Source organism: Mesocricetus auratus, unplaced genomic scaffold (assembly GCF_017639785.1).
Source record: "Mesocricetus auratus isolate SY011 unplaced genomic scaffold, BCM_Maur_2.0 Super-Scaffold_100046, whole genome shotgun sequence".
Taxonomy (NCBI): domain Eukaryota; kingdom Metazoa; phylum Chordata; class Mammalia; order Rodentia; family Cricetidae; genus Mesocricetus; species Mesocricetus auratus.
In genome coordinates this window covers 918809-990897 of record NW_024429223.1, presented here as the reverse complement: position 1 = coordinate 990897, position 72089 = coordinate 918809, and the positions used below count along the sequence as shown (strand labels likewise).

The window sequence follows — 72089 nt, the reverse complement described above, 5'->3', positions numbered from 1 at the left end:
AAGGGGCTGGGTTTCTTAGCTTGGGGTCTCCCTCTAAGAAGCTGATCATCTATCTCTCAAGATGCATTAAAGCTTTACTGCAGAAGGATCCGAGTGTTCTGCGTCGTTCTTGCTGGCGAGACGGTAGCGCGGGACATCAGTTGTCTAAAGCTCAGGTCTAAATGTGTATCCATGCCATTGCCCTATCAAGTCTCAGGTATCTTTGTGGAAGAAGGGGTAGAAACATCATAAGAGCCAAAGGTGATGGATTACTATGCTGAGACAGTGTTTCCTGGAAACATCAGGGAAGTGTTCACAAGAGTGGTGATTGCTTCCAAAGGCTGATGAAAGAACAAGGCAAAAAAACTGACAAGAATAGAGGAGGTAGTCACAAAGTTCACCCCTATCTGAGGGGCTATTGTCAATCGAAGTCTGCTGGAAGAGAGGACAAAATCATTTTGTCTAAGGATGTAGCCCTTGAGAGGCTATCCACTCTCCAATAGGTCCTGTACTCCTACATGCACTAGTAACACTAAATGGCATCAAATTATTATTATTATTTATTTTATTATTCTTTTTTATTTTTAAGTCTAAATTTAGATTAGAAACAAGGTTGCTTCACAAGTAAGTTCCAGGTCCCTCTCCCTTTCCTTCCCCTCCTCCTGTGCCCTCCTCTTGAGAGGAGCCAGGGAGACCAGGGGAGTAGCTGTTCCGGCGGGATCAGGTACAACAGGCCCTGCTTTTGGGCCTGTGTTCCAGTGTCTGGGGATCGCCTGGGAACTACACAGAGCTTCCAGTCCCAGTGGGAGCCAAACACCCCAGACTCCAGGACTTCTCTCCCACCAACGAGACCAGGAAACCAGAGGAGCCAGGGAGACCAGGGGAGCAGCTGTTCCAGCGGGATCAGGTACAACAGGCCCTGCTTCTGGGCCTGTGTTCCAGTGCCTGGTGATCACCTGGGAACTACACAGAGCTTCCAATCCTGGTGGGAGCCAAACACCCCAGATTCCAGGTCTTCTTTCCCATCAACAAGACCAGGAAACCAGTGGGTCCAACAAAGGGTCCAGGGGACCAGGAGGGAGGCTAAGCGCCCCAGATTCCTGGTCTTCTTCTTCACCCACGGGACCAGAACAAGAACAAGGAATAGAAGGCATCAAATGATTTTTAAAGGACATAAAATGGTGAAGGAGCAGAAGTGGGGAAGGAAATAAATTGGAGGGGAAACAATGGGGATTGGCTGAACAAAAAACTGTATAAGTAATTCTCAAATAATAAAAATATACTGCTTCATAATTCTCATTCAAAGTCACAGAAGATACATTGAAGAAGAAGGGCCACAACCATCCAAACCTTTTGTATAGTATCTGAAATTATTTGTGAATAATTTATGCAAATATTGCCTGATATTAAGCACAACACTAACGGTTTTTGATGAATCTAGGAAAATTGAACAGAGGTGTTGTATAATAACATGTTCATCTAGATGATATCTTAATTTGGACAGACCATTGATAAAAACATCCAAAAACACACAGTTTAACCTGCTTTTACCCACAGAATACTTTTATTTACATGAATTAAAAGTAGGGACGATCTTACTTAAATACTATCTTGAACCATATGCAGCTTTTCATATTTGTGTAATTATTTTAGTATAATATTATTTGTTAAAAAAGGCAATCTGTGATTCCCGACACTGCAGGTCCCTCCCCCTCAAAAACTGCAAAAGTTATTTTAAGTGAAAAAGATAGCACAAAACTTTTATTTTGGTTTCATTTTGGTGAGGTAAAAAATCAGAAATATATGCTAAGCAGAATTAATCATGTCAGAGAAACAATACCAGTGAACACTGTGAATAAAATTGACATAAATCATGGAAAGTTTCTCTAGAGAGAAACACAAATCTTCATGTATGGATATGTTAAATCAGAAGTAAAGAATAATCTTTCTACCATGGACAGGTCATTAATGATTAATAAGATCAAAGGTGAATGGACTCTGTCAATGTTTCTCAACATCTACCCAAATGTAGAAATTGTGACAAAGCATGCCAAAGCTCACTCTCCAAGTTATATATATTCATTTATCCCTTCATATACTCAAAAAGGTTGGAAGTATATGTAAGAATGGTCACCATTCTCCTTTCACCTATATCCCTGCCCCTTGTCTGCTGTCCCTCCTCCTCTCTTTGTTGTTGCTGAGATTTTCTGTATGTAACTATGAATATCTTTATCACTGCTGTTTTCAAATGAACCAGCAACTATTTTAGACTTTCTCAATTCTAACATCCAACATTGTAAATATAAACAGGCATCACTTACCTAAACCAGCTATTTTCAGAGAGAATTGACAAAGTAAAAAGTTGATCTTGCTTGTATGAAGCTCAGCAATAGAACACCTGTCATGAGTGTACAAATCCATTGGGTTCCATTACCAGAACAAGAAATAGAAAGTTCAGAATGTCTAAAAAGAAAGGCCCTGGCTGTGGGAAGACACCTTCAATTTCAGCACTATTTAGACAGAGGCAAGGAAGAGCAATTCTTCAAGCCATCTGGGCTACATAGAAAGTTGTAGCTGTGTGAGAACCTGGGGTGAGATGGTAAGAGTGGAGAGAAAAGGGGCCAAGAACGCATGGGGAGCTGAAGGTGGCTACAGGAAAAATAAAACAATAAACAACACAAAACACAAAAACAAGCAGAGCTAGGGAATTTGTTAAGCAAACAATAACCAAGAAAGCACCACATAATATGAAAATAACAATATGTCATGAGTCAACACATGCCTTTCAATAGTAACTGAATATTAGTGCTCTTAATTTCCAAACAAAACACATAAGCTAGTAGGTTGTATTTCAAACAGGATCATATATACATATTTTCATACCTACAAGAAACACATACTATAATCTATGTTAGGTTGAAAAGATGGAATGAAGCATTCCAAGAAAATGGAACCAGGAATCAAGCAGACATAACTCTCTAATAACTGACAAAATCGACTTTCAAACACCAACAGTAAGAACAGATAATAAGGTGGTTATTTACTAAACAGGGAAATAATCCTTCAAGAAGAAACTGTGATTCTTAACATATACACAGCAAATCTGGGTACACACAATCCCATGAAAATCATTATTGGGTGAAACTGAAGATTAATCCCAAAATAGTAGTAGAATATGATTTTAATGTCACACTCTTGATAAAGGATATATCATTTGAGAAGCACTGGAGTTAACCTCATAGATCAAAGACAACTAATTAACCTCTATTGAATATTTCACCAACATGCTTAAAAAGGAGCATTCTTCTCAGCAATAAATAGAACTTCATGTAAAATAGAACCCATGTTGAGGCAAAATATAGGGAAATTGAAATAACTTCTTGTATTCTATCTGACCATAACTGATTAAAGCAAGAAATCAATAGTAAAAGAAACTAAAGAAGTCACAACTTACCAAAATCTCTAGATGCATGGACCATAGCCCTAACATAAAAGTTTACAAATCTAAGTGACTATGTTTAAATTTTTAAAGAGAACTCAAAATAATAAAGTGAAAGAAAACTCAATAAATAAATTAGTGAGGCACTATAAAGTTTTGTTAAATAGACCAATCCTGAAAGCAGTAGATGAGGAGAAATTATTAAGGTCATGACATAAATTGATGAACTGCAAAATCAAAATAGCAGAAATAGCCACTGAATGACCAGTTCAAAGCAGAACTCTATAGTACAACATCCACTAATGCTCTAAAGTCATTTCCCATGAATTAAAGCATCCTCTCCTGAAAATGAGCTCCCTCTCCCTAAGACTTAGATCATTCTAAAAGGAATCTCACTAAGACTCAGAATCTAATTTTCTCAAAATTCTCAAGAAGTTCCTGAAATTGAACTTTTGCACATGGCTCTTCTTTCTCTAAGTTTATAGAAAGCAGTGGAGACTGTGGAGGAGACAGGCCAAAGAGGTGCCTAGAAAGATTCTTTAATATGTGATAATTCCTGAAGGTCATACAGAGGCCTCCAGGGTTCCAGTTTATATGAATCATTACCCATGCAACATAGGACTTTCAATGATGTACCTCCCTTTGAGTCATCCCCACTTCTGTAAGTAAGCAAACCTATACTCTGGTATGTGACTCTAATGAGCTCATCGGTTCACCAAGGTGCACTTTGATGGTGACATGAGTTTGGTTTTATACCTTTATCCATCTAAAAATGAAGGCAGTTCTTAACATTTTCCTGGGAAAAGTGACGGAAAATAATGGGAATGTTTGTGAGGGTTGCGGCTTTACAATGATGCCACTGTTTGAGTGTCTCCCATCCTCCTGGAGTTACAGACACATTCTTCCCAGTGCTTTTTTGTAAGTTTTATTCATTTATTTTGTATGCAATGTTATGCCTGCAAGCCAAAGGAGAGGACCAGATCTCCTTATAGATTGTTGAGTGCCACCATGTGGTTGCTGGGAATTAAACTGAGGACATCTGGAAGATCAGACAGTGAATGTTCTTAACCTCTAATCAATCCCACACAGTTGTCAACAAATGTCTTTTGGTTACTGCTTCCCTCACCAGTTTGATGTTCTCTCAGCAAGTCTATCCATGAGAATGCAAAAAGAAAAAAGGCTTCTGAAACTTTTAGTCTTCTTGGTACAACAGAGTGTATGTTGGTAATCCATATATAGATTCTCTCATGAGCTCTCCCATGATGCTGTATCAGAAGTGAAGGAGGAAAGAAATTATGCAAACTATTTCCCAGAGCTTCCTGTTTGACATGGGCCAGGGAGGCATATACAAATTTGAAAAACAAGATTTTGACCTGAAAATGGGATCTCATATAATTTGTTTACTTCTGGAATCACTTTGATGAGAAGGTGGAAATATTTCTCTGTGTTTTTTTTCTGGTCCTAGATGTAGAATTTTATCAAGTACTCAAGTCCCAAACATGCCAGATATCTCAGAGGTGATGTTCCTAGCATCCATGATAAAACATTTTTCTTGCTATGTATCTGTATTTGGGCTACAGGCTTGAAGAGGTGTCAAGGCATGTTATTAGGTTTTCTATGGGACTCTGGAGTACACGGGGGGGGGATAAAGGAAGTAGAGTGTGAACCTTATTTGTGCATAGTATGAGAGATGTATGTCTGTCTTCAAATACAAGTTATAGCAAGAGGCCAAAGGCATTGAACTAGAATCCAATGTCAGAAAGACAGAACTGATGGGCAAAAGAGTTAAGACTGGGCTGGTTTAACCCACGGAAACAGTTGACCTGAACAAGGGAGAGCTCTTGGACTCCAGATTGATGGCTGTGTGGAAAGCATGGGACTGACCCAGATCCCTGAGTGGGTGTCAGTGAGAAGGACTAGGTAATCTATGGGGCCTAGGGTAGTATTTACCCGTGGCGTACAAATAGTCTTTGTGTGCCCATGCCACAATATGGAGGGCTCTTTAAGCTGGGACTCTTGGGGGAGAGTCTACACCCTGCCCTGGATGAAATGACAGTTACTGGAGATCCACCATGGAGGGAATCAACCTCCTTGGTGATCAGAGTGGAGATTGGGTGGGGACTGGGGGACCTGGTGGGGAGGGTGGAGGAGGAAGGGAGGGAGAGGGAGATAGGATTGACATGTGAAACAAGATTGTTTCTAACCTAAATAAAAAACAAAGGCATTGAAAAGCTCAGTTTTCTAGGAACAGATATTAAAGGGCAAATAGGCAGAGAAAAGTGTAGAGGATGCAGCTGAATGCATGGACCAAATCTCCACACATTAACTAACACACACACACACACACACACACACACACACACACACACACACAATACTCATCTCCAAAGTGATGCAACTAGAGTCGAGATAACTTTCCTATGACTGAACAAGAAATCTCTATGGTAGAATTGATCATCAGTAAGATATTTTCTACTGCGCCTGACAACCCAAGTTAGTTTCCAGGACCAATTCCTCAGAATTGAAATCTCACCCCTATATATGTACTTTTACTCAAATGTACCAATTTATATACAAACCCATAGAATAAACAAACTGGTAAACTATTTTAAAGGAACAATAAACCAAGTAAAGAGCATAGCAGGTTGGCTATTTGTTCACATAACCTGGACTCCACCACAAGGACATGCAAAAGGTGATAGAGAAATGACCACAAACCTGGAGATTGTGAGGATTCACAACATCACATCTATCTTGTCTCTGTACACTTTTTCTCCTTAGTTATGGAATTTTCCATTTGTTTGTGACTTTCTATTATTGAAGTTTTAGCAATAACTTTTCCATACAACATATTCATAAAAATTGTTTAATTTTCACTTCATGTGGGTTGTTGTTTTACCTCCATGAATGCATGTTTGAAGGTATTGAATCCTTTGGAACTGGAGTCACAGGCAACTCTGAGCTGCCATGTGATTCTGGGAATGAACACAGGAACTCCGGAATAGCATTCAGTGTTCTTAACCCCTGAACCATCTTGCCAACACCCTACAATATATTTTAATCATATTCCCTCTCCTCTCCAAATCATTCCAGATCCTTCTCACTTCCATTGCCATCCAACTTCTTTCATCTTCTCAAAAGAAGTGAGAATCAAAACAATCCTACACACAAAGAAATCAATAGGAATGAACCCACAATTTTGTTTGTATGTGAACATTTTGTTTTGCCTTGTTTTGTTTTAGTAGCATAACTTGTGCGTTCCACCCACAGCAAATTTGTGAGCAGGGCCATAGAGGCATATTTCCGGATATACAATCACGAGTCCACCATATACAAAGGATGCCACCTTAGGTCATTCCATTTTACATACCTAGGACTTGGTTTCTTCAATAAATGAATCATTTATGAAGTTATAAATTAAAGAATCATTTCAGCAGATGCCCAAAGTAGGTCTGACAAAATCCAACCTATTTTTATGATAAAAGTACTAGAGACAGTAGGCAAGGATTGAATATACCTGAATATAATTAAAGCTCTGTATAAACAAGTCACAACCTGAATTGTTCCATGAGGAGAAAAACTTGAAAGAATGGTGTTGCAATAAACAATGAGATATAGCTTTCCATTATCCCCACTCCTTGCAATACAGTAATAGAAGCACTATCTGGAGCCAGAAGAGAAGACAATTAATGTATAAAAATAGAAAAAAGTCTAATTATTCCTGTCTGCACATGATATGATATAATACGCAAGAAGTTCCCCATAAACCTGTCAGAAAACTTTGAGAAGCATTCAGCAAGTTCAGCAGAGTGACAGCATACAAACTCCCCTCATTAAAAGTCAGCAGCCAACAGAAAACTGAGAAAGAACACATTCCCATGCATAAAAGAACAACAAAATAGAGCAGAATAGACCAATTAGCAGAGGAAAAACACTCTATAAGGAAAACTTCAAATCTTTACTGGAAGAAAACAAAAAGAACAAAAAGTAAACATATCCCATGTTCATGTGATGGTAGAATTAATGCCATGAAAATGAAGATCCTAACAAAAGCAATTTTCATATCTCTTGTAATACCAGTCAAAATGACAACAGGATTTCAGAAACAGAAAAAAATCTAAAATTCTCAAGGAACCAGAAAAGACCCCAGGAAGCCAAAGCAATCCTGAATAGAAAGATAACTGGAAAGATTGCCATTCCAGAATTCTAGATATATTGTGGACCTGCTGTGATAAAAACAATATCTTACAGGCCCAAAGTTTGCTAATTTTAATGAGGGGAGGGGATGATAAAATACATTGTAATGTGTTGTATAAATGAATTCATTGTTATGTTTCTGCATTTCAGTGTTTCCCACAGGAATTTGAAGACCTCATTATGTTGTCCATGGTATGAATGGAACTATTCCTTTCAGATTCTGTGTAGACTTTAAAAAATGCTAAATATCAGGAAATAATAATTTGTCAGAAATATGTTCACAAGTCACTTAATACACTGCCCACGGTTTTTGAAATAGAACTAAACAAAAAGAAAACTGCAGGTGTAATGTCACATTATACTACAGATGCATAGTAATAAATACATCATGGTACTGGCCCAAAGCAGACATATAGAGCAATGCAATAAAATAACAGGGCAGACAGAAGTCCACACAGCTACATCCCCATGATTTTAGAGGACCAGGACAAAGGCACATACTAGAGCAAGACAGCCTTTACAGTGAATGGCCCCAGGCAAACTCAATAGCTGTATGTTAATTTGAATATTCTTTCACTCTGCCTTTGCTAAGTTTGCATAAGGTTTGTCTATCTTGTTGAATTCCCCAAATAATCAAATCTTTGTTGCATTGATTCTTTGTATTGTGTGTTTCTATTTTATTTACTTCATCCCTCAATTTGAGGTGAGTTTTCTCCTTTTTGCCGTACAGCTCTTAAGTCACTAGTGTGGTAGTTCTTGAGTTTCTTTCTGTAGGCACCTAGTGCTATGAACTTTCCTCTTAGCATTTTTTTCAAAGTGTGCGATAAGTTTGGGTATTTTATGCATTCATTTTCTTTGAATTCTAGGAATTCTCTACTTTCTATATTTCTTTGTTGACCCAGGGGTAATGATGCAATAGAACATTGTTCCATTTCCAAGCGTTTGTAGGATTTCCTCCATTTGCGCTGTTGAAATCTAACTGTACACAATGGTAATCCAACAAAATACAAATGACTATTCCAATTTTTAGTATCTGTTAAAGTTTGCTTTGTTCTTGAGTATGTCATCAATTTTAGAAAAGATTCCACAGGTTCTGTGTTTGATGGAATGTTCTATCAATGCCTATTAAGTCCAATTGAATATATATACCTACTGTTAGTTCCTTTATTTCACTGTCTGTTATACCTTTCCAGTGACGAGAGAGTAGTGTTGAAATCTCCCATTACTAGTGTGTGGGATTATGTTGTGTGACTTAAGTTTTATTAATGTTTCTTTTACAAATGCTGTGCCTTTGTATTTGGGGCATAGATATTTACAACTTAGACTTCATCTTGAGGAATTTTTCCAGTACCAATATAAAGGGTTCTTCTTTATCTCTTTTGATTGATTTTACATTGATGCCTATTTTGGTAGATACTAGAGTATCTACAACAACTACTTTTTAGGTCCATTGATTGGAAAATCTTTTCATAACCCTTTATTATGAGGTACTCTCAGTCTTTAAAGTTGAGGTATTTTTCTTGAATGTACCAGAAGGATAGATTCTGTCTTTGTATTCCTTCTGTTAGCCTGTTTCTTTGTATAGCAAATTAGTATAACATATTAATGATCAGTGACTATTAATTCCTATTATTTTTGGATGGTTGGTGGATATAGAATTGTTTTCTGTGTGTTTCCTCTTTTATCTCTTTCCTATGTTTGTGTGGATACAGCTAACTTTCTTGGGTTGAAGCTTTCCTTTCAGTACTTTCTATAGGGCTGTATTTGTGGATATGTATGCTTTAAATCTGGTTTTGTAATGGAATATCTTGTTTTGATTGAGAGATTTTCTGAGCATAGTAGTGTAGGCAGTTATGCATACTCTCTTTCTATTTGTACAAAATCTACCAAGACATTCTGGCTTTCAGAGTTTCTATTCAGAAGTCAGGTGTAATTCTGACAGATCTGCCTTTGTGTGTTACTTAGCCTCTTTTTCCTTTGTAGCTCGTAGTATTCTTTCTTTACTCTGTATATTCATAGTTCTGATTATTACATAGTGATGCGACTACTTTTTGATTCAGTCTATTTGGTCTTCTGTAAGTTTTTTTGTACTTTCATAGGTATGCCCTTCTTTAGGTTGGGAAAATATTCTTCTATGAATTTCTTGAATGTGTTTTCTGTGCCTTTGAGGTGGACCTTTTCAACTTCAATATTTTTTAGATTTGGTCTTTTTATGGCCTCCAAGAATCCTGGATATTTTGTGTTAAGGATTTTTTTGGATTTAACAATTTCTTTGTTCAGTGAATCTATATCCCCTAACATATCTTTAGCAGTTGAGATTCTCTCTGCCATCTCTAGTATTCTGTTGGTTATGCTTGTGTCTATAGTTCCTGATTGTTTGCCAATATTTTCCATTTCCAGCATTCCCTCGGTTTCCTTCATCTCCTGTATTTCAGTTTTCAAACTCTGAACAGTTTTAACTGTTTCCTTTAGACATTTGATTTTTTTCTTAGTTTTCAATGTTTTTCTTTAAGGAATTTGTTGATTCCTTCCATTTTTGTCTTTCCTCCATTTCTTTAAAGGAGTTTGTCATTTCTTTTTTAGGGCCTCTATTAATTTCATGAAATTATTTTAAGGTCATCTGCTTATCTATGTGGGGATGTTCAGGTCCTTCTAGTGCAGAACCTTAGTTTCTGGTGGTGTCATATTGTTCTTTATGTTGCTGAAAGTATTCTTATACTGTTTTCTACCCATGTCTACCTCCATTGATGCCTGTGTTTCAGGGGATCCCTCCTTCTCCAGTTGTTGTTGGTGGGGTCTGTGGATTAGACGGTCTCTCTTCTTTCAGGTGGAGGCAGGTCCCTGCTTCTGCTGAATATGATGCATCTCTAGGGCTCTTCCAAGAGTATATGGGGCCAAGACTCAGATGTTGCAGATGCCTTGTTGGATGGGTTTGTGTGTGGGGAGGCTACCCTCAGGTCTCTGGAACTTTGGTGGGAGTGGGTGGGGTGGGGGACATGCTTCAGGTGATTAGGGCATAGAGGGTAGTGTCCTTCAGCTGGGGGACCAGGCACTCTCCTCTCCAGGTGGGGGCAGGGTCAAAGATCAAATGGCAGCAGATGTGGTGCCAGATGGTTTGGGGTATGAGGTGGCTGTCCCCAGGTCTCTGAGGCTTCAGTAAGTAGGGGTGGGACATGCAACTTGACCCAGGGGATTAGGGTTTAGAGGGTAGGGAACTCTAGCTGGGGACCTAGGCACTCACCTCTCCCAGAGGATGCAGGGCCAACCCTGAAATTTTTATTATTTCTTTTTTGAGACAAACTTTCTCTATGCATCCCTGGCAGTCCTGAAATTTTCTATGTAGAACAGAATGGTCTTGTACTTGGAGATCTCTCTGCCTTTGCCTCCCAAGTGCCTGGATTAAAGGCATATATCATCACTAACCAGTTAGTGTAACTATCTTTAAATGAATTAATTGTTTCCTCAGTCTCAATATCAATATATTCACCTACATGGACAAAGATTCTTTTAGAGATGATTAAGATAATATAATAGTGCATGGGTGTAGACCAGTTTCAGAGCATTTGCCTGGAGTGTTCAAGGTATTGGAGTCTATCTCCAGAACAAAAATATAAGAAAATAGGCAGAGGGGATAAAAGAAAAATGTTTTGGCTGTGAAAAGAAGAACAGAGGGATAAGTCAGGGAAAGAATGGAGAAAAAGAAGGGAAAAGTGAAGGATAGACTCTGGTAGATCCTTTGCCTAGAATCAACAGTGAGGGTCTGGAGCAAGGCTCAGTGCTGGATCCCCTGCCTAGAATCACCTTGTGATGGCCTGTGGGCATGGCTCAACTATAGATCACCTGCTTGGACTCCCACAATGAGGGGCTCTGAGTCTGGCTCAGTATTAGAGTCCTGCCTAGAGTCTCACAGAGAGGGGCTAGGATTGTAGCTTTGTGATAAAGCATCTGCCAATAATCTACCAATGATCTCCTTTGGTTATGATTCATTGGCATAGAACCTGCTAGAATTCTCCCAGTGATGGTCTTAGGCACGTCTCAGTGGTTAAGACCCTGTCTAGAATCCCAAAGTGAGGATTGTGGGTGTGGCTCATTGGTAGACCATCTGCCCTGTGTCTATCCCCCCCGTGAGGGGCTCTTACTGTGCCTCAAAGGCAGAGTGCTTGTCTTGCATGTCCAAAATACCTAACTTCCATCTTCAGTTTGAAATGAATAAACCATATCAGCTTCCATAATAATAACACAAAGCAAAATAATTTACAGTATTAGAAGCTCTCTACTTTTCCACAATAGATTGTTTTCACCTTTCCTACATCGAAATACTACTAACACTGAATTGTACAGTTCAGTGATAATAAGTGCATTCATAATGATTCATAATGTCGTATCTATCCATCTCTATCCTCCAGATTCTGGAAGACAACAGTGCTCTTTTTGTTTCTGTGGTTGTCATTACTCTACAGCCATACATTTCTTTTTCAGGACAGAGTGTTCATGCTGCTTTCAGCCTTTGTCAGAGAGACACCATTTTCCATGCTGGTGTTTAGCACAGGGACTCATAAGTGGTCAGAGTTGAGAATAAGAGACTATTGCATGCTGAGCCCAGCGGATGTTTGAATCACTTCCCAAAATGCCAAGGAAATGCTACAGAAGAGGGGAAAGAGGAGTGTAATAGCCAGATGGGAATGGGTACTGTGTGATGCTGACCTCTGGATAGGTAGAAGGGGGCCTAATTGGAAAGAAGGAGCATCTGGATGGGCTATGTGTGGGGGAGATGGATGTTTTCAAAACACATTTCATACACTATAACATTGTCAAATATTGAATAAAAATAAGATAATTCCATTGTAAAAAGTAGTGTAGAGTCTAACTATGGTGATGTGGTCAACCTCATACTCAAAATATAACTCAGGCAGATGGTATGCTTATACTCTGCCTACAACACTTGTTGGTATTTCTGCTTCTGTGAGTGGTTTAATCTCTCTTAGGAGACTACTTTCTAGGTTCATTGAGTTATGTAGAAGCCTCCTACTTCTCAAGGCTGAATTATGCATGATGGGTAATGTAATTCTGTATATATGTTTCTCTTATTGGTTAGTGAATGAAACACTGATTGATTAGGCAGAAAGATAGATGTGGCTAGGAGATGAGGAGAATTCTGGGAAAGGTAAGTAGAGGTAACAAGGGAATAGATGCTATGGAGGTACCAGGAGGATAGGACACACAAAGAATTCTCTGATAAGATAAGGCCATGTAGAATTGCATAAATTAGTAGTTATGGGCTAGTAATTAAGACAGAGGTAGCCAATAAGAAGCCCTAGACATCAGTCAACAGATAAATAATAAATATAGAGCCTTGTGTTTATTTGGGGCAGAAGCAAGGTGGCAGCCCGAACAGGCAGGACAGAAACCTATAGCAACAAATCCAGATTTTTCTGCTCACCCATCAATGGACCCTTGGTTTGTTTCTTATTATAGCCATTATGAAAACGCTGTTATTTATTTTGATGATCCTGAGATTGAACCCAGTGCCTTGCACAGTCTCTGCAAGTGCTCCACAAATGAACTTCACACCACAGCCCTTGCATGCTCCATTGTCCATCTGCCTCTGGCCCCCACCAAGTACTGGGATAGCATATGCCCACCAGCATGCTTGGCTTTTTACATGAGTTCTGGAGATCAGAACTCAGCTATTTGTATTCATACAACAAGAACTTCCACAGTAAGCTATCTCCTGTAATCTGGTCATAACTTTAAAGGGCAGATAGGGGGTCAGCTTATCAGTCTTTTCCTCCAGGAAATATGCCAAATACCACACACACACACACACACACATACACACACACACACACACACACACACACACACACACACCACACGAGGGGGTAATGAGAGAGAGAGAGAGAATGAGCTTTTTCCTCTTGTTGAAACACAGTAGCAGTGTACTAGGAAGACTCCACACAAGCCATCTACCTTCAGAGATCTTGGTTTTGAGGCTTAGAATATGGAGCAGCAGTTGACCTTGACCATGCAGAGAGTTCCCTTCAATTACTAATGATGTCTTAATTGTATTGCTCTGTGTTTTTGTTGGAGTTAGGAGATATGTCCTGCCTTTCTCCTATGGGAAATTCTACCTGGCTGTAGGTTTGATCCCTCAGAATATTTGACTTTGTGACATTAATTTTTGGAATATCTCAGTTGAAAGGGATAATCATCCATTGTATCTGCCCAATATAATAATAACATAATGGATTTGGACAATCCCATTTAAGGTTGTTTTGTGGTGCTGGTGATTGAACCCATGACTTAACACATGCTAGGCAAGTCCTCTGTCTCAGTGACCTTTATCTCTCTTTCCCTCCCTCATGCTTTCTATCTCTCTAAGTAAGAAAATATCTCTCATTGTTGCTCATGCTGGCTATGAACACTCTCTGAGGCTCATGTAGGTTTTGGCTATTGAAACCCCTCATTCTTCCAGTGCCAGATCTCTCCTCAAACCAATAATGGCTCCCTCTATTATTGTATGTCTCATCCTGCTCTCTTCTATTTTTCCACACACACACCCTCCATAATCAAACTTCCTGCTCCCCCATGTCCTCCTCTTCCTGCCTCTTCTCTCCCTCTCCCCTTTGCTCACGCTCCCAATCTGCTGAGGAGATCCTGTCCCATTCCCCTTCTCTGGGGTACCATGCATATCTTTTAGAGTCCTTCTTGTTTACCAGATTGTCTGTTGGCTGGATTGTAGGCATGTAGGCTCCATTTCTAAAATCTATATATGAGTGAGTACATACCATGTTTGTCTTTTTTGTGACTGGGTTACCTCACTCAGGATGGTTTCATCTAATGCCATCTATTTGCTGGCAAAATACAAGATTCCTTTGTTTTTTCTGCTGAGTAGTACTCCATTGTGTAAATGTTCCACATTTTCTTTATCCACTCTTCATTTGAGAGGCATCTAGGTTGCTTCCAGGCTCTGGTTATTACAAATAATGCTGCTTTGATCATAGTTGAACAGATTTCCTTATTCATACATCTTTTTAAAGGTGTAGAAAACATATTCAACAAAATCATATTAGGATACTTTCCCAACCTGAAGCAGGACATGCCAATGAACGTACAAGAAGTTTACCAAACACCAAATAACTGAACCATAGATCCCAGCCTAGACTACTATATCTGCAAAGCTCTTAATCACTATAGGTGAAGAACACACGATATTCCATGACAAAGCCAGATTTATACAATAGATATCCACTAATCCAGTCCTACATAAAGTTCTGTAAAGAAAACTAAAACCCAAGGAAATTAACTACTCTCACAAAAACACAGGCAATAGATAAGCTCACTTTACTAAAAAGCCAGAAATAGGGAAAAACTCACACACTACCAACCACCAAAAAGCGAATCCAAAACAAACAAGAATGAACAATCAATGATCATTAATATGCCTCAATGTCAATGGCATTAATTCTCCTGTAAAAATACATAGGCTAACAGAATGGATACAAAGACATAATCCATCCTTCTTCTGCAAACAAAAACACACCTCACCTTCAAAGACAGATATTGCCTCAGAGTAAAAGGTTGGGAAAAGATTTTCCAATCAAATGGACCTATGAAGCAAGTCTAACAAATTTGACCTTCAACTAAAATTAACCAAAAGATATGAAGAAAGTCATTTCATATTCACCACTGGAATACTCCATTAGGATGAAGTCTCAATTCTGAACATCTATGCCCCAATACAAAGGCAACCACATTCATAAAAGAAACATTACTAAAACACAAATCACACATTAAACCCCACATATTTATAGTGGGAAACTTCAACACCCCACTCTCACCACTGGACAGGACTACCAGACAAAAACTTAATAAAGAAACAAAGGAACTATCAGAAATTATGACGCAATTGTGTTTAACAGACATCTATAGAACATTCCATCCAAACACAAAAGAATATAGCTTCTTCTCAGCACCACATGGAACCTTCTCTAAAATCGACTACATACTTGGCAATAAAGCAAACCCCAAGAGATACAAAATAATTCAAATAACACTCTGTATCTTATCAGAGTACCATGGCTTAAAATTAGAATTCAACAATAACACAAATTGCAGGAACAACACAAATGTGTGGAAATTGATCAATGCTCAGTTGCATCACTCCTGGGTAAAGGAAGAAATGAAGGAAATCAAAGACTTCCTAGAGTTCAATGAAAATGAAAGCAAAACATACCCAAACCTATGGGGCACTCTGAAAGGAGATCTAAGAGGAAAGTTCAAAGCACTAAGTGCCCACATGAAGAAACAGGAGGATATGAGACTCTTAATGATATTCAAAATTTACTAGGAGAGATTTCCCAACTACAGACTTTTATTGGAGTAGAAGGAAATAACCTAAATATTTGAAAAAGACCCTAAAAGGAGACAAGCACTTAAATAGTCCAAGAATATTATCAGCTGAAGCTGAAAAAGAATTAGAGTGGGTAGAAAAAAGAATACTGGAGATAGCTGTGGACCGTGTGAATCCAAAGCTCAACTGCATTCTGGTTATATTACCATCTATGGAATACCCTTGAGGGATTTTGATGCAGAGGGAAGATGCCATATTAGAATGGATGCTTCTGCAACATTAACAGAATAAAAATTTAAAATATATATAGAAATATGTCTTATTTATTTGAAAAGGAAAATGAGGACTTTGTCAATGGAAAAGAATGAACCCAACAGAAATTATAGTACCTTTAGATAATGATGAAATTTTCTCCTTATAGAATAATAATGAATATTGGCAAAGATATTGCAGTAACCTTTTGGGAAAGATTAGCTTCAATTATCCCAAATGTGAGAGAATAAAATTCATCAAGAAAACCATTTAGATCCTTCCATGAACTGTAAGGAAAACACCAATCTCTGGAGCCCCTACATTCTACACTAATGCAAACAAAGCAGTTAGCCAGGATAATCGGGAAATATAAGTAAAGTCATTCAAAGCCCTTATAACTCTGTACAAAAGCCAGAGTTTTATGCCATTCTTATGATGCTTACAGATTTTACAGAACCTCTCAATAGAGTTACTGACTCTCAATATACACAATAAACTGCTGAATTTATTCCTAATGATGTAGTATTAACTTCATTACTTATACAATTACAAGAAATTCAGGAATAGGAACATATATGTATACATACATATATATGTGTGTGTATGTATGTATGTATGTATATAGTTAAATTTTTGAAGTCATTGTCCCTGCTAAATTATTTTGAAAAGATTTAGCCATTGAGAAATTATGTTTCTGAAAATTTTAGATTATAGTTACCCATGCTTCTTATACCTATGAGGTTAGTCAGACATAGATATTTGATCTTCAAACATTTCAAAGATCTGCAGAAAATGGCATTTAAATGTTTCAAAATTAGTACTCCATTGACATGAGACAAAATTGCTTCTGACAGCACTCACCTATTCCATGTGGAGTCCATTCTCTCCTCAGCTACGGGGCTCTTGGTCAAAGAACTGTCCTCATCTCAACCTCTACCTTGGATTGTTCTAACTGGACTTGCAGGAGATAAAGAATACTGCTGAACCTTGTCAAGTGAGGGTATGACAGTGTTTCAATTTCCCTACTTCGGAGATGGTCCATCTGATAGATTACACCTTACCCAAAGTTGGTCACTCTGACGTTGCTGTGAGACCTTGGGTGACTGTTTAGGTAGCCTACTGTTCGTGTCTTCACTTGCACCTTTGGAAATTCACATGCTTTAACTTCCTGTCTACCTTAGTATTGTTAACTGCCTTTATCTATATCTCCATACCAAATTTTCCAAGAACCCTGGAATGTGGTAGGGTTTTTGTTTGTTTGTTTTGTTTAGAGAAAGGGTCTCATTGGTAGAATCACTTGGCAAGAGTCCCAGTGAGGGAGAGTCTACACTGGGTGGTGCTTTGGGGTGGGGGTATGTAGATTGTTAATTGATGTAGTAGCAATCAGCCCACCATGTGAAGTATCACCCCCTGGTTAGGGTACCTAGACTATGTAAGACTAGAGAAAGTCAGGCAAGCACAAGCAAGCAAGGAAGGGCGCATGAGTTTATTCCTTCCTGCTATTCACTGTGGATGTGATGTGAACCTGTTTGAAATTCCTGCCTTGATTTCCCCTCTACTAAGTGCTGAAACCTGTAATTGTGTGCAGAATCAAACCTTCCTCCACCGTGCTGCTGTTTGTCAGGGCATTGTATCATGGCAACAAATGTGGAACTTGGTTTAACTGCCAAATCCCACACCTAAATATCTTCCCTGTCTCCTACTGGACATTCAGGAAATATGTCAAGTCAACGTTGGAAGTCTGAAAAAAAACTTCCCTCCCTTCAAGGATATTGAAAAATTCAAGTTATAAAGTGGTTTTCCATTTAATGTACTTTGTAGGTACAATAAAGGCCTTTATTCATTTCAGTTTCATCATGAACACTGCAAAAATTAGCAAAATATTTACTTTGTGAAATGGAAAATCACTTAGAATGAATGCTGTCAAAGAAATTTTGCAAACAAACTTTCTTTGTCAATTTTAAGACACATTATAAGTCACACTGTATCTATATATGTGGAGTGTGTGTGTATGTGTGTGTGCTGTATGTGTGGTATGTCTGTGTGTGGTATGTGTAGTGTGTGTGGTGTTCATGGTTAGTGTGTGTGTGGTATGTGTATATGTCTGTGTGTACAGTATATGTTTGGGTGATATAGGCGGTCTGTGCTGTGTGTGGGTGTGTGTGGTGTTCATGGTTAGTATCTGTTTGGTGTATGTATTTCATGTGTGTATATATATGCTGTTAAGTAGAGTTTGGTATGTATAGGGTGTGATGTGTGTATGTGTGGTGTGTATGTGTGTGTGTGTGTTTGCATGCACACATTCTATGGGGTTACTGGAAATCCTCATGTTTGCACTGCAGATAATTTTATCGCCAGCACCATCAACCTGACCTCCTCAACTTGCTTTATTCCTCTCAATTTTTCATTCTTCACTATCTTCCATGCTCTCTTGAGGGCCCCAGGTCCCCACAGCTGCAGTTATTGGCAGTTATCAGTTGTCCAGCATGGATACAGGGACCTATATCTCAGTCCCCTATAGGAGCAAGCACTCTTCTCTTCTGAGCTGCCTTTCCAGCACTGAATTGCTAATGGCCATGCTGACATTAAGTCCAAGGAAGGGTTTCTTAACCATGAAGCTCTAAAGATCCTCCTAGGTCAATCACAACATCTGTTCTAAAATTTCTGGGAGCAATGGATGTAGAATCTATAGCAGATCTCTAAACCTCCCACTGTTTCTCTTCACCGCTACCTCCCAGGCAACCATACTTTCCCACAAAATCTTATGCCTGCCACCAGATCATCAGCCCTGGGGGTGAACCTACCATAGTTCTGCTAATGGCTGTAGTATTAAACCCCTCCTAAATACCTATTTGTGTAGTCACATATTAGAGTGTCTCCCCTCTGCCATGAGAGAAGTTTATTATCCAGTAGTGGTGGCCCACTGCTTCAATCCCAGTAATTGAGGCAGAGGCAGGTGGATCTTTGTGAGTTAAATGCTATTCTAGACTACACAGTCAAGGCTACATAGTAAGACCCTGCCTCACCAGACAACAACCACAACAACAACATGTAAAAATATTATAAGAAATGCTTATTTTTGTAGTAGGTGGTAATTGACTCTCAGACTCTCATCTGGTGAAGGTTCAGAAAATAAGAGACTGTACAGTGATCAGGCCTATAAAGAAGGATAGGAACAATAGGAAAGGCCAGAGGCTGTGGATCACAACAAGTCTCTGTATTTCACAGTTTGGAATTTACAAGCCCTGTTCTCTATCTCTATGTCCTCTCATTGTGGAATTATTGCCCAGAATCTGAAACTTCACCACACATTGATCTTCCTCCTGTTTCACTGCTCCACCCTCCATTTCTCCATCCCAAAATCCTTCATTTTCCTCACACAGAAATGCTCAAGAATTTCCCAAGGCTATCCACTGTTGAAGAGAAAAGTTGACTCATGTGGTATAGCAGGAAGTTCACAAGGAATGACCTTAATTTGATTTCTGCAGCTACACGTCCCGTGCCCAAACTCACTGCTTTTCTAGAAGATGGGAAAATGATAATGATAAACTCTATCCAGACAAAGCCTCTGCACGATCCACTAGGCCTTCCCATATTGCCTCTCGTACACTCAGGAATAGATTGTGCTGGGTTCACACGTATATTGTGACAATATCTTCATATTCCCCCCTCGGCTGCAGAGTCAAGGGCTAGACCTCAAAAGCTATCCATAGTGATGGGTCCTTCCTCTCACTGAATCATTTTCCCTGGCAATGCCTGGGCCACATTAGGAAAATAGTTAAACTTGAATTCTGTGGTTTCAGGTGACCATCTCTCAAATACCGTTCCCTGAGGGCCCTGCTCCCAGCTATTCTGAGAATTTCAGTTTTAGACTTGGAGTTTCACAAACTCTATCCATACAAATGTTCCCCTCTATGATGCACAACACAATACATATACCAGAACCTATCTTCCTACCTACCTTCCCACTGTTCTTACTAACAAGAATCCTAGAAGAATCTTTTCTAGTGCTGAAAGAGCAGAGTTTCCAATCAGTTTAATCATGGATTTGCAACTCCTTGGTACCTGTAAACATTATTTTCTACCTCCTAACTCCTGCTTCCTCGTCCTGACTTCTTCCACATCTTACCCATTGGAAGGATTTGAGGAAGCTTATGGTTCTGTTTGAAAAATGTTCTCCAGGAAAGGCAGAAGTCATTGCCCATGAGAGAGACAGTCCTTGAGCTTGAGCAACTCCAGATTCAGACTAGAAAGATTCAGGAGAAGGAAGATTGCCATGGCATTCCTTGTCACGCTGCATAGTCCCCTTTTTCTTGAAATGCAGACAGCTTTGTCTGTTCTCTTATTTCTGTAGTTGGTGGAAGGCGATGTGCCAGAAATCTCTCTTGGTAAAGCTCCTGGTAACTCTGCCTATGCTACAAGGAGCTTTGTGAATCGAATGGAAATGTAGTATCTCAGAGTTGAATTGAGAGCTGCCTGCTGACTGGCCAATGCTTCCCAGAGACATCTTCCTAGGTGATGGTGTTAAATAAATGACACTTCCCATAAGTGCCTGCTTGTGCCAGCACCATGATGTTTAGAAGCTTAGTTTCAGGACACAATGCTCAAAGGGTGACTTCCAGACACCTGTCAGAAGGTAGTAAGGAAGTAAAAGCACATGACTCACAGAACTGGCATCACCCTGGACACTTTGAGAATGAGGATTTACTTTGGTTATCAGAAAAATGTGAAAACGTTTAGAGACAGAGAAGGTCCACTTAGACATTGGGCAAGTTTAAGGAGCAACTGGATTTGTCACTATATTGAATTGATTATTTATTGGTTACACTCCCATTATATTAAACATCTGGCATCATCCACCAGCAATTCCAGATTCTTACAGCGGAGCTGTGAAGAAAGTATTAGGCTGACATGGATAGGATGGAATTTGCAGAAAGAAGCTCTTCTGGAAGGGATGTAAGGTGCCTGGAAATTGAGAAATCACAGGTAACAATAGCTGGGAGTACAAGAGACTGGGCTGTGTGATAGATGCTCTTGAGGGTTAACTTGACTCTGTCTTGCATCAACTACAACCAATGCTGCTGTGAAGAATGCATTGACCACACTTTCTGCTGCCAGCACACACTAAAGCAAGTAGCTGTGCATTTTGCTGAGAAAGATCATTATAAAAGCATTTGAATGTGTGCAACTGTGGACTGCAAAGCAAGGAACGTAGATAATATTGTTTGAAATAAAAGACACACAAATACCAAAGATCACATGTTTTATCATTTGACTTTGTGAACCATACATTGTAGGAAAATCTATAGAGGCAGGGTTCAGATCACATACAGAGTCGATTTGATTGTAATACAGAACACTGGGAACTGATACATTGGGAGTATTGGTTTCTGAGGAAGAGGGAAATGATTCAGCATGAGATGTAACCTCCACAAATCTCGGTGTTCACACACCAAGAAAGGCACTTGATTGATATCTCCAATGGCACTCACAGGATAAAACCACCTCATTTATTTGGAGAAGCTGCAAGTAACCTGGAAGGGTGTTAGCACTGATCTAGGGCCTGGTTTCAAACAGGATTCTCAGGAGCAAAAAGAAGGGTCCATTCTCAACAGAACTGGGGACAGCACCTCAGTCAAGTTATCGAGCCAAGAAGCAGATCTGGTATTCTGGGGGCAGTCTTCCAAAGCCATTCTCCTTGGGATTGAGGTCAATATCTTTAGGAGCCATGGGACTGGACACAGAGAAGTTCTGTAGGATGGTGGTGAAGAAAAGGAACAATTCGTTGCGGGCAATACCTTCACCAAGACAAATGCGCTTTCCTGTAGGCACAGAGAACGAGGCATGTGAGACCCAGAGCATGTACAACCATTGGACTGTACCATTGCTAAAGCAAGAGAGCTCTTTCCATTGCAATGAAAAGGGATGTGTTTGACCATCACCTACAATTCAAAGGAGAGTAGTAAGAAACTCTCAAAACTTTATAGAATTGGGGCAAGGGACAGTGACACATCTCAGCCTGGAAAGGCACCTGCCATTTATCCTGATGAAATGAGTTCAATACCCTGGATCCGCATGTTACAGGAGAGAAGCAACTCCCACAAGCTGTCCTCTGATATAAACACACACACACACATACACATACACACGCACACACAGCACCACCACTATCACCACCGCCACCACTGGCACCACCACAGCACACATGTCTATTAATATATCCATAAACACAATAAATAAATAATTCATAACATGTGTGCCAGCGTGCTGATGGATGCCTCAAGGTCACTAATGACATATTTGTACATTTTGTTAGATTACCAGAGGCCTTTCATTCATGTCTCTAAGAACCCACTTACAGTAGGAAGCAAATGTATATGTGTACACCAGTATAATGTAACATTTTTAGTGTTCCTCCTTTTTCATGTGATGGGATTGGTACCTAACAATGGCTACCAAGAAGGTGAAAGTACTGCTTATTAAAAATTTCTAGATTACCAACTATATAGTGCTATGAGTCCTAAATAAACTCAACATGGATGTACATGACAGCGAATGCAATCACTGGGAGACTGACAGGAAAATGATGAATTCAGAACAGTCTAGACTACATAGCAAGACCTTTGTGTGGGAGTCTCTTCTGTCTCTCCCCTCCTTCCCTCTGTTCTTCACCTCTACTGTCTACAACCACAGTTGTATATACAGTTGACAATAAGCAAGGGGCACATGCATGGTAAGACATCTGTGGCACTCACTGGATTCTTAAGGGGAATAAGAACCCCTTATTGGATTGTCACCTTGAACATCAAGCACCATAGAGCATGGGCAGCCTAAGCCCAGGCAAAGTCTCAATCCACCACCTGCACTGCACCTCAGGGATTCTCAATCTGCAACATCCAACAAGTGGATGAGGGATTTCCCACCAACCCCAGTGCCCTAAAATTACTCAGAAACTGCCTGTGTATGGGTGTATAGGGAAATCACACTATCCCCTTGGGCATAAATTTCCAGAATTTAGGTGTTATGAGCTTAGAAATTCATGGAGTATCTCTCTGGGATGGTTACCCTAAAACTGGTTTTCTGACCTGTTTTTTTTCTGAGAAGCTTTTAATGGCTTATCTCTCTCTCAACATAATATGCCCATGCCTGGAGCTGTAGACTTAGAAACTATGAAGCTCATTGGCTCTATTATCCTTTTGTATTGCTGTTTGCTCACTATCCTTGCTTGCTTTCAGTCTACCTGAACCTGTGTCTGTACCTATCATCACTGTATGTCTTTTTATAAATTCTTTTTTGCTTGCTTTTTCTAAACTTACTAGCTAACATCCTAATCCCACATCCTTTTCTGTCTAGCCATATCTAGTCATGCATTGCTTCATGTCTTCCTTTATCCAATTTCTCTGCATTCAGTCCTTTTTAAACTTGGGTCTGTTATGCTCACAATTCACTTTTACACCATGCCCTGCATGTCTATATCTCTGAAGATGAAATATGAAAGGAGGCCATTATATGGGACAGAGGCAGGGGTCAATGAAATGACATGGAAACTCAAGACTAGACTATTCTTAGCTGAGATCTTTCTCTGCAGGAGAACACTTTGTGAATGATCCTCAGTTTGGGGATGATAGAGAGCAGAGAGGCTCAGCAGGAATATGTCTTCTAGAATACAGCAAGGAGAGGCTGGATTGGGGGCTCTTTCAAAGATAATTGTTTAACACACACTCAGCCCAGGATTCCACCGCTAATATAAGGACATTCATGCAGGGGGACAAGAAAAGGTTAAGTATTTGTTTCTAGAACACCCATTTCTCCAAAAAGATAAGGATTCTGAATAGGAAGTTTCCATCTTTACATTCCATAGAGTTCATTAAAGTTCATTGGAGGCAGCTTTATTATGTAACATGCTACCCAAATGAAACAGGTAAATGAATTACTCACTAACTAGAGATTAAATTCTCCCAGTGAAGAACTACTCTCAGTCACTAATAGCAGTTGACTTATCCCAGGCTGCAAACTACTCCAGCATGAACAAGTCATGCAAAATCAGAGCTGGCACCAATCATGCTGTGTGTCCGTGCCCATGCCCATATCCCTCTTGTATGAAAAGAATACACGCTCATACTGATAGATGCTATAATTAGGATCTTTCTCTGGTTCAGGATATTATCCACCATGAATGCACTCTTGGCTCACATAAATGCTAGTAATTTTGATGTATCATAGAATTTAACAAGAGTGTGAAACAGGGGCAAGTTTGTCAAGACATGCCACATCTCTCTAATGCTCACAGCTCTAGGGTCAATGACTCCCCTGCCATAAAGATCTTGCCCTGTTGAAGTTGATGTCAGTTGATCTTGCTGTGGTTTACTAAGAAAATGAATGTGCTTAGGTTTAGAGGCTTTTGAATACTTCCCAAAAGTCTTCACAACCAGGACACACCTTTAGTTCAAAAGTCGTTTATGGGAATTTAGGCTAATTGAATACAATTGTTCAGACAAAGCAACTGGAATAGACTCAGTAAACATGGACCTAACCCTGTCTGTGTCCTGCAGTATTTTCCTGCCCTCTAGTGTCTAAGAGAGGAAGCACAGGACCATCTCACCTATAGAGAAGGGCATAAAAGCTTCATTTTTCTTCAGGGCCCCACTGGCATCCAGGAAGTGGTCAGGATTGAAAGTATATGGTTGTTCAAAGTACTTTGGGTCATGCAGAGCTGAACTCAAGATGGGGTACACTTCAGTGTCCTATGAGACATTATGGGATACAAAGATGTTAATACTCCCTAAATCACAGATGTAGACATACAATCAATCAACAAAACACCTGAAATTCTGGGGAATTGACAACAGACTGGTAATAGTAATGAGGAGAATGCAGAAGGCTCATAATATAAGAATGTGGAATGGCAGCTGGCCTCACCTTGGGCAGCAGGTAACCTCGGAAGTAAGTGTCTTTGTTGACTTTGTGTGGCACACCAGTTGGGACAAGGTCTGAAAATCTCTGAATCTCATAGATGACAGCCTCAGTGTATGGCATTTTGGGGCGGTCGTCAAGGCTTGGTGGGCGGTCGGAGCCAATCACATGATCAATCTCCCTTTGAACTTTCTCTGCAAATAAAAGGGGAAGAGTGGATCTACTTCATCAGATTTGTAGCAAAGGTGTTATTCTATGAGCAACAACCTAGAAAGGAGGGCAGCAATGAGATTATCCTGAAAAAATTTGTACTTGAAGGTACTAAACTGTCCTGCACTTAAGCTACTGTCCCTCTGTGCTCATGTTTAAAAGTATATGAAGTCTGTCCTCAGCGAGTTCCAACCATATTTCTTCAGGGTTATTTTAAAAAGAGAAAAGACATACAGCAAAGTACTACTGCATTTGAAAAATTTGAAGCAATCATATTGGTGTGAGAATGAGCAGAGGAAAAGCAATAAAAATTCTCACATTTGCAAGGGAATGAATTGTTTGTTTACACACACACACATATTCGTAAGCACGTACACTCAAGCACACATAAAATACACATACACACGTATACAAATGCACATACAAGAGCAAACACACACAGGAACACTACCACTCATTCATGTCCCACAACATTACATGGAAATTTAGGTTAATAACTCGAGGCTCTATGCTTGGAAATATAACTAAGTAAGTAGATTAGCCAATGACAGTATCAACAGATGAGTGTAAAAGGAATACATAAGGAAATCAGTGAATAAATCAACTGATAAGTAGACAGTTTCATGAGTTAATGAAATGAATAGATATTGAACACATTTAAGTAAACAGATGATCCAACATGTAGGAATAGATGACAAAGGAAAGATGAATTCAAAAGTGAGTTAGTGAAGTGTGTAAGGAATCAAACAGGTTAATAGAAGTACAGATGAGTATATGAATGAATCAATGACAAATAATTTATGTAATTCTACTGATCAAAGGAAAGACTAAGTTGATTAACTGAAACAAATTAATGAAGTGACTTGTAGGGTGATTAAAGAATCAACTGGTCAGTGGATTGAAATAGTATTTAATGGGGGCATATTGTGAATGTGTATGGGGGATGTGTGTGTATGAATAAGTATTATAGTTGTGTGGATGGAAGGATGGTTGAGTAACTAGATATTTGGAAAGATAAATGGCTTAGGCAGATGGGAAAATGAATGAAGGTATAGGTGGATGCCAAATGGGTGGACATACATGTGGGTGAACAAATAGAATAAGCCCATGAATGAAGGGGTGCATGGATAGAAAGGTGAATGAATAGAAAAATGTAAAGATGGAAGGAACAAAGGAAGGAAGGAAATAAAGTGGAAATGAAATTTGGATTGATTGATGTATCACCCGTTAAGCAATAGTAAACTGAGTGTTCATTCACACATGACCCACAACACTGTCTTAGTTTACAAGTAGACCAAACCCTTCAGAGTCCCAGATGTAAGAGGCACATGTCTCTCTCATCTACACAAAACTCCAAAGCCAAAAGGGAGCTAGAAGCTCCCTCACTTGTTGTCTGTGACACACCTGCAACATGGGGGTATTTGAGCATGAGCAGGAAGCCATAGCGGAGCGTGGTGCTGCTGGTCTCGGTGCCAGCAAAGAAGAGAGACAGCACAGTAGTCACAAGGTTCCGGTGATGGAACTCCGTGTGTGGGTTGGACTTCTCCTGGTTCCAGATAGGAGAGAGAAGGGAGGGTCAGTGGTGACTGGAGCCTCACAAAGAGATAAACACATGCTGGGATCTCTCCTTCTGTCTCACATTATGGGAACCACATGGAATTTTTCAAACCTTGAATGTGTCTCTTGTTATCAGTGTGTTATGTCGTCTCTCTATACTTTGCTCTTTGGTAGTTTATCATGTTTTGTCTACCAAACTCTCTCTTCTTCTGAGACCTTTGCTGTTTTATTGTCCCTTGCACTGTTTCTTCTACAACCTTCTTTCTCCCTATTTCATTTCCTTATCCCTTTCTCTATTCTTCATTTCCTAGATTCTAGTGCATCTCTTTCACTCAATTTCTTGTCCATCCTTCCCATTCTCTGTCTCCCTGAACTCGCTTCCTCTGCTCACACCCTCAGCCTTTACTTTTACCTATCTGCTCTGTCATTCATGCAGGATTTACCTTCTCCATACGTAGAAGATACGTATCTATGAAGTCTCTTGGATTACTGGCGTCCATGTTTACCCTGTGCTTCTCCACACTATGTTCAATGTAGTCAAGGAGTTCCTGCAGGTTTTTGGAAACTTGTACGTGGGTCCCAGGAAAGTACTTCAGAAAACCGGGAAAGCATTCAAACATCTGCATGAAAGAAAGGACCAGGAGGTCACCTGGAGCTATCAGTTCTCAAGAAGCAGAATGTGTTCCTAGGTTCTGATATGTCTTGAAGATAAACTTTTTCTCCTTTCATCCTATGCTCTGACCACTATTTGCTCAACTCTTGTTCCTTCGTTTTGCCTCTCATGAACACATACATATGGCATGCTATCATTTTGTGTCTCTGATTCTTTCTCCAACACTTGTCTTGTATTCTCTATCACTCTTTCCTAATCCATTATTTTGATTTTCATTTCTTTATCAATCAGGGTCTCTTGTCTTTCAGGCTGTACTCAACTGGATACTTATTCAAAGATGACCTTCATCACTGATCTTGGATGTGCTGGGTTTGCATATGTGTAACAAACATAATCTGGGTTATTTTGTCCTATAAATGGACCCATGTATTAAAACATGTGAGACATGTCTTCTACCCATTTAACAACAAAACAATTCCCATGTCATCACTTTTCCATGTCTAGATGACTCTGTATCTCTGTATTCAGCTGTCTCCATCTTGTTAACCACTTTCCTTTCTCCCTACTGCACTCAGGCTGCTTGCATCTCCATGTTGTCTCTGCCCTGAATCCCATACCTCTCTCTGTAAATGGAACTCATAGTTGCTCTAGAAAAGAAAAGGCTGGAGTCAGATATAGTGGATTTGTTCAAGAAAGATATCACCACACCACTCCCTCCTGTTCTCAATCTTCTTGTCTCTCCATGCAATCTGTGTCTTTCTTCCAGACCTTCTTCACCAACACAACAGAATCTTATTTCCTTTGCCTTGGATGCTTCTCTCTTCCCAACCACTAACCTGAGTGTATAGTGAGCTAATGATTGAGAAGGTCTGATAGAACAATCCCAGCAGGCGCAGAAACTGGCCATCTTTGTAGTCAAAGCGCTGTCCAAAGACAATGGAGCAAATGATATTGGCTGTGATGCACTGGAACAGGAAGGTGGGGTCCAGAGGTGCTCCTGGATGGTGAAAAGTCAAGACAGGAGACATGGCATCAAGAGGAGAATTTGGACTTGGTCCCATCTCCATAAATCTGTCTCCACCAATCACTACTCAAGGAATGGCATCACTTGCTACCCCATTTTCACATATGATGCACCAGGTCCTGCTCTCAGGATTGCATACACCCTTTTATTTAGTTTCCTCTCAGTATTATACACAACATGCAATGATATTAGTATACACATAGATAGTCACTAACTTTTCCAATTTAACACAGCTACTTATGACTGGGACCATGACAGAGACTCATGGATGTGAGGAGAGCATGTGTAAATTACTTCCCATCCTGCACTCCTTCCTACACCAACATTCTGACTCTGATCCAATCAGTAACTCCCACTTGCAGGAATGGTACACAGAATGGTTCAATGGTTTGTTTTATGGATTTTGTAGTCTCTCATCTGTGAGTCTTCCTCAATTTCTTCTCTGATTCTCGGCTCTGGGGTATTCCAAGAACCATCATCATCTTGCACCTGGCACCTTTACATTCTAGGTTTCTTCATTGGTCTCCATAGTGGGAGGGATGCTATCAGTCCAGCAGTATTGGGCCATTATTGCCACTCTCTCTGGGTCTCATCTGTTTATTATTCCTGATGGCTTTGAAGATCTTTCCCTGATGCATGTCAGTTTCTTTCTTGTTTCCATCACACTGTCTACTCTCTTCCCCTCCCTGCTCTCCTTGTTCCTGCTCCACTGTATATTCTTTTCTGTTTGATCCAGTAAGTTCCATACCAGTATTTTGGTTTATGTCACCCTTATTTCTCCTGTCTTTTTAGTCTCTTGATATCCTTTACTATCTTCAGCATCTATGTCTCATGTCTCCTGAGAAACCTTTGAAGATGACAAGCAGCAGCCTGAAGAAAAGAGTTGTTAAATACAGACTCTGTCAACAGTGTGCCCTGATATGTAGTTTCTATAAGTACACAGAAATGTCTTTAATTCTCACAAAGTAAAACACATTACATGGACTCTTTGTTCATTGTCCCATTCAGAAGGAATCCACAAGGAAAAACACAGTTCCATACTTCCAACACGTGGCTTGGCCATAGACTGTGTTTTGAAACTGTTTAGTATAATCAAGATGGCCTTGAATACCATATGAAATCAAGGAAGACCGCTACCCTCTAATCTTCTGCCTAAAACTGAAATATACCAACACAAATAGCATGGGACAACATGCCAATGTTGTGGTATTAAGGATAACACAAGAAACTGCCGGTGAATGTATAACCCTCCTGTCTCAGTCCACTGAGTATTGGGAGGACAGATTTATGCCACCATGCCAGACTGGCACATAGTATTAACCCAGGCATCAATTTCCCTGAAGATAAGTAGCCTACATGCCAATGACTCAATATATGTCTCTGAGTTATTCTTAAATGCTCTGAGTATCACGAAACTTCCCCTATCTTTCTGTTATTCTCCCACTGTCTCCTTCTCTCCCCAGTGTCAGTGTGTGTGTGTGTGTGTGTGTGTGTGTGTGTGTGTGTGTGTGTGTGTGTGTGTGTGTGGTGTGTATGACTGTGCCTGTGCCTGTGTCTTTGTGTTTGTGTGGGCAGGTGTTTTCTTCTCTGCCCATGTATGTCCCATTTCTTTCTTTGGATATGCACTTATGTTCTTGCTTCACCATCTTTTTTTATGTACATCAATTGGGACTCACCCTGGGATTTCCTTAGCTCCTCTACCAAACATTGGGCTTCCTCCTGAATCCGCTCCTCTACACTCCGCTTTCCCATGCCAAAGTCTCTCATGGTAACTAGAGAGAATCTCCGAAGGGTCTTCCAGCGTTCCCCATTTGCAGCGATAACACCTAAGAATGTAAGGGAAATATGGTTGAGTTACAGAGGAAGTTCAAAGAAACCTGGATCCTTCTCTGCCCTTGCCCACCCTTCTATCTGATTCTCCTCTATCTGTGCCCATTCTCCATCACATTTCACTCCAAAATTTGAGACTCCTACCATAGTCCATGAAAGTAGGTTTAAGCACAGCAATTGTTGTCCTGCCAGAGAATGCCTCAGCTTGGTCCACCAGAGCCTCCCTTATGGCCTCTGTCCCATACAACATGACCACTGGCTTTGATCCCAGGTGCAATGTAAACACATCTCCATATTTTTCTTGAAACTGCAAAGCATGAGGGAACCATTGTTGTGGTTATTCAGGGCAGATATTGTTGTTACACAGTTAAAACACTAAGATGCATATTGGTTAAATGGGAATCCTCCCCTGGCTACTGTATTCCTTCTGATGATCTAGCAATTTCAGTGTTAATTCACCACTATGAATGTCTGCATCGTTGTTGGACATTCTGAACAATATGGTGGAAGTAAATGTGGTGGATCTGGGGTTGAAAATCATCTGTGGCTGCTGTTGATCTGGAAGCCAGCCTGTGTCAATAGATAAACAAGATATAGATGTGATATAGGAAAACTGAAAGTGATGAATTGGCATTGCAATGAATTTACCTTTAAGCTTGCTGAGGAAATGTTAAGTTGCACAAGATAGGGTTTAGCTAAAGCAGCACTGCCTCTAATATGAGTCAGCGATATGTAGTAAAGGAACCAGACATGTTAGAAACTACAGGAAAATAGTTGTACCTTGAACATAATTGTAGTTTAGGCTTGCTGCAGTTTAGACTTCTGAGAATATATTTCGGTTAATATCTGTTTTAAAGATTGTTGCAAATTGTGCTCCATTCCCATATCAAATAAAATGGCTCTACTGGGAAGTTCAAAGTGGGGAACAATGACCATTAAGTCCTGGGTCTCTTTTCAGGAAGAGTAATTTTTCCATTAGGACAGAGTGGTACTGGGTGCAGTTTTATGAATAGGATTCATCATGTATGTTCACATATTTGAAAGTTTTGTCACCAGTGAGTGGTACTATTGAAATTTTGACAAGGATTAGGAGGTGTAAAGTTGTTGGAGGAGGTGTGTCACTGGGGGTGGGCTTTCAGATTTTAAAAGTCCATGCTAAGCCCAGAGTTTCTTTCTATTCCTATGGTAAAAGATGTTTGTCTCAGATACTGTTCCAGTACCTGTCATGCTCCTAACAGTGTGATAGTGACCTAAACATCATAGACCACAATCAAGCTCCAACTAAATGCTGTTTTATAAGGGCTTCCTTGGTCATGGGGACTTTTCACAGCAACAGAAGAGTGATTGAGACACAAGTAACATGATTCAAAAAGGAACAACACTGGTCTACTTTAAAATTAATGATGATAATATCTTTGTGATCAGTCTCCATTCATCTGAAATAGCCAGAATTGCAGCTCTTATCTCTGTAACATATGTTTAACACCTCAAAGTCAAATTTAACCTAAAAGACACATGACATCACACGGAGATTGATAATGCCTAATTCCACAAAAGCTGTTAAAGATTGCTGTATGAGTCCAGTTTCTCTAAGAAGTTATCCAAAATCAGATGTGCAATATTAAAGAGTTTTTTCTTATTTGTCTAGTGTTTGAAGAAAATTCTCACTGTTGATTGGATGCAGTTTAACCTGCCACTTCAGTCACAGTTATGAATATAGACATTGATATGGACATGATGTGACTGTGGATATAGATATACACTAGACATACATATGTATATAGATATAGATGTAAATACAGATATAGATTCTAGTCCATACCCTTCAGTCTGTACAGTTCTGGAACAACAATCAAGAAACATGCTTTCAGTGACTACCCTTAAACCTGTCCAATGCCTCCTCACAACACTCAAAGAGTAGTCCTGACCCACCCACTTGGTGACATGGGAGGAGAAAGTAATTGTGTCCTAGTAGTGATCCCTCATTTGTGTCACAACTATAGTATGGGCAGTTGGGAAAATACCTCACAATGAAACCATTTGGGCACCAACTGTGAATTGATCCCAGGAGTATCATGACACCACAGTGCTGGGATCCATTGAGAAGAATGGTGCAGTGTTTACAAATAACCCACTCTCACCCTCTTGTAAACTTTATCTCACGTTAGAATGCAATGCAGTTACTAGGAATTAAAGGCTAGAAAGTGATCAATACATGATGTTATTTATGAAATAGTGCTAAGAAGAAATTTACATGTTTAATTTACATGTTTTTGTTTCGAGACAGTAATTTGCTATGTAGGTCAGTATGATGTGGGAGTCACTATGTAGTTTAAGTTGTCTCTAATTTGTCATCTCATGCCTCAGTATCTGAAGTGCTAGGGTTGCTTGCGTGGGCCAAACTCAGCCCCAAATGCCTTTCCACTATTTTCAGCCCACAGATGGGTAAATGTGTAAGTAAAGAATCTGCCTTTATGTAGAATCAGCTTTAATATTTGAATGTGAATGAATCTATACAGAGAAATGTGTTTGTACAACATCAAAAATACATACACTTTTTCAACATACTAATGAACCAGATTATTCCTAAAAAGAAATCTACTTAATATAAAGTTATACCAAACCATCTGTTGAGTCCACATTGGGAAATCTTGTGTATCAATAAAATAAAAGCTAGTGTATCAGAAATGATCACCAACTTAATTTTGGCATAAAAGCAACTTCTTATATTTGCTGTTATTTAAATGAAGCTTGAATACATTTAACGTTAATCTGCTTTGTCAGAATAGTGAAAATGTGGTAACAATAAGTCATAAAACAAGGAGTAGGAAGGTTGAGAACTTCTGTTTTAGATTGCTGATCAGCTTTAACAGAATCATAGCTCAAAAGTTAAAACTGGAATAGCTGGAGAGATGGATCAGAGGTTAGTACATAGTTCAGAGAACCTGGCTTTGGTTCCCAGCATGCATGGTAGTCTACAACTATCTTTAACTCCAGTTGTAGGGGATTCAATGCCCTCTTTTGACCTCTACAGGTATCTGACACACACATGGTACACAGACATATGAGAAGGTGAAACACCCCTTCACAGAAAAGAAAAAGTAATCTAAAAGAAATTTCCAAAGATCTACAAGGATGACACCAACTGGAAAACTAAGCAATAGTGGGGAGCATGCCTTAAAAGCCCTTCCCCAGTAATGAGATTGACCACTTATATGTCATCCTAGAGCCTTCATCTAGTGACTGACATAAGCAGAGGCAGACAACACAGCTAAACAGTGAACTGAACTCCTGGAATCCAGTTGTAGAGAAAGAGGAGTGATGAGCAAAGGAGTCAAGACCTGGCTGATGAAACCCACAGAAACAGCTGACCTGAACAAGGGGGAGCTCATGGGTCCCAGACTGATGACTAAGAGTCCACCATGGGACATATTCAGACCCCCTAAATTTGGGTGTCAGAGAGGAGGCCTTAGCAATCTATGGGGCCTCAGGTAGTACATCAGTATTTATACCTGGTATATGAATGGATTTTGGGAGCCAATTCAACATAGAGGGATGTTCTCTCATCCTGAACACATAGGGAAGGGCCTAGTCCCTGCCCCAGATGAAATGGAAGACTCTGGAGATCCCCACGGAGGGCCTCAACCACCCTAGGAGCAAAGGGGGATTAGGTGGAAGGAACAGGGAGTTGTGGTGGGGCAGGGGAAGAGGGGAGGGAAAGGGAGCTAAGATTGACATGTGAAATAAGCTTGTTTCTAATTTGAATAAGAAATAGGAAAAATAGAAAGAAATTCTTAGATATAATTGACTCTGGAGAGGTAGCTCAGTAGCGGGGAGCTCTTGATGCTACATCATGATGGCTAGGATTTGTACCCAAGTATACAGTTAAAAGTCTGGTTTCCCAAGCACACCTATAACCCCAGCTCCAAAGTGGAGGTGGAGACAGAGGGATAATGGAGTTTGCTGCTTCCAGTCTATCTGGAGGAATGCCAGGTGCATGCTAAGATAGAGACCCTACCTCAAAGGAATATGCAGAGAATTATAGAGGATAATGAGTTCTCTCATTTGGCCTCCAAGTAATAGGTGTGTGTGTATGTCCACACACAAATTGCATACACACTCAAACAGACACACAATAGTAATTACAGTTTTATAATAAACACTAACAATAATTAACTGGATTTCTTCCCAAATTCTAAGCAGCCAACTCCAGAACTTGCATTCGGAAACACCGCAGTGCCACTATCATGGAATCTGCCTCCTCTTCTGTGTTCTGGCTCAGAAAATCATGACTCTTCTGAAACTTGCTTCCTATATCTGGTTATTTCAGATACTGATCAAAGGCTGGGAATGATATATCTGAAATTGTGAGGCATCCCTATCTTTGTAGGAACCAACACATTCAAGTTTTCAGCACATGGTTACTTACAATTGGTGTAGATTCCTTTATTTCTCTCAGGCAAGATTTATCAAACTAACAAAATTGTCCTTGAGTGCCCCCCACCCTCCGTGCTGTTTCTCACAACAGTTTCCATGGGAATAGTGGGTTCCCCTGAGGTTCTGATACTATGTGAATAAGATGGAACTCTAAAGAAATTCCTGGAAGGATAAAAGTAGTAGTCACACTTCAGGACCTTAGCACATATCTGAGAAATACCCCAGGCTGTACTTCATGCCACCCCAACAGCTATTAAAGCATTAGAAAATATATCCCAAATTCACTACTATTTGAATCAAAACTAAGAGGGCACACTTAAAAACATGATGAAGAACCCATTAAACAGACATAGATACATATTCTTTTGAGTCTACCACAGGATAGTACAATGCATTTTGTATTACAGTTATGCCTCCATACATGTAAGTGCAACACATGTGTGCAGAGCCATGAGAGGCCAGCAGATGGAGGCCAGAAGATGGAGCCAGATCCCCAGATACTGAAATCACAGATTCTTGTGAGCTGTTTATTTTGCATTCTGGTCATTGAAACCAGGTCTTATCAAAGAAGCTAAAAATATATAATGGAAAAAAGAAAGCATCTTCAACAAATGGTGCTGGCAAAACTGGTGGCTGGCATGTAGAAGAATGCGGATCGATCCATGTTTATCCCCATGCACAAAACTTAAGTCCAAATGGATCAAAGACCTCAACATAAATCCGGCCAGACTGAACCTCTTAGAAGAGAAAGTGGGTGGTACCCTTGAACGAATTGGTACAGGAGACCACTTCCTGAACATAACATCAGTAGCACAGACAGTGAGATCGACTATTAATAAATGGGACCTCCTGAAACTGAGAAGCTTCTGTAAGGCAAAGGACACAGTCAGCAAGACAAAAAGGCAGCACACAGAATGGGAAAAATATTCACTAACCCCACATGTGACAGAGGGTTGATCTCCAAAATTTACAAAGAACTTACAAAGCAAGTCTCCAAAACACCAAAGGATCCAATTAAAAAGTGGGATGCAGAAGTAAATAGAGAATTTTCAATAGAGGAGTCTAAAATGGCTGAGAGGCACTTGAGAAAGTGCTCAACATCCTTAGCCATCCGGGAAATGCAAATCAAAACAACTCTGAGATACCATCTCAATCCTGTCAGAATGGCTAAAATCAAAAACACCGAAGACAATTTATGCTGGAGAGGATGTGGAGAGAGGGGAACACTCCTCCAGTGCTGGTGGGAGTTCCAACTCGTACAGCCATTTTGAAAGCAGTATGGAGATTCCTCAGGAAATCTGGAATCAATCTACCACAAGACCCAGCAATTCCACTCTTAGGCATATATCCAAAAGATGCCCATTCATACAACAAGGATGTCTGTTACACTATGTTCATAGCAGCATTATTTGTAATAGCCAGAACTTGGAAGCAACCTAGATGTCCCTCAACTGAAAAGTGGATAGAGAAAATGTGGAACATTTACACAATGGAGTACTATTCAGCAGAAAAAACAATGGAATCCTGAGATTTACAGGCAAATGGATGACACTAGAAGAAACCATCCTGCGTGAGGTAATACAGTCACAAAAAGAGAAACATGGCATGTATTCTCTCATATATGGATTTTAGCCATAGATGTGGGGAGTTCTAGCCTACAATCCCATGGCAAGAGAGTCTGGGAAACAGAACCTTCCTTAGGTAGCTGATGGAAGAAGAGGCAGACTCCAACGGCTAAGCACTGAGCTGAACACAAGAAAGCCAGTAACAGAGAGGGAGGACTGATGACCAAAGGGATTAAGACTGGGCTGGTTTAACCCCAGAAAGAGCTGACCTGACAAGGGTTAACTCTTGAATCCCAGGCTGATGCCTGGGAGTCCAGCATGGGACTGATCAAGACCCCCTGAATGTGGTGTCAGTGAGGAGGCCTAGGTAATCTATTGAGCCTTGGGCAGCAGATCAGTATTCATCCCAAGTATACACATGGAGTTTGGACTCCCATCCAACAATGTGAGATGCACTCTCACCCTGAACTCTTGGGGGAGGGTCTAGGCCCTGCCCTGGATGAAATGACAGACTATGGACACCCCTATGGAGGTCCTCACCCTCCCTGGGGAAATGAGGGGACAATGGGGGTTTGGGGGAAGAGCAAGGGAGGTGGGGAGGGAAAGGGTCATGGAACTGACTTGTGAAGCAACCTTGTTTCCAATCTAAATTTAAGCTTAAAAATAAATTTATAGGCCAGGCAGTGGTGGTGCATGCCTTTAATCCCAGCACTCGGGAGGCAGAAGCACACGCATCTCAGTGAGTTCAAGGCCGGGCTGGACCGACAGCCTCCAAAACAATACAGAGCCACTTGCAGAACATCTATCAGCAGTTTTTCTAGTCCTTACTCAGAAAACCATCCCTCTTCTTTTGGGAGGCCTTGCTGGTCAGATGTTGAAGTCTACCATGGCCTGGCAGCTCTCTACATGCTTGAAAAAATGGAGGAATCCCCACTCAGTGAGACGTCTCTCTCTATTTGCCATTATTTGGAGAGGTTCTCTAGGTCTGGATGCCTGATTTATCTCCAGTGTGATGTTTGGAATAGTTCTCTGCTAGAGATCTCCCCTTGCTTCTGATATGATAATTAGACACTGTGCTAGGAGCTATAGCATAGTATGACAATTCCACATATGATAGCTATGTTATGACTTGTAGTAGGAGCTTTATGATAGGATAATATTGTTTAATGCAAACTAGGTGATGTCTGAGCCACTGTTTCAGAATTTATTTCCTCCTCTCTGGAAAGAAGTGGAGCTATAATCCTTACACTGTGTCCTTGAAGAGCTGTTTCCTATGACTCATAAACCAACCAAACATACTTATTCTCTTAGGCTTCCTCCTCCATCATGACTTCACAGCCAATGATTCCCACTCTTTCTTCTCTTTTATTTTTAATATATTTTTCTTTTGGATCTCTACCAAAGGTTGGGTGTACTTTGCTTGGTGCTCTGCATTTCCTTTCTCTTTCTCTGATGCTATACCACCACCCTCTTTCACCATATGGCAGCATACAAACAGCATGGATTTTCCTCTTCCTCTTCCTCTTCACAGGCAGCTGTATAGAGTCACAACTTCTCTTCCTTATTGTTTCCCTCTCCATCACTAATAAAATTGTCCTTGAACTTAAAATATAAGTAAAGACTCATAAAGGTAATTGAATATCTTTAGGACAAATGCTGGCCCAGGGGCTGTGTGTGAAGCATCCAGAGTTTGCTGCCACTCTAGTCTTAGACCCTCCGGTTTCCACTGGGAGAGGTGAGTTTGGGACCTTCTCAGGTCTACCTTTCCCTCCCTCTCCTTCAAGTTTCCTGATACAGCATCTGTGCAAGTAGCATTCAAAGACTATAGCCATCAGAATCTTGGACCTGCGTGCACCCACCTGGGGAGAGCCTTGAACCCATACCCACCAGGAGAGGGAGAGCCCCCAACTACATTCACTGGAAGAAGGGATTGGAAGACAACAGTATAAGAACACATTCAACAACAGAAAGACTAATATGAGGTCACAAGAGTCTAGGGACTCCACACCAGCAAGAACTGAAAATCGAAACACAGATGAAGCCGAAGAGAATGACCTTTAAAAACAACTTTATGAAGATGATTGAGACCATCAGAGAGGAAATGAGAAAATCCCTTAAAGAAAAGGAAGAAAAAGAAAACAAAAATCCAAGAAATGGAGGAAAGGACAAACCAAAACTACTATAAATAAACAAATGTCTTAAAGAAAGCAATGAAAGTCAAGAAAAAACAACTAAACATGTCAAGAAAACAATACAAACAGTTAAATACTTGAAATCTGAAATACTGATAATAAAGAAAACACTGACTGAGGGAATGCTGGAATTAGAAAAGCTGGGTAAATGATCAGGAACTATATAGATCATTTCTGTACACAGAATACAAGAGACAGAATAGAGAAACTCAGGTGTAGAAGATACATTAGAGGACATAGATTCATCAACCAAAGAAAATCTTAAGTCTGACAAATCCCTAATACAAAAATATCCTGGAAATATGGGACACCATGGAAAGACCAAACCTGAGAATAATGGGTATGGAAGAAGAAAAAGTAACCCACCTCAAAGGTACAGAAAACATATTCAGCAAAATCATAGAAGAAAACTTTCTCAACCTAAAGAAAGACACGCCAGTGAAAGTACAAGAAGCTTGCAGAACAACAAATAGACTGGACCACAAAAAGTCCCCTTACCACGTAATAATAAAAACACCAAAGATACAGAAAAAAGGAAGAATTTTAAGAGCAGCAAAAGAAAAGGCCAAGTAACAAAAATGGCAAACCTATAATAATTACACCTGATTTCTTAATGGAAACTCTTAAAACCTGAAGATCTTGTATAGAGATGTTCTACAAACACTTAGAGACCATGGATGCCATTGCAGACTATTATACCTACCTAAGCTTCCTATCACTATAGATGGAGAAAAAGAGATATTCCATGCAAAACCAGATACATATCAACAATTCAAGGCCTACAGAATGTATGGGAAAACTACAACCTAAGGAAACTAACTACACTCACAAAAACATAGGTAATAGATAAACACACTTTACCAAAAGCCAAAAAAGGGGGAAATATACATATAATACCACCAACAACAACAAATGCAAAACAAACAAGAATTAATACTTAATTGTTCTTAATTTTCCTCAGGATTAATGGTTTTTAACTTGCCTATAAAAAGACAGGGAAACAGAATGGATATGAAGACAGAATCCATCGTTGTGATGCATACAAGAAACATACATCAACTTCAAAGACAGACATTACCTCATAGTAAAGCATTGGGAAAAGATTTTCTTCTTTTCCTATTTGTATCCCCTTGATCTCCTTTTGTTGTCTTATTGCTGTAGCTAGGACTTCAAGTACAATATTGAAGAGATATGAAGAGAGTGGACAGACTTGTCTTGTTCCTGATTTTAGAGGAATTGCTTTGAGTTTCTCTCCATTTATTTTGATGTTAGCTGTTGGTTTATTGTATATTGTTTTTATTATATTCAGGTATGTTCCTGTTATCCCTGATCTCTCTAGGACCTTTATCATGAAGGGGTGCTGGATTTTGTCAAAGGCTTTTTCAGCATCTAGGGAGATGATCATGTGGTTTTTCTTTTGCAGTTTGTTTATATGGTGGATTACATTGATAGATTTTCTAATGTTGAACCATCCCTGCATTCCTGGGATGACGCCTACTTGATCATGGTGGATGATTTTTCTGATGTGTTCTTGAATTCGTTTTGCTAGTATTTTATTGAGTATTTTTGCATCGATGTTCATGAGGGAAATTGGTCTATAGTTCTCTTTCTTAGTTGTGTCTTTGTGTGGCTTGGGTAAAAAGAGTTTGGCAGTGAGCCTTCTGCTTCTATTATGTGTAATACTTTGAGGATTATTGGAATTAGCTCTTCTTTGAATTTCTGGTAGAATTCTGCACTGAAGCCATCTGGGTCTGGGCTTTTTTTGTTTGGGAGATTTTAATGACTGCTTCTGTTTCATTAAGGGTTATAGGTCTATTTAGATTGGAAAAGATTTTCTAATCAAATGGTCTTAAGAATCAAGCTGGTGTTGCTATCCTAATATCTAACCATTTAGACATCAAACTAAAAGTAATCAAAAGAGATGAAGAAAGTAATTTTATATTTATCTCAGGAAAAATACATGAAAATGTATTCTCAATTTCAAACATCTATTCCCCAACTACAAAGACACCCATATTCATAAAAGAAGTATTACTAAAACTCACATCGTACATGAAACCTCACACATTTGTAGTGGGAGACTTCAAAACCTCATTCTTGCCACTGAACAGAAAAACAGACAAAAAATTAACAAAGAAACACAGGAACTAACATAAGTTATGAACCAATTTGGCTTAGCAGACATCTATAGAACACTCCATCCAAACACAAAAGAATATACCTTCTTCTCTGCACCACATGGTACATTCTTTAAAATCGACTACATTCTCATCAATGAAGCAAATATCAGCAGATACAAACAAAATGGAATAATCCCCCAAAACAACAAAATAACCTAGAGAGATCCAGTCTCAAAATGTAAGTTAAAACAAATAAATTTTCCATTTATGGCAGTATCTTTTAAAAGTCAAAGGTAATAAATACAGTGTTCAAGAGGGATAACTCCACATTCATGGAGTGAAACAGAGGAGTGTGATGTGGGAGGTCCTTCTGTGTGATATGAATATATGTTTTTCTTAATGGTTAATGAATAAAGGTGTTTTGGCCAATGGAAAGGCAGGCAGGAAGTGTGGCCAGGGCTACCAGTATAGGAGAATGCTGAGAAGACAAATTCACAAAGTCACCAGGGAGATGCCATGTAGCTGTGGAAGGAGTAACAATCAGGAGCATTGCCAGTAAGTCACAGCCTCGTGGCAATATAGTTTAATAGATATGGGATAATAACTATGAGAGAGGAGGCCAATAGAAGCCTGAGTCACCAGCCAAACAGTTTATAATTAACATAATCCTCTGTGTTTTTATTTGGGCCTGAATGTCTGTAGGACCTGGCAGGACAGAAACTCCATCTTGAGGAGAATAACTTAAAGTCACTGTTTCAGATCTCTCATGGATTGTAGTACTACAAATGCTGATTAATTATTAATAAACAAGTGGTAATTAAGCATTAAGTCCCAAATGTGAAACATTGATTAAGAGACTGGTAAATATAATTCTAGCTGCTGGAAGAAACTGATACACACTTCTTATTAAAAATTCCTCCTGCTCCTCCCCTTTGTTCCTCAATACCTCAAGTTAGTCTTTGGTCTTCCTTTGTTGGCAGGAGGTAAACCTATTTTTGATGACCCTGAAATTTTTCTTTCTTTTCTGGAACAGTCCCCATAGAGTGAAATTCTACATCCTTACACCTCAGCACATCTACACCTTTCATACTCCAAGCAGAGGGCCCCACACAATTCAAGCATATCAAGGACAAGCCTGTCAATCTGACCATGTGTCATCACCAATAGGCATCTCACCTAACACCCAGCGAATTTTCCACCTGAACCTACAGCCTGGAAGGAATCTCTTGTTCATCCTTATGAGTGATCTCCACAGACAAAAGGAGCAGCAACCCAACACTAAGGTCCCATATAAGTCTTACCCTCCTGAAAGAATTGAGAAGGCCTCCTCTGTCAATCTGCAGGAGGTTTCCCAAGAAGGGCAGAGGACGGGGTCCTGGTGGGAGGTGGCCACGAGTCTTTGGGTAGCCTCTGACCAGAAGCACTAAGAAGCTCAGGAGAAGAGTGAGAAGGAGTAGGGTACTAGGCTCCATGGTCCTCAACCGAACACCATCCACTTCACTGCACAATCCAGCAGGACCTTTTAAACTGAATCATGATCTCTACCCAGTTACGCAACTTAAACTGCTCCTGCCTCCTCTCTTAATCATTGTCCAAGAGTGAGCTAACCCGTGCTTCCTATTTTGGTGGCCTGCCAGTGACCTGCTCGCTCATTATTCCCTTTCCCCTATGCTAGATGTTGGCAAGGACACCATGAAACAGATATGTAGAACAAAAGGGCATTGGGTATGGTGTTGATTACTGTGAGTGAGCGCATGAATACCAGCTCACCTCTGTCTATCCAGGCATTGACCTGAGTATGTGCAGTGTAGGCTTTTTGTACATGAAAGATCATTTCTCATATGAATGTGCAGATACATGTTTGTGTGTTTGAGTCTAGATGTGCTTGCTAGTCTATTCTTGTATGTCTGGGGTGTGTTTCATGTATATTCTTTAATTGTAAAGGTCTTTCTATAACGTCTGTAGTTTCATATGTGAATATGATTACATTTAAGTGACAAGAATAGTGTTGATGATCCCCTGTGTGTGTCTGCATTCCCAGAATTGGTTTTTGAGGGGCTGCAGATGTAAATTCTCCAGTGTCTATTTGTACTCTCTGGCCACTGAGAGAAAGAGAGGCAAGAGACTTAGGAGAGCAGAAGCTCTGGAACCAGGATAGGCAGACTGAAATCTGGCATAGGATCAGTTGGGGAGACTAGGTGTATGTACTCGCTAACTTTTATGTAAAATTGATTCACGTTAGGGTCATTTGAGAGAGGGGAACTTCATTAGAGAAAATTCATCCATAAAAATCACACTTCAGACAAGAGTGTAGGGCAATTTCCTAATTAGTGATTGATAAGAATTAATAGTGACTGATAGGGTTCAGTCCACAGTAGATGCTGACACCCTTGGGCAGGTGGTGCTGGGTACTCTAAGACAGGGCCTGAGCAAGTCATGAGGAACAAGCAAGTAAGCAGCACCCTCTATGGCCAATGCTTCATCTTCTGCATCCATGTTCTGGCCCTCACGTCCCTGGATGATGACCTGCTAAGAGGAAATGCAAACAAACTGAAACTTTTCCTGCTCCTGTTGCTTTTGTTCATGGTGTTCTGTCACAGAAACAGTACCCCAACTAAAATAGTCTCTGATCACTGAGACTAATGACAAATGACTTCTTTTCTCTTCCTGGCTGTCTTCATAGGTTATGATGTTCTCTGACCCCATCTCTTGCTATCACTATCTGGCAGTGTCTCTCTTAGTCCTGTAGTCCCCATGCTATAATAGGGTGGGATTGTCTAAGGCTATATCTGCTGTAGCACTATACTGGAAATACAGAAACTGTATGAATAGTTTGTTTAAGCTTGTGATTCTGGAAGCAGCTATTTTCAGGAAATCAGCACTGGCATCTGGTGAGTCCCTTGCTGCTGCTCTATAACAAGGCAAGGTAGCTAGTAAGCATACATCCTAAGAACAAAAAAGAATCAAAAAAGATCCTTGATGTTATTAGGTATCACACCAATACAAAATGACTTTAAACCATTCATTGTGTTGTTTTAATGTGAAATATATATTATAGCTACATATGTGAACAGTTCGCCCCTACCTGGTAATTGTATGTGGGAGGGCACTTTTTACCATGAAGTAAACCTTGCAAGAAAGAAGTAGGTTGTTGGAGGTAATCTGATGGGTCACAACTACCCTACATGTGACTATCTATCTATCTATAAATCATCTATCTATCTATCTATCTATCTATCTATCTATCTATCATCTATCTATCTATCTCTGTGTGTGTGCCCTCTTCATCCTCTACATAATCCTCCTTCTGCTTTCCCCTGCCATATTTAAGACAGACCACAATATCCCACATTTACATAAAATCCCCAAGTGCCATGTCTAACCTGCCATGCCACTATGAGAAAAGTTGATTTTTGTAGCAGGAATTTGGCTAAAAGTCGAAGAAAATTAACAGATGCAGATAACTGGTACCAGATTTCACTTGTAAACGTGGGTATTCAAAGGCTGAATCATTGAAAGTTGGAACTCGGGCGTTGATAGGGGACCTTGAGGCTGGTCAATCTGTAATCTATTGCAAGTTAACTAATTCCAGCAGACAGGCTTCACCTTTAATTATTCCATAATTCCTCCAAACAGAATCACCTGTTTTGGATAAAATATTCAAGCATAAATTCGGGCAACATTCACAATCAATCTATATCATAAAGGCAAAATCTTTATGACCTTATCACCTAGTGAAGATGTCAATTCCTAATATTCTTATAAGGACATTTAAAATTCAACATAGTTTTTGAGATGACATTTGAACTATATCTTTCTCTTCTAATCCCCCCAAACTCACTCACTCATTCACTCACTCACTCACTCACTGTCTCTGTCTCTGTCTCTCTCTGTCTCTGTCTCTCTCTGTCTCTCTGTCTCTCTGTCTGTCTCTCTCTCTCTCTCACACACACACACACACAAACTCTCATAAATTTCCACAAACAAAAACGTTCATTTCCTACCAGTTATCGCAAGTTTTATTCTGCTGACAATTTTTCCTACAACCATTTACTAGGTGGACTTTATTATTCATCATTCATGTGCAAAATATAAAGTAGTATAAACTTTTATAGTTCATATGTATGAATTGTTGAAATTATACATATGTGTATACCTCAGATGACAATTTTATGTTCTCTATCTTACACATTTCTAATCTTGGTATCCACAAAAGAAGAGATGACAAAGAATGGAAAGATCACATTTGTTAATCTGCAGATGAATAGGAGGAGAAACTGGAAGAGAATCACATAAACAACACTGACATCTACAGAAACCTTTCAAATTACAGAGACATTATATGACTGAATTTCCTGGAGATATAGCTCACTTTATAGTTTTTGTTCAGAATTTACCAAGTTCTGGATTTCATCCATAGCATGGCATAAATTATGGGTGATGGCATATGCATTCAATCCCCTCACTCTGGAAGCTGAGCAGGGAACATAAGACCACATTAAAATATATAATTATCATAGTTTGAATTGTAATGAATTGATTATTAATTGAATTTCCATAAATATTTCCAAAAACAGAAAGTACAATTATCAAGATCTGAAACCATCAACATCATCATGGCTCAGTGGCTAAGGATGACTCCAGGAATATGATCCTCTTGATAGATTAGCTGGTCATCAGGTGAATATTGCTCCATGGCATCCTCCTTCTTTTAGAGTAAAGGTCTACTGAAGCCCAGCTTCATTGAACTCACTTTTTGACAAGGAGGATTGTGAAATTTTGATCTAACTAACTATAATGCCCAGGTTCTGCGAATGCAAGCATCAGCCCCCATGATTATATAATGAGTGCTGAGGAATAAACCCAGAGTTTCACATATGATATATAGTCCAGAACTCTACCAACTTAGCTACATCCAGGACACACACAATTTCTTTTTTCTTCTTTTCTTTTCTTTTGTTTTAGAAAGTCTCTCACTATGTAGCCCAGGCAGGCTTTCAAATTCTAGTCCTCCTGCCTGTACCTCCCAAATGTCAGGATTATAGATTTGTGCTACCATACTCACTTATTTGTTTTAGGTCTTATTTTGTATCTCAGACTGCTCTTTAGTTTATGATCAACTTGCCTTAATTTGTGAAGGAACTGAATTTGTAAGCTAAACTTACCAGGTTTGGGTATGTTTTTGCTTGTGAAATCTAGGCTTGAATTCTCGTACACATTTTGGCAATGATAACCTGTATTAATTGGGAACTTAAAAAGTGTTCTTGAAATATGGTCTTGTGTCCTTAGTTTTTCATTTAGTTTTCTTTAAAAAATCTTGGATTTATATTTAGAGTACATGAATATTCCCACTTAAAAGAGAACTTTTGTGACTCTTAAGTTCCAAGAATGTATGAAGTTATTTAAATTTCCATTTTATGAAGTATACCACATTGGAAATGCTTTCAGTGGTTGGTGTCTTTGTTTGTATGTTTTAGAAAAGTTCTCCCCATGTATCTCAGACTGATGTTGTTCTAATCTACTGTGTGTACTAGATAAAGGTTCTTGGTAGATGAAGGCACTATATCTCTCCCAAAGTGTGAGGACTTTGGCAGTTACTGCATGAAATTCACTTTTGGCTCCCACTTGGAAGCCTACGATGGAATAGTGAAACATGCTTTGTGCCAGATAACCCTGTTTGGCATGATCAAGGTCCTGTAGTCATTCAAGTCTATTATGGCATCTTACCAAGGTCAGAAAATTACAGATACTTGCTGGAAATTACCATGATTTCCTGACACTTCTCCTCAACTCCTGGAGTATACTAATAATGTACTCCTCTCAGCCTCCACACTTTTAGGATTACATGTGTGTGTTACCACACCTGGCATATTTGAAGCATTTGATGGTGATGTTTGGGGAGTAGTTATCATAAGCACAATGTAGATATAATCCACTGTGTGGCCTAAGGTAAAGATTCACAGTGTCTATGTAATTCTCTAATTAGTGAAAGCAGTAGACCTCCCACAAAATGTGAGGACTGTGACAGTTATATGAAGTGAACTTCTTGGCTCCCACTTGGAATCTTTGTTTGAAATAATGACCCAAGTTCAGAACTATAACCACCCACTTGGCAGGACAAAGGTCCTATTTTCTTTCAAGTTTATTTTGCCACATTACCAAGGTCAGAAAAGTACAGATGCTATGACAGAAAACACCGTGGTTTCCTAACTCTTCTCTTAAACCCCTGTATTATAGCTTTGATGCCAACATCAGACAGGCATTGACTGAATATCACAAGATGACTGCTGTCTCACCTCGCTGATTACATCTGTCTTTCCAATAAAGAGAAATGAAGTCTTGTTAAGAAAGGGATGTCTAAGAATAGGCATGGCCATGCATGCTTCTCATATCTTTATTAGTAACACTGTGATAAGCATTGACCCTTGCCTAAGTTACTTAGCAAGACCCTATGTCCAATTTATTGGTGATTGACCTAAGTGGTTGAACTGTTGACTGGTGCCTTATTTATGTTTCTGTTGCTTTGAAGAGACACTATGACAAAGGTAAGTACAAGATGGAGTGTATTGTTTTGTTTTTTCTTCACAGGAAAACTCAGTGAAAAATTGCTGGATGTATGGATACCTGAAGAAGAATGGATAGCTACCCTGAGGACCATCAAATAAACAATAATTCACTATGTGGTATCAAAGTCTAAATTTCTCGATATTGTTTTTTATAATACCCATTTCTCTTTGTTTCTTAATATGCTTTAGTACCCATTCACTTAACTGAAGCTGGTTTTGGAGTTGGATTGGCTCTCCTACTTTAAATTCAAGCGTATTGTTTAAATAAAATCAAGAATTTCTGTGTTATATCAAAGAGCCATTTATATAAGACAGAAGAAAACAAAATTAGGGACTTCATCTGTGGATTTCTTTTTCTGAAAAGTCTAATCTCCTTCATGTTTACTGTCTTCCCTGTTGTTGCCTTTCCCAGTATGCATACATATAAAAGTTAAAAATTTCTTTGTTAACATTAATGTTTGAGTTTTCCAGAGAGCAAGGGATTTTGTGACAGCAATTTTCAACCGCTTTGGAAAGAGAAAGGGGCTCCACTTCATCGACTCCACCTGACAAGCACCATCCTGAAACCGGTTTGGAACTACATCACTCGACACAACTCCAGACCAAGGAACTGATACAGTGCACATTCTACAATCTGGCCAGAGCTTCAGACGAGAGCTTCAATCAACACTCCAGTCAGGAACTTCAATCAAGCATCTCCTGACAAACAGAGACTGTCTAATCTACTTAAGAATTTGTTACACTAACATTTTTCTTCTCACAAATCCCTGTGAGATTGTCATCATCCCATTTCAGCAGGAAGTAGTTTTGAGAATTCCACGCCCTCTCCCTACTGTTGATATTGCAAGATAATTTATATCTGTTAATGTTTGTTTTCAATTATTTTAGGGTTGGGATTGGAAGGAAGTGTTCAGACTTGGGTATTTCTCCCAGATAAGCTTAGGTTTAGATGGCATAGATGTCTGAGACACTTTGTTCATTGACACAAGTTAGTTTTGTTGTAAGTTTAAATATCTTGTTTAGACTAAAAGGGGAATTGTAGGAGGAGACTTTAGGACTGTGCCCTAGCCATGCGGCGCTAGAGGTGCATAAGGATGTGATAATGAAAGGGCAATTTACCGCACCGCTAACCACACCCACTTTGGGCGTGACTAGAGACACATATGGATGTAGTAATGAAAGGGCAGTGAACTATGCCATTAGCCAGGCCACTGGATGAAGGCTCTAGGATGGCATACAATATAACTACCAATGTCATTATAGGGGAACTGCATTTAACGCATTCTCTCCATTATTGCTTAGATTCTTAGTTGGGGTCATCGTTGTATGTCTCTGGATATTTCCCTAATGCAAGATTCCTCTTTAGACTCACAATGGCTCCTGGTATTATGGTGTCTCTTTTCTTGCTCTCGTCTATTCTTCCCAAGACTCAGTCTTCCTGCTCCCTCATGTCCTCCTCTCTGCTACTTTTCTCTCCTGATCTTTCTCTTAATTCCCTCTCTCCTCCCCCCATGCTCCAAATTTGCTCAGGAGATCTTATTCCTTTCCCAGTCTCTAGGGGATCATGGCATGTATCTCTCTCTTAGGGTACTTCTTGCATCCTAGCTTCTCTGATAGTGTGGACTGTAGGCTGGTAACCTACCTGACCGAGTACATACCATGTTTGTCCTTTATGACTGGGTTACCTCATTCAGGATCCTTTCTTCTACTTCCATCCATAAGGCTGCAATTTTCAAGATTTCATTATTTTTTTCCACTGATCAATGCTCCCCTGTGTAAATGTGTAAATGTACCACCTTTTCTTTTCTTTTTTTGGTTTTTACGAGACAGGGTTTCTCTGTATTGTTTTCAAGGCTGTCGGTCCAGCCCACCCTCGAACTCATGGAGATCCACCTGCCTCTTCCTCCCGAGTGCTGGGATTAAAGGCGTGCACCACCACCGCCCGGCTGTACCACCTTTTCTTTACCCATTCTTCAGCTGAGGATTATTTGAATTACTTACAGGTTCTGTCTATTACAAATAAAGCTGCTATGAACACAGTTGACCAGAGGTCCTTTTTAAAAGAGTATGTATCCTTTGGGTATGTACCTAAGAGTGGAATTGCTGGATCTTGAGGTAGACTGATTCCTATTGTCCTGAGGAACTGCCATACTGATTTCAAAAGCGGTTGTACAAGTTTGCATTTCCACCAGCAGTGGAGGAGTATTAGCCTTTTTTTTCATATCCTCTCCAGCACGAACGGTCATTGTTGTTTATGATTTTGTCCATTCTAACAGGATCAAGATATTATCTCAGAGTTGTTTTGATTTGCATTTACCTGATGGCTAAGGATGTCGAACACTTTCTTATGTGTCGTTCAGCAATTTTGGTTTGCTCTGTAGTCACCAGGAATTTGCTGATCTAAGGAAAGAAGAGAGCATGCCCTGTTCAGACTGCAAAGATAAATGTGGCCAGCAAAGGCCGCTGTTATTCAAGAAGACAAGCTACCAAGGTGAGGTCTTAACAGGCAAGTGGTGGAGTGAAGCTTGGGGCGGGGTATAGGAGAACAACAGAAAAGATTCCACTGGTTTAGCTATCCCTCCCCCACCCATGAACATAACTGGTAGTATCAGACTTTCAAGTCCCAGAATGAAGCTGTTCACATACCCCAACTTTTTTTTGACCCTTGAGATTATCATTTTAAAAATTACTTCTAGAAATACATTTATTTTATTAAAGATTAGGATCTTGACTTTATCTTAGTTAAAAAAGAACACTCTTAAGAAATACTTTATTTTTTACGTGTATGGGTGTTTTACCTGCATCTATGTCTGCCAACCATATGTGTACCTGGTACTCATGGAGATTAGAAGAGGTTGCAAGATCCCCTGGAATTGGAGTGCCACCAAGTGGTTGCTGGGAATTGATCCTAGGTGTTCTACAAGAGCAGTAAGTGCTCATAAGCACTGAACCTTTTCTCCAGACCACAGAAATATTCAAATGTTACTTTTTATTCCCTTTAGTTTTTAGTCTATTTTTTGTTTATCTTTTTTAGTTAAATTAGAAACAATCTTACTGTATATATCAATCCCAGTTCCCTTTCCCTCCCATCCTCCCTTCCCCTCCACTGACTCCTGTCTCATCCCTCTTCTGCTTCATAGAAAGGGTGAGGCCTTCCGTGGGGGTCTTCAAAGTCTGTCATATCATTTTGGCAGGGCCTAGGCCTTCTCCCTGTGTTTCTAGGTTGAGAGAGTATTCCTCCATGAAGGATGGACTCCCAATGTTCATTAGTACACCAGGGAAAAATACCAAAATATACCATTTCTTTTATTTTTGACTTTTTCTTATTGGGAAATATGTGGTTTTGCTTTTGTTTTCTTTTTACAGATTTGTAATTTTTATCTATTGTATTCCTCTCAATAATGCTTTCCCCACTCTCTTTGTTGTTATTTAATATTGCTTTCTAAGTCTCTATTTCCCTTGCTTTATTTCTTTACTTCATTCTTTAAAATTACCTGTCTTACCCTGAGTAATTTGTAGCAGCAAAGCACATTCTATGGTAGTATCTTTTATTTTCAGGTTTGTGCTCATTGATGATGTGGTAGTGGCTGTAATGAACCCTTGATGCAGTTGCTGCTATGACTGTACTGGGAACTGAGCATTTAGAGTACTTATTCTGTAAGAATTTCCCAGAATTGAAACAGAAGACACATATAAACCAACATATGTGCAGATGGCAACTCATAAACATAAGAAATATGAAAACAAAGGCAACAGAACTCCTCCAGAGAAATCACACCTTCTTAACTGGTGAATTCCAAGACTCTGGAAAGGATTGTCTTTTGTCCATGATGTCACTTTCCCTCACAAGAGCCTGAACATGCATCCAGGATGGACTTGATGGAACAGATAAGGCACATTCCTACCCATGAAAGTGGTGGGAGACTAGAGTGATGTTTCAGTAGGTCTTGTGACTGAACTGGACATTCTAACTCAGGATCCAGCTGTCAGAAGGATCTGCCAGACCTTCAAAAACAGTAACAGCAGACACTAATATGGCGTAAAGAGCCTGACTATCCAAGATTTCTAACTTACAGATACTCTGTGAATTGCTGACCAGACTATTAGGGGACTTTGAAAGGTTGGTATATTGAATACAATGTACTTCTTATACTATTTTTAAAAATTCTTTCATATAGTGTATCCTAGTTGAAATTCCCAATCTCCCTTATCCCAGTATCTATTCTATCTCTCATCTCCCTTAGATCCAGACCTCTTGCATTTCACCTGAGTGAACATCAACAATATCAAGTATAATATGCTACAATAAGACTAGGCACATACCATCACATAAATGCTGGATACAGCAACCCAGTAGAGGGAGAAGTGTCCCATAAGTAGGAAAAACACTCATCATCCATGCCTGATTCCATTGTTAGGTGTCATACAACAACACCTAGCTACTCAGCCCTAACATAAGCAGAGGGTGTAGGTCAGAGCCTTACAGACTCTCTGATCTTTGCAAGTCCCTATGAGTTCCAGTCAATTGACACCCTTACCATGTTCTCTAGCTGTCACTGACCCCTCTGCTTGCTGAGACATAAAATATATACAAGGGATATAGGTCAGATCCCTACAGACTCCTCCATCTCTATTGAGCCTCATGAGTCCTAGTCAGTTGATTTTGTGGGTCATGTTCTCTTGGTGTTCCTGACCCATCTGGGTCCCCAGCAATAAAATATATTCAGGGGCCTAGGTCAGAGCCCTAAAGGCTCAATTATCTCTGCTAAGCCCTCATGACACTTGGTCAATTGATTCTGTGGGCCATATTCTTTTGGTGTTCCCCAGTCCTCTTGATGGATGTTTCTCACTTGGTGTGTGAGTGTGTGTGTGTGCATGTGTAGGACACACCTCAAAGTGTGAGAGACAAGTGGGTCTTGTCATACAGTCATAATCTAAGATTTCTGGGTCACCTATGCTGAATCATCCTTTCTTTACCACACACTGGAGTATTTGCATCAAACATGGGAAAGCAGCAAGACAACACACCTAGATTAATACCAGGAATAGTCACTGCATTATAATAAACCCAGAACCTCCCCCATCCAGTATTTTCTCTACAAGTATTGATGATTTAAGCCACAGACCTGATAAGATATATGAGCAGCTAGGGGTCATTACAAAAGAGGATAGAGTACATAGTAAAAAAGTCTGGTTCAAGAATGGTTTCTTCCTTTTCATTCTCAGGTCCACACTGTGGTGGTCCCTCCATTATGTCTTCTTGAGTTGCCTCAGACATTCTGTCCTAACTCTTCCTTCCCAGCTAAGCCCTTTCTGCTTCTTTCCATCATGTTAGCTGGTCAGGGCAATTGTTTCATAGTTGAATAAGCATACAATCCTTTGACAGGATGCCACAGAGTGAGGTCATTTGGAAGCAGGCATGCAGTCTAACAAAGGCCAGAATGCTCTTGTGGAAAGACACCCTTCTTCCCTGGGGAACTCTTTTTGCCTCACATTTGAGAAAAATATTTGATATGTAGCTAGATCTAAGCCTTAGGAAAAGATTGATCTAACTGCTGCTACCTTCTTACCAGACACTAACTGTTCCTTTCCCATCAGCCATCAGCTACCAGTATCTCATCAGTTTTACTATTATACATTTAGTTGATGTATATTAATTTCCCTGTTGGACAGGGAGTCTCCAAACCCTCTAAACAATGCAGCTATTGCCCTTGTTCTTGGTTTTTTAACCATAACTTGATAGTAAAACTCTGTTGTTGAGGACAATATGTGCTTTTCTTCTGATGCATAGGATAAATTATTTGGGAGAGGGTTGGAAGTTTTCTCCCTTCAGCATACTTTTACCATGCCAACAGGTGCTGTCCAGGCTGTTGGGGTAGAAAAGTCATCAGTGGTTTACCCTGCAGTGAACCCTGCATGCTACAGCAATGACCTGTCAAGCAAGTTGAGCCTACATGTACAGTAGTGCCATGTGTGTTATGGCAGTAACTACTATATTTCAATTTGAGGCCTGCTTCACAGGAGGGAATTCATAGCTGGCACTGTAAACTGGTCAAAATGCAAGATTAAGAAGGTTATGGATCCCAGGGTAAGATATCCTACTGATGTTTTTCTAAATGGATGTGGTATAAAACTGCCTTCAAGTATTTGTGTTTATCCCCACATTTTATTCCTTTTTTTAATTATGAAGCTGTTGGTCTTGCTTGTTTCTTACTGGCTATCTCTGACTTAAGTATTTACCCCATAACTGTCAATCTAAGTATTTCTCTTAACGGAGAAAAGTTTCCGGGCTTCTTCCCCTATAGTGGTTACATCTTGATTCTAGTTTATTCCTTTTGTTAACCACCTCCTTGTAGTGGTCAGAAGATATGCAGAGACTCAGAGATTGTTCAAGTGTTGAGAATAAATGACTAGTGAGTACTCAGCCATGGTGGGAAATTTGTATCCCTCCTTGCCAAGGCTCAGGGGACATTGTGGAGAAGGGAATGGTAAAAATGTAAGACCCATAGGATTGCAATTGTGAGTAATGGTATGAAATTCTGTCTTCTGGAAATGACGTTGCCAGTGCACTCACAAACTCCCTGTGTGTATGGTTACCTATACAACATAGATCCTGTCAACATAACCACATAGATTGGAATGGAGCATAGGAGACTCTACTCCTAGCTAAAGCTCTATGGTTACTCATGGCAACTGGAAAAGGAGAAGCCATTTTTCCTTAGAAGTGTAGCCACTTTATATTATTGAGTAAATAACTCTAAAACCACATGCATGTCAGTAACAGCAATTATTTTTAAAGCACAAGAAATAGGGTATCAGGGTATCAGGAATATAAAGCATCTGATACAGAGTGGAAGGGAAATAGCTAAGAGGAATGGGATTACATATCATTATAGTACATACTAAATGTTTGTCTTGGTTAGGGTTTCTATTGCTGAGATGAAACATCAGAACAACAACAAAAGCAACTCAGGGAGGAATGGGTTGATTTGGCTCACACTGTTCATCACTGAAATTAGTCAGGATAGGAACTCAAACAGGGTAGAAACCTGAAGTAGGAGCTGATGAAAAAGGCATAGAGAGTCCATGACTTTCTCAGTCGGCTTTCTTAGAGAATCCGGGGCCACCTTCACAGGGACGGCATCTCCCACCATGGAGAGGACCCTCTGCCGTTGATCTTTAACTGAGAAAAAGCCTTGCAGCTGGATCTCACACAGTCATTTCTGCAGTTGAGGCTGCTTCCTTTCTTGTGACCTGTTGGTACACAAAATTAGTCAGTAAAATGTACAGGAAGTTATTGAAGAATAAAAATATTCTAAAATATGCATTTGTTTCTCAGTTTGTATCTCAGTGTGGTGAGCACTTTCATTATATATCTTATACCTCTTTAAAATTTTTGTGTTCAGATATGGCCTATCTAGTTTGAATACATCAAAATACTAATTTCAGTTGTGTTTTGATTTCAAGAATTTTTAAAATTTTCTCATGGTACTATACTCTCCACTAAAATTAGTCTTCAGCTTTTTTTTGTTTTTTTGAGACAGGGTTTCTCTGTATTGTTTTGGAGGCTGTCCTGGAACTCGCTCTGTAGACCAGGATGGTCTTGAACTCACAGAGATTCTCCTGTCTCTTCCTCCAGAGTGCTGGGATTAAAGGCTTGTGCCACCAATGCCCAGCTAGTCTTATGTGTCCTTCAATATTCCTTTACAGCTCATAATGTGGTCACGGTCATAAAATTCCCAGTCAGGATGATGCATGGCATTGTGATGCAATTTACACTGAGTAGAAACTTCTACTCCCATGGCAAGTGTTTGTTTCTTTTGTTAAGTAATGGATACACACACTGCATCTTTGATAAATATTGGCTGAATAAGTAAAACAAGTGTGGACCTTTCATTGACAATGAACAATCTGATAAACTATGGAGACAATCGCAGAAGCCGAGAATAACTGAGATATACTCAAAACAGAATTCATGATGTGTAGAATTGGGAGTTGAGATAGTAGCCACCAGGGGAGAAAGTTTAAGATGAGAGATGATAATGAAGACAAACACTGAGCCAAGGAGACTCTTGATGCAACAGCAAATGACCTAGTCAGTTAGGAATCAGTTGGTGGCTTAGGGAATTGCTATCAGAAACAAATAGTCAAACAGCCCATTGCAATGTCCATTGTATACTTCACCTTGCAAGTTGACTAGAGTTCTGTTTTTCTTAGCAAGCATCTTGTTTGTCCTATTTATGTAAAGCTCAGCAAAGCAAGAATGCACTTTTGACCCATAAGAAAAAGATAGAGTCACTGAAGTTCCCAAACTCTTTTTTTTGCTTTTTTATTCCAATATATTTTTATTTAAATTAGAAACATTCTTGCTTCACATGTCAATCTCAGCCCCCTCTCCCAATCCTCCTCCCTTGCCCTTCTACCAGCCCCCCCAGCCCTTCACCCAACCCCCACACTATTCCGAAGAGAGGGTGAGGCCCTCCATAGGGGATCTCCAGAGTCTGTCATTTCATCCAGGGCAGGGCCTAGGCCCTCCCCCATGTGTCTAGGCTGAGAGAGCACCCTCCATGTGGAAGGTTCCCAAAGTTCATTCCTGCACCATGGTGAACATTGATCTACCACCCAAGGCCTCAGAAATTGCCAAGGCCTTCTCATTGACACTGCATTCAGGGGGACTATATCAGTTCAATGCTGGCATCTCAGCCATCAGTCTGGGGTCCAAGAGCTCCCCCTTGTCAGGTCAGCTGTCTTTGTAGGTGTCACCAGCACTGTATTGACCAGTTTACTCATCACTCCTCCCTCTCTGTCACTGGGTTCAATTCAGTGTTTAGCTGTGGGTGTCTGCCTCTGCTTGTATCAGTTACTGGATGAAGGTTCTAGGATGGCATATAAGGTAGTCATCAATCTCATTATCAGGGAGGGGCATTTAAGGTAGTCCCTCCACTACTGCTTAGTTTGCCAGTTAGTGTCATCTTTGTAGATCTCACAAAATACCACTAGTGTGGAACTCTCTCCTCAAACCTATAATGACTCCCTCTATTATGGTATCTTTCATCCTGCTCTCCTCTACTCTTTCCCCTACTCAACCTTCCTGCTTTCCCATGTCTTCCTCTCCCTCCTCTTCTATCCCTCTTTTTCTCCCAGTTCCCTCACCCCTCGCCCAGGTTCTGGCTATTACAAATATTGCTGCTATGAACATAGTGGAACAGATGTCCTTGTGTGAATGTGCATCATTTGGGTATATACCTAAGAGTAGAATTTCTGGGTCTTGTGGTAGACTGATTCCCATTTTCCTAAGGAATCTCCATACTGATTTCCAAAGTGGCTGTATAAGGTTGGCATTCCCACCAGCAGTGGAGGAGTGTTCCCCTTCCTCCATATTCTCTCCAGCATAAGCTGGCATTGGTTTTTTTGAATTTAGTCATTCTGACAGGAGTAAGATGGTATCTCAGAGTTGTTTTGATTGCATTTCCCTAATGGCTAAGGATTTTGAGCATTTCTTAATTGCCTCTCAGCCATTTTAGACTCATCTATAGAGAATTCTCTATTTAGTTCTGTACCCTGCTTTTTAATTGGATCCTTTAGTGTTTTGGAGACTAGCTTCTTGAGTTCTTTGTAAATTTTGGAGACAAGCCCTCTGTCAGATGAGGGGTTAGTGAATATCTTTTCTCATTCTGTGGGCTGCATTTTTGTCTTGTTGACTGAGTCCTTTGCCTTACAGAAGCTTCTCAGTTTCAGGAGGTCCCATTTATTAATCGTCAATCTCAATGTCTGTGTTAATGGTGCTATATTCAGGAAGTGGTCTCCTGTACCAGTTTGTTCAAGGGTACCTCCCACTTACTCTTCTAAGAGTTTCAGTGTGGCTGGATTTATGTTGAGGTCTTTGATCCATTTGGACTTAAGTTTTGTGCACGGTGATAGACATGGACGTATCTCCAGTTTTCTACATGCCAATATTCAGTTATGCCAGCACCATGTTTTGAAGATTATTTTCATTTTTCATTGTATAATTTTAGCTTCTTGGTCTAAGATCAGCTGTTCATAGGTGTGTGTGTTAATATCAGGGTGTTCACTTTGATTGCATTGGTCTACTTGCCTATTTTTGTTAATACCAAGCTGTTTTTAGTAGTATAGCTCTACAATGGAGCTTGAAGTCAGTAATACTGATGCCTCTGGACATTGCTTTGTTGAACAGGGATGTTTTGGCTATCCTGGGTCTTTTGTTTTTCCATAGAAAGCTGAGATATGTTTTTTCAAGGTCTGTGGAGAATTGTGCTGGAATTTTGATGGGAATTGCATTGAGTGTGTAGATGGATTTTGGCAAGATTGCCATTTTTACTATATTGATCCTACCTATCCAAGAGCATGGGAGATCTTTCCATATTTCTGGTGTTTTCTTTAATTTCTTTCTTTAAAGACTCAAAGTTCTTGTGATACAGGTCTTTCACTTGTTTGTTTAGCATTAACCCACGGAATTTTATGTTGTTTGTGGCAATTGTAAAGGGTGACGTTTCTCTGTTTTCTTTCTTGGTTGTTTTATTGCCTGTATATAGTAGAGCTACTTTGATATTAGCTGTTGGTTTACTCTATATTGCTTTTATTATGTTTAGGTATGTTCCTGTTATCCCTGATTTCTGTAGGACTTTTATCATGAAGGGGTGTTGGATTTTGTCAAAGGCTTTTTCAGCATCTAGTGAGATGATCATGTGGTTTTTCCTTTGCAGTTTGTTTAAATGGTGAATTGCATTGTTAGATTTTCGTGTGTTGAACCATCCCTGCATCCCTGCGATGAAGCCTACTTGATCATGGTGGACGATTTTTCTAATGTTTTCTTGGATTTGATTTGCTAGTATTTTATTGAGTATTTTTGTATCAATGTTCAAGGGGAAAATTGGTCTGTATTTCTCCTTCTTAGGTGTGTCTTTGTGTGTCTTGAGTACCAATGTAATTGTAGCCTCATTAAAATAGTTTGGCAGTGAATCTCCTGCTTCTGTTTTGTGGAATACTTTGAGGAGTACTAGAATTAGCTTTTCTTTGAATTTCTGGTAGAATTATGCACTGAAGCCATCTGGTCATGGGCTTTTTTTCGTTGGGAGACTTTTGATAACTGCTTCTATTTCATTAGGGATTATAAGTCTGTTTAGTTTGCTTATCTGTTCTTGATTTAATTCACGGTTATATATTAGTTGTCATTTTTCCTTTGATGCTCTTAATATTCTTCATTCTGTATGTTTGGTATTTGATTATTATGTGGTGAGAGGACCTTTTAATGGTCTACTCGATTTGGTGTTCTGTAAGCTTCTTGTACTTTTATTGGCATGTCTATGTTTAGGTTGGGAAAGTTTTCTTCTATGATTTTGTTGAATGTTTTCTGCACCTCTGAGTTGGGTTTCTTCACCTTCTTCTCTATCTATTATTCTTAGGATTGGCCTTTTCACGGCGTCCCATATTTCCTGGATATTTTGTGTTAGGCATTTGTTTGACTTAAGATTTTCCTTGGTTGATGAATCTGTTTCTCCTAATAAGTTTTTAACACCTGCAATTCTCTTTTCCATCTTTTATATGCTGCTGATTATGTTTGAATCTATTGTTTCTTATCTGTAGACTCCCTATTCTCCAGTGGCTTCATATTGATTTTTCTTTTGTTGAATGTGTTCCTATATTGTTGTATTCCCATCCCCTCTTCTAGGGGGTACATGTTTACTTTCTCTCCTGGTGGGTACAGATCCAAGGTTATCTTCTGGTGGGTTCAAGCAGGTCCAACACTGTGATGGGTTCAGGTGGGTTCCCTCTCCTTGTGGGTGGAGGTAGAACTAGCATGGTAATGTCAGCAGACTCTGAATGGCTTGATCCACCTGGGGTGAGTTGACCTGCTCACAGTCTCCAGCCAAGAGATCCCAAAGAGGGCAAACAGAAGTTGGGACTGAGACAGGGGCTCACACTCACCTCTCTCCTGAGTGGGGGAGGGACTAACACAGCAATGTCAGCAGACTCTGGGTTGCTTGGTCCACCGGGCATCAGTTGACCTGACCACAGTCCCCAGACCAGACCAGAAGATGTTTATTAATCATAATTTATGTATCTATCCCAGTGTCCTTCCATCCTCCCATGCCCACATCCTACTCACCATCCCATCCTCCATCCACTCTGCAGGGAGGGTAAGTCCTTCTATGAGGGATCAACAAAGTCTGTCACATCATTTGGGGCATGGCCTAGGCCATACCACATGTATCTAGGCTGAGAGAATATCCCTCCATGTGTACTAAGAATAAATACTGGTTCCACCACCAGAGTCCCTGTAAACTGCCCAGGCCTACAAATTGACACTCATATCCAGGATGCCTGGTTAGGCCCTATGCTGGTTTCCCAGATGTCTGGCTGGCATCTGTGCGCTCCAACATGCTCAGGGCACTTGTTTGTGGGTGTTCCCCCAGCATGGTCTGGACCCCTTTGTTCATCATTCCTCCTTCTCTACAACTGGATTCCAGAAGTTTGAGTCAGTGCTTAGCTATGGATATCTGCTTCTGTTTCCATCAGCTCCTGGATGAAGGCTCTAGGTTTGCTTTTATAGTGGAATGATATTTAAAGTAGCCTCTTCACTATTGCTTAGATTCTATTTGGAGTCATCACTGTAGATCTCTGGACATATCCCTGGTGCAACATTTCTCTTTAAAGCTATACTGGCTCCCTATACTAAGGTATCTCTTTTTTTTGTTGTTGTTCTCCACTATTCTTCCCCTGACTCAATCTTCCTGACCCCTCATGTTCTCCTTAACACTCCTGTCTTTTAGCATGTGAAAACAATATACCTAACAGAAGTGTGAGGACAGTGACAATTACTTGGCTCCCACTGGAAATACTGGGTTGGCCTAATGACCCATGTTCAATACCAGATCATGTGCTAGGCAGGAACAAAGTCCTGGTGTCATTCAAGTCTGTTTTGACACCCTGCCAATATCAGAAAAGTACAAATTCTTATCTCAAATAGTGGAGGTTTCCTGACTTTTCTCTTCAAGCAAAGGAGTACAGCAATAATGTTCTTTTCTCAGTCTCCCCTCCCTGGGAGTACATGTGTAAACTGGCACATTTCAAGTGTTTGATAGTCATGTTTGGGAAGTACCATTCATATGTACAATATAGTTCTAACCCACTGTGTGGTCAAAGATAATTTTTTTCTTTTTTTATTATTTATTTTTAAATTTAAATTTAGATTAGAAACAAGGTTGCTTCACAAGTCAGTTCCAGGTCCCTCTCCATTCCCTCCCCTCCTCACGTGCCCTTCCCCACCCCCCAATATCCCCTCATTTCCCCAGGGAAGGTGAGGCACTCCTTGGGAGTGTTCACAGTCTGTCATTTCATCCAGGGCAGGGCCTAGAACCTCCCCCAAGAGTTCAGGGAGAAAGCACATCTCACATTGTTGGATGGGAGTCCAAAGTCCATGTGTATACTAGGGATAAATACTTATCTACTGCCCAAGGCTCAATAGATTCCCTATGCCTCCTCACCGACACCCCCATTCAGGGGGTCTTGATCAGTCCCATGCTGGATTCCCAGGCTGATGCCTGGGATTCAAGAGTTAACCCTTGTCAGGTCAGCTGTTTCTGGGGGTTAAACCATCCCAGTCATTAGTCCTCCCTCTCTGTTACTGGCTTTCTTGTGTTCAGCTCAGTGCTTAGCCGTGGGAGTCTGCCTCTTCTTCCATCAGCCACTGAATGAAGTTTCTGTTTCCTAGACTCTCTGGCCATGGGATTGTAGGCTGGCCCCCCCCCCGAGATCTATGTCTAAAATCCACATATGAGAGAGTACATGCCATGTTTCTCTTTTTGTGACTGCGTTACCTCACGCAGGATGGTTTCCTCTAGTGTCATCCATTTGCCTGCAAATCTCAGGATTCCATTGTTTTTTATGCTGAATAGTACTCCATTGTGTAAATGTTCCACATTTTCTCTATCCACTCTTCGGTTGAGGGACATCTAGGTTGCTTCCAAGTTCTGGCTATTACAAATAATGCTGCTATGAACATAGTGTAGCAGACATCCTTGTTATATGAATGGGCATCTTTTGGATATATGCCTAAGAGTGGAATTGCTGGGTCTTGTGGTAGGTTTATTCCCATTTTTCTGAGGAATCTCTATACTGATTTCCAAAGTGGATGAACAAGTTGGCACTCCCACCATCAATGGAGGAGTCTTCCCCTTTCACCACATCCTCTCCAGCATAAGTTGTCGTTGCTATTTTTGATTTTAGCCATTCTGACAGGAGTGAGATGGTATCTCAGAATTGTTTTTATTTGCATTTCCCGGATGGCTAAGGATGTTGAGCACTTTCTCAAGTGCCTCTCAGCCATTTTAGACTCCTCTATTGAAAATTCTCTATTTAGTTCTGTAGCCCACTTTTTAATTGTATCCTTTGGTGTTTTGGAGACTTGCCTCCATAAAATTTTTAATATCTATGTATTTCTGTCTATTAGCAAGTGAAGGCTTGATTAGCAAATATCAGGATTGCGACAATTATTTCATGAAATAAAGTTCATGGTTCCCACTGCAAATCCTCTGTAGGAATAATCACCCAAGTTCAGTGGCATGTTACCCCATTTGGCAGGACCAAGGCCTTGGTGTCATTAAAGTCTATTGTGGCACCTTGTCAAGGTCAAAAAAGTACAGATGGTTGCCTGAAATCACCACAGTCACCTGTCTTTTCTCCTCAAACACTGGAGTATAGCTCTACTGCCAATGTCAAAAAGGCACTGGCTGAACCTCACAAGAAGCATGATGTTTCCCCTCTATCACTCCATCTCTCCCTCTCCAATAAATAGAAGTGAAATCTTATTAAGAAGTGGGGTCTCAGGATAGGCATTGCTGCCCATGCTTCTCATCTCTACATTAAGGCATCAACACTTGCCTAAGTAACTTAGCAAAAAGAACCTATTACAAAATTAAAACACGAAAAGAGTAGTTGATTACCACAGTGGTAGAGCTCTTGCTTTATGTCTGTTATTTTTCCATTGCTGTGAATACATACCAAGACAAAGGCAACTTACAGAAGAAAGATTGCATTTGGGCTTGCTTACAATTCCATATGTTTGAACTCCATGTTTACTGTGGCAGAAACCATTGTAGTATATAAGCTGGCATGGTGCTGAGGCAGTATTTGAAAGCTCACATACCTCTCTACAACCTCGAGACAGACAGAAAGAGAGCTAAATGGGAATGTTTGGGGTTTTGAAATCCCAAAGCCCACGCCTAATTACATACCTCTTCCAAAGGAAACAATTCCTAAATCTTCTCAAATAGTTCCACAGACATGGGATAAAGCATTTAAATCTGTGAGTCCATAGTGTCATTTTCATTCAAATTAACATCTAGTCTCTGGCAGTAAACAGTGAAGGGCTTGCAGCTCATTGATATGACTCTAGTTTATCATATATTATACCACTTGTTTAATCTTCATTAAAGAGAGAGGCAGGGGGTTCTTCCAGCAGCAGCAGGTAAACAGGCTGGCTTCCCGGCCTGTGCTCCAGTGCCTGCAGATCGCCTGGGACCTGCACAGAGCTCCCAATCCCGGCGGGAGCCAAGCACCCCAGACTCCAGATCTTCGCTCACACCAACGAGACCAGGAAAGGAGAGGAGGCTGGGAGTCCAGGGAAGCGGCGGTTCTTCCAGCAGCAGCAGGTAAACAGGCCGGCTTCCCGGCCTGTGCTCCAGTGCCTGCAGATCGCCTGGGACCTGCACAGAGCTCCCAATCCCGGCGGGAGCCAAGCACCCCAGACTCCAGATCTTCGCTCACACCAACGAGACCAGGAAAGGAGAGGAGGCTGGGAGTACAGGGAAGCTGCGGTTCTTCCAACAGCAGCAGGTAAACAGGCCGGCTTCCCGGCCTGTGCTCCAGTGCCTGCAGATCGCCTGGGACCTGCACAGAGCTCCCAGTCCCGGCGGGAGCCAAGCACCCCAGACTCCGGATCTTCGCTCACACCAACGAGACCAGGAAAGGAGAGGAGGCTGGGAGTACAGGGAAGCGGCGGTTCTTCCAGCAGCAGCAGGTAAACAGGCCGGCTTCCCGGCCTGAGCTCCAGTGCCTGCAGATCGCCTGGGACCTGCACAGAGCTCCCAATTCCGGCGGGAGCCAAGCACCCAGACCCCAGGTCTTCTCTCCCACCAACGAGACCAGGAAACCAGAGGACCCAGGGAGACCAGGGGAGTAGCTGTTCTGGATCAAGTACAACAGGACCCAGCATAGGGTCCAGGGGACCAGGTAAGAGGATAAGCACCCCAGATTCCTGTTCTTCTTCTCCACCCACGGGACCAGCATTCGGACAAGGAATAGAAGAACCACCAGATTATTGGACTTGCTAGCACCCACCAAAAGGGAACTCTGGTCCCCAGACCAGTAAGGGGCTCCTCCTGCACCCACTAGAAGAAGAGATGGGAAAGAGACAATACAAAAACACAGTCAGCAACAGAAAAACAAATATGACACCGCCAGATTCTAGAGACTCCACACCAGCAAGACCCCAACATTCCAATGAGGATGAAGCAGAAGAGAACGACCTTAAAAGCACTTTCATGAAAATGATAGAGGCCCTAAAAGAGGATATTGGAAAATCCCTCAAAGAAATGGAAGAAAAAACAAACCAAAAAATGCAAGAATTGGAAGAAAAAACAAACCAAAAAAGGCAGAAAATGGAAGAAGAAATGAAGCAAAAAATGCAAGAATTGGAAGAAAAAACAAAGCAAAAAATGCAAGAATTGGAAGAAGAATCATACCAAAAAAGGCAGGAAATGGAAGAAGAAACAAAGCAAAAAATGCAAGAAATGGTAGAAAAAACAAAGCAAAAAATGAAAAAAATGGAAGAAGAAACAAACCAAAAAAGGCAGGAAATGTAAGAAGAAACAAAGCACAAAATGCGAGAAATGGAACAAAAAACAAACCAAAAATGCAAGAAATGGAAGAAAGAACAAACCAAAAAATTCATAAAAGGCAACAAACGGATGAACAGATAAACAGAAAATTGCAAGAAGCAATGCAAACACTGCAAGGGTTGAAAACTGAAATAGAGTCATTAAAAAAAACACAATCTGAAGAAAGGCAGAAAATAGAAAAGCTGGACAAACAGACAGGCACTACCAATACAAGCATTACCAACAGAATAGAAGAGATGGAAGAGAGAATCTCAAGTGTTGAAGATACACTAGGAGAAATGGATTTATAAACCAAAGAAAACCTTAAATCCAACAAATCCTTAACACAAAACATCCAGGAAATATGGGACACCATGAAAAGACCAAACCTAAGAATAATAGGTATAGAAGGAGAAGAAATCCAGCTCAAAGGGGCAGAAGGCATATTCAACAAAATCATAGAAGAAAACTTTCCCAACCTTAAGAAAGACATGCCAATGAAGGTACAAGAAGCCTACAGAACACCAAATAGAGTGGACCACAAAAAAAAATCCCCTCGCCACATAATAATCAAGACCCCAAACATACAGAATAAAGAAAGAATATTAAGAGCAGCTAAGGAAAAAGGTCAAGTAACATATAAAGGCAGACCTATCAGAATTACACCTGATTTCTCCATGGAAACGCTGAAAGCCAGAAGGTCCTGGATAGATATTCTACCTACACTAAGAGACCACGGATGCCAGCCCAGACTACTATACCCGGCAAAGCTCTCAATCACTATAGACGGAGAAAACAAGATATTCCATGACAAAACTAGATTCAAGCAATATGTGTCCACTAACCCAGTCCTACAGAAAATTTTGGAAGGAAAACTCCAACCCAAGGAAGCTAACTACAACCAGAAAAATATAAGCATTAGAGAATCTCTCTCTACCAACAGCCAAAAGAACAAAGGGGTGAAATTCCACACATAATTCCAACAACAACAACCATCGCAAATCGAAGAAGGATGAGCAATCATTGGTCATTAATATCCCTCAATATTAATGGCCTTAACTCACCCATAAAAAGACACAGACTAGCAGATTGGATTCGAAGACAGACTCCTTCCTTCTGCTGCATACAGGAAACACACCTCACCCTTAAAGACAGACATTACCTGAGAATTAAAGGTTGGGAAAAAATTTTTCAATCGAATGGACCCAAGAAACAAGCCGGGGTAGCAATCCTAATATCTAACAAACTAGACTTTAAAATAAAATCAATCAAAAGAGATGAAGGAGGTCATTACATACTAATCACAGGTGAAACCCACCAAGAGGAAGTGTCGATTCTGAACATCTATGCCCCAAATACAAAGGCATCCACATTCGTTAAAAAAACATTATTAGAACTTAAATCTCATCTAAAGCCCCACACAGTTATAGTGGGAGATTTCAACACACCACTCTCACCACTAGACAGGAATACCAAACAGAAACTCAACAAAGAAGCAAAAGGGCTAATAGAAGTAATGACCCAACTGGGATTAACAGATATCTATAGAACATTTCATCCACATAAAAAAGAATATACCTTCTTCTCACCACCACATGGAACCTTCTCAAAAATCGACCACATACTTGGCAACATATCAAACCTCAGCAGCTACAAAAAAATTGGAATAACTCCATGCATCTTATCAGACCACCATGCTTTAAAATTAGAATTCAACAACAACACAAATTGCAGAAAACCTAAAAACTCATGGAAATTGAATAATGCTCAACTGCACCATCCCTGGGTCAAAGAGGAAATAAAAAAAGAAATTAAAGACTTCCTCGAATTCAATGAGAATGAAGACACAACATACCCAAACCTATGGGACACTTTGAAAGCAGTGCTACGGGGAAGTTCATAGCGCTAAATGCTCACATGAAGAAACAGGAGAACAGTTATACCAGAGAATTAACATCACAGCTGAAAGCTCTAGAACACAAAGAAGCACACTCCCCCAGGAGGAGTAGACGCCAGGAAATAATCAAATTGAGGGCTGAAATCAATAAAGTAGAAACCAGGAAAACAATACAAAGAATCAACGCAACGAAGAGCTGGTTCTTTGAGAAAATCAACAAGATAGACAAACCTTTGTCCAAACTTACCAAACAGCAGAGAGTGAACACGCAAATTAACAAAATCAGAAATGAAAAGGGGGACATAACAACAGACTCTGAGGAAATCCAGAGAATCATTAGGTCATACTTTGAAAACCTGTACTCCACAAAATTCGAAAATTTAAAGGAAATGGATGACTTCCTGGACAGCTATCAATTGCCAAAACTAAATCAAGAACAGATAAGCAACTTAAATAGACCTATAACCCCTATGGAAATAGAAGCTGTCATCAAAAGTCTCCCAACCAAAAAAAGCCCAGGTCCAGATGGCCTCAGTGCAGAATTCTACCAGAAATTCAAAGAACAGCTTATACCAATTCTTCTCAAAGTGTTCCACACAATAGAAGCAGAAGGGTCTTTGCCAAACTCTTTCTATGAGGCTTCAATAACCTTGATCCCCAAGCCACACAAAGATACAACTAAGAAAGAGAACTTCAGACCAATATCCCTCATGAACATTGATGCAAAAATACTCAATAAAATACTGGCAAATCGGATCCAAGAACACATCAAAACAATCATTCACCACGACCAAGTAGGTTTCATCCCAGGAATGCAGGGATGGTTCAACATACGAAAATCCATCAACGTAATCCACCATATAAACAAGCTGAAAAACAAAAATCACATGATCATCTCACTAGATGCTGAAAAAGCCTTTGACAAAATCCAACACCCCTTCATGATAAAGGTCTTGGAGAGATCTGGGATAACAGGGACATACTTAAACATAATAAAAGCTATATACAGTAAACCAACAGCCAACATCAAACTAAATGGACAGAAACTCAACGCAATTCCTCTAAAATCAGGAACAAAACAAGGCTGTCCACTCTCTCCATACCTTTTCAACATGGTACTTGAAGTTCTAGCTATTGCCATACGACAACAAAGGGGGATCAAGGGGATACAAATTGGGAAGGAAGAGGTCAAACTTTCACTGTTTGCAGACGATATGATAGTTTACATCAGTGACCCAAAGAACTCTACCAGGGAACTCTTACAACTGATTAACACCTTCAGCAAAGTGGCAGGCTACAAGATCAACTCAAGAAAATCAGTAGCCCTACTATATACAGATGATAAAAGGGCTGAAAGAGAAATCAGAGAAACATCACCCTTTACAATTGCCACAAACAACATAAAATACCTTGGGGTAACGCTAACCAAACAAGTGAAAGACCTGTATCGTAAGAACTTTGAATCTTTAAAGAAAGAAATTAAAGAAGCCCTCAGAAAATGGAAAGATCTCCCATGCTCTTGGATAGGTAGGATCAACGTAGTAAAAATGGCAATCCTGCCAAAAGCAATCTACAGATTCAATGCAATCCCCATTAAAATCCCAGCACAGTTCTTCACAGACCTTGAAAGAACAATAATCAATTTTGTATGGAAAAACAAAAGACCCAGGATAGCCAAAACAACCCTGTTCAACAAGGCAACGTCCGGAGGCATCACCATCCCTGACCTCAAGCTCTATTATAGAGCTATAGTCCTGAAAACAGCTTGGTATTGGCACAAAAATAGACAGGTAGACCAATGGAATCGAATTGAAAACCCCGATATTAACCCACACACGTACGAACATCTGATCTTTGACAAAGAAGCTAAAAATATACAATGGAATAAAGAAAGCATCTTCAACAAATGGTGCTGGCATAACTGGAGACTGGCATGTAGAAGAATGCAGATCGATCCATGTCTATCGCCATGCACAAAACTTAAGTCCAAATGGATCAAAGACCTCAACATAAATCCAGCCACACTGAACCTCTTAGAAGAGAAAGTGGGTGGTACCCTTGAACGAATTGGTACAGGAGACAGCTTCCTGAACATAACACCAGTAGCACAGGCAGTAAGATCAACAATTAATAAATGGGACCTACTGAAACTGAGAAGCTTCTGTAAGGCAAAGGACACAGTCAGCAAGACAAAAAGGCAGCCCACAGAATGGGAAAAAATATTCACTAATCCCACATCGGACAGAGGGTTGATCTCCAAAATTTACAAAGAACTCAAGAAGCAAGTCTCCAAAACAGCAAAGGACCCTATTAAAAAGTGGGCTGCAGAACTAAATAGAGAGTTTTCAATAGAGGAGTCTAAAATGGCTGAGAGGCACTTGAGAAAGTGCTCAACATCCTTAGCCATCCGGGAAATGCAAATCAAAGCAACTCTGAGATACCATCTCACTCCTGTCAGAATGGCTAAAATCAAAAACACCAATGACAATTTATGCTGGAGAGGGTGTGGCGAAAGGGGGACACTCCTCCATTGCTGGTGGGAGTGCCAACTGGTTCAGCCACTTTGGAAAGCAGTATGGAGATTCCTCAGAAAAATGGGAATAAACCTACCACAAGACCCAGCAACTGCACTCTTAGGCATATATCCAAAAGATGCCCATTCATATAACAAAGATGTCTGTTCCACTATGTTCATAGCAGCTTTATTTGTAATAGCCAGAACTTGGAAGCAACCTAGATGTCCCTCACCCGAAGAGTGGATAGAGAAAATGTGGTACATCTACACAATGGAGTACTATTCAGCAGAAAAAAATAATGGAATCATGAGATTCGCAGGCAAATGGATGACACTAGAAGAAACCATCCTGAGTGAGGTAACCCAGTCACAAAAAGAGAAACATGGCATGTACTCTCTCATATATGGATTTTAGACATAGATCTGGGGAGTGCCAGCCTACAATCCTATGGCCAGAGAGTCTGGGAAACAGAAACTACATTTAGTGGCTGGTTAAGTACTGAGCTGAACTCAAGAAAGCCAGTATCAGAGAGGGAGGACTGATGATCAAAGGGATTAAGACTGGGCTGGTTTAACCCCCAGAAACAGCTGACCAGACAAAGGTTAACTCTAGAATCCCAGGCATCAGCCTGGGAATCCAGCATGGGACTGATCAAGACCCCCTGAATCTGGGTGTCAGTGAGGAGGCCTAGGTAATCTATTGAGCCTTGGGCAGCAGATCAGTACCCATACCAAGTATACACACGGACGTTGGACTCCCATAGAACAATGTGAGGTGCACTCTCACCCTGAACTCTTGGGAAAGGGTCTAGGCCCTGCCCTATATGAAATGACAGACTATGGACACCCCCATGGAGGGCCTCACCCTCCCTGGGGGAATGAGGGGATAACGGGGGGGGGATGCGGGGAGGGCACGGGAGGAGGGGAGGGAAAGGGAGAGGGACCTCGTACTGACTTGTGAAGCAACCTTGTTTCTTATCTAAATTTAAAATGGAAAATAAAAAATATTAATAAAAAAAGAGAGAGGCAGGATAGTAGCAGTGTGAAGAATGCTATGCATGAAAATTTCATAATGAACTCCATTATTTCATATACTAAAGAATTGAAAAGTTGATGAGTATCTGGGAAAATAAATCAGTCAAAAATGTACCATCCTCACAAACACAAGGAACTAGCTTTGGATCTCTATAACCCACATGAAATCTTGGCTTGGACGTGGAACATATATATGTAATACCAGTATTTGGAAGGTACAGCAGGTACACATAGGACTCATTGACCAGTCAGCCAGCTTAACTGAACTGAGGGACTACAGTGAAAGAAATCATCTCAACCTAAGTAAATTAACTAATTAAATGAAACTAATTAACTAAATAGAGAATAACTGAAGAATATACTAATATCACAGGGATGTTGTGTACAAAGTTTCTGTCCCACCAGGTCCTACAGCTGTTTAGTGCCATATGAAAATGCAGAGGGTTATATTAATGTATATATACATTCTTGGGCTGATGGCTCAGGCTTCTTATTGGTGATCTCTCTCTTAATTAATACCCATTTCTATGAATACGTGTATCTCCATATGGTCTTGGCTCTCTGGTGATGGCTGAGCCTATTTCTTTCTCAGCAGCAACATGGCATTTCTCTCATGACTCCCTCTTGGTGTTCCTCTTCCAGAATTCTCCTAGTGTGGTATCCCAGCCTATACTTCCTGCCTGGGTACTTCCTGACCACCCACTGGCTGAGAGAGCTTTATTCATCAACCAATATGAGAAACATATATTCACAGCATACAGAAGGACATCCCCCATCAGTGTGTTATTATTTCCTTCAGAGATCATATAAAATAGATCATGGGGGCTTGTCAGATACAAAAAATCATTTGTGTAACAATAAATAAATATGCTTTTGAACAGTGATTCATAGTTTGGCCCACCAAAGCCTGGACCTTCCTGATGCTAAAGAGCATAAACTACGTTCTCTTGTATGCACATTCTTTGAACGTTCTACACATTTCAGAACACCTGACACATATATGCATGGGAAATGCTTTTATCTACAAACTAACATTTCAATTTGCATCTAATGATTACAGACATTATTAGGCATAAGTCTAATAGCAATTTATGTGTCCTGTATACTGTGATCTACACCATGAGTTCAGAGGTCGAATACCCAATATGCTGGGACCTTTCCAGTAATCATTAATTAAGAAAATGTCCTACAGGTTTGCCTGCAGCAGATTCTCATGGAAGCATTTTTCAGTTGAGGCTTTTATCTTCTACTTGTGTCAAGTTGACATAAAACTAGCCAGAACATTTGACAAGAAGCTAATATTTGAAATCAAAAGATCTACGTATATATTTACCTTTTAGCATATTTTATTTTTTTTCTTTTTTAATTTTAAATAGCTTGTTTTACATGTCAATCCCAGTTCCCTCTCCCTTCCCTCCTCCCGCACTCCCCATCCCGCCAAGCCTCTCACCCTATTGCCAATTCCTTCCACATAGGGGATATCTAGAGTCTGTCATTTCACTCAGGGTAGGGTCCAGGCACTCCCCTAAGAGTCCAGGCTGAGACAGCATCCTTCTTTGTGTTATGGACACACGATGTCTGTACCCCACCTTTTAATTGGATCCTTTGGTGTTTTGGAGACTTGTTTCTTGAGTTCTTTGTAAATTTTGGAGATTAGCCCTCTGTCAGATGTGGGGTTAGTGAATATCTTTTCCCATTCTGTGGGCTGCCTTTTTGTCTTGTTGACCGTGTCCTTTGCCTTACAGAAGCTTTTTAGTTTCATGAGGTCCCATTTGTTAATTGTCGATTTCCAGTGTCTGTGCCACTGGTGTTATGTACAGGAAGTGGTCTCCTGTACCAACTCGTTGAAGAGTATCTCCCACTTTCTCTTCTAAGAGTTTCAGTGTGGCTGGATTTATGTTGAGATGTTTGATCCATTTGGAATTAAGTTTTGTACAAGGCAATAAACATGGATCTATCTGCAATCTTCTGCATGCCAGTACCCAGTTATGCCATCACCATTTGTTGAAGATGGTTTCTTTTTTCCATTGTGTAGTTTTAGCTTCTTTGTCAAAAATCAAGTGTTCATCGGTGTGTGAGTTAAAATCAGGGTTTTCAATTCGGTTCCATTGGTCAACCTGCCTATTTTTGTGCCAATACCAAGCTGTTTTCAGGACTATAGCTCTATAATAGATCTTGAAGTCAGGTATGGTGATGCCTCCTGAAGTTCCTTTATTGTATAGGGTTGTTTTGGCTATCCTGGGCCTTTTGCTTTTCCATATAAAGTTGATTAATGTTCTTTCCAGGTCTGTGAAGAATTGTGCCGGAATTTTGATAGGGATTGCATTGAATCTGTAGACTGCTTTTGGCAAGATTGCCATTTTTATTCTATTGATCCTTACCAATCCAAGAGCATAGGAGATCTTTCCATTTTCTGGTATCCTCTTTGATTTCTTTCTTTAAAGACTCAAAGTTCTTGATATACAGGTCTTTCACTTCCTTGGTTAACATTATCGCC

The 72089-nt window shown here is 40.2% G+C and overlaps 1 protein-coding gene across 1 annotated transcript; it reads right to left on the bottom strand.

Moving 5' to 3' along the window:
* Positions 1 to 21466: 21466 nt before the first annotated feature.
* On the bottom strand, positions 21467 to 42180 carry LOC101844487 (cytochrome P450 2B1-like; the record flags this gene model as incomplete). The annotated part of the gene is given in 9 exon segments (NM_001281331.1): positions 21467 to 22042; positions 24823 to 24964; positions 25140 to 25327; positions 26748 to 26889; positions 27344 to 27520; positions 28350 to 28510; positions 30214 to 30363; positions 30512 to 30674; positions 41983 to 42180. Coding segments are annotated over 9 exon segments (1476 nt in total). The 3' UTR covers positions 21467 to 21860.
* Positions 42181 to 72089: the final 29909 nt, after the last annotated feature.